The sequence below is a fragment of the Rhinolophus ferrumequinum genome, chromosome 7 (genome assembly GCF_004115265.2).
Source record: "Rhinolophus ferrumequinum isolate MPI-CBG mRhiFer1 chromosome 7, mRhiFer1_v1.p, whole genome shotgun sequence".
NCBI lineage: Eukaryota > Metazoa > Chordata > Mammalia > Chiroptera > Rhinolophidae > Rhinolophus > Rhinolophus ferrumequinum.
The window spans coordinates 12,065,691-12,137,779 of NC_046290.1; positions in this window are offsets into that span (position 1 = coordinate 12,065,691).

Here is a 72,089-nt window from a genome sequence, read left to right on the forward strand (position 1 = left end):
GAAGCAATCCAACTGCCCATCACCAGACGATTGAATAAAGAAGAGTGGTACGTTTATAAAATGGAATATTACTTGGCCATAAAAAAATTGAAATGTTACCATTTGTTACAACTTGGATGGACCTAGGGAGTATTATGGTAAGTGAAATAAGTCAGACAGAGAAAGACAAATACCATCTGATCTCACTTATATGTGGAATCTAAAAAAACAAAATAAATAAACAAATGAAACAGAAACAGATTCATAGATACAGAAAACAGGTGGTTGCCAGATGAGACGGAGTTGTAAGGCCGGGTGAGAAAGACGAAGGGATTAAGAAGCACAAACTGTTAGTTACAAAACACTCACAAGGATGTAGAGTGCACCATAGGGAATATAGTCAATAATATTGTAATACCTACGTGTGGTGCCAGGTGGGTACTAGACTTATCAGGGAGATCACTTCTTAAATTATATAAATGTCTAACTATTGTGCTGTATACTTGAAACTGATATAAAATAATGTTGAATGTCAATTGTAATTGAAAAGTAAATAAATAAATATTAAAATATCCAATTATGTTCAAAACATCACTTTGATATTGGGAGGAAAATAGATTAGAAGGGGGTGAGAATGGAACTGGACACACTAATAAGGAGGCTATTGCAGGGCTAAGGAGAGATAGAATTTTGACCTGGGAAGGTGAAAAAGTGGAAAGATTCCAGGTATATTGTACAGAAAGAATTTATAAGTCTGCTGAAAACTGACATGTTGAAGTAAGGGAAAGGGAGGAACAAGATGACTCTATGGCTTCTGGTTTGAATAAGTCCTTGGATGACATATATGCCAGGTGAGAAAAAAATGGGATATTATTAAGACTTAAGGGGGAAATCAAGGGCTCTGTTTTGGACATAATGGTGTTGAAGTGTCTGTAAGACAGTTTGGTAAAGATGATAAAAAGGCTGTTGGGTATATGAAATTGAATTTCAATGAGTTGTCTGTGTTGGGTATATTAAATTTAAGAGTCAAGAAGCTATAAATGATAGCAGATGCCATGTGAATGAATGGTGTCACAGGGGAGACCATGGGAGAGAAATGATAAGAAAGCATAAGAACAACTGCTGAGGAGCCCCAAATTTAGATGTTGGACCAAGAATGAGGAACAAGTAAAGAAAACTAAGAAAAAGATGGAGAGACTGAAGGAAAACTAGGAAAATGGGAAATCATGCAAGTCAGAAGAAGATTGTAAGAAGTGACCAATGGTGTCAAAGTTTACTGAAAAATAAAGGGAAGTGAAAACAGAAAAAAATTCACTGGATGTGGGACATGCAGATCATGAAGAGGTCTAGAGATCCAGATACAATATCCTGAACTTCTACTAAAAGAATTTCTGTGGAGTCATGTTTGATAGCACTCTGATTCAGACCAGTTTTGAGCTGCAAAAGATGCTGGAGGGAAGATGTAGCATGAGTCGGTAGTATCAGGATAGGGCATAGTAGAGCATATTTGGGTCCAATATGAATAATTCAGAAAAGAAAGAGATTAATGATGCAGATCAGAAAAGAGATAAGTGTAAGTGAAATTCTTGAGAAAGTTACAGAAGATGGGACTCAGAGCCCGAGAGGAATTATTGACCAAGCTTAAGACCAAGAATATATGCCGTTGTAACTGGAAAGACTGGGAATAAATAAGGTTGTTAACTGAATGTGTGTGTTGAGGGGATGGGGTAATAAATGTAGAATTTTTAAGAAGAATAAGAGAGAGGTAATACTAAAGAAACGACAAAGCATTTCCAAGAAATGTTGAAACACTTTTGATGTTTTTGATCAAGAAGTTAAAGTGAAATTGCTCAGCTAGTTGTATGATTTTCTTTTGAAATAATCAGATGCTGCAGTAAAGGAAAGGATGCTATTTGGTCTCATTCAGAGTTGTGTTTTTACTGGGGTATAAGGGACAAATAAGAAGGTAAGGGAATTAAGCATTCTTCAGGGGAGCAATTATTATAATTGATCGTGAAATATATAACCGGGGCAAGGAGAGACATGAAAATCAGATGAGACTATGGATAGTACGAAATCAATAGGATCAGTGGATGGGGTATCTTGATGAAATGAAAGCATTGTTGATATGTCAATATAAGAACAAGTGAGTTAGGAAAATAAGAGTGTAGGAATTGGATATTTCAAGTAAAGATATTTTAGTGATAAAGGTATGTAAGTTATAATTATGGGAGCAGAACTTGGAACTGAATGGAAATAAAAGTTATTTGACATCCAGAGGTGCAGGATAGAGAAGACGTATGTGATAAAGAGATACCCACATCGATTTTGGGCTTACCAAGAAACATTAGGAGTCAGGAGTTAAAGTCTTTAATATAAACAGGTGAGAAGGATGCTAGTATATAGCAGGACTAGGGAATAGGGATAGGATGCTTGAAAGCATATGGCTCAAAGAAATAGGGCTTTTTATTTTCCCCAAGGGTAGGATGCAGAGGAGGAAGTTGTTTAGAGGAAGTAACTGAGAGCAAGGAGAACACTTTCTGTATTTTTTGTCCTTGTGGCATAAAGGGATATGGAAGAACACAAGTCAAACAGAAACCCTGCAGCATAGAGTGAAAGCCCATTTTTAGTTAACATGCAAAGGTGGTGAAATATCTTAAGATAGGATGAAAGATATGAGGACCTTTACTAATAATAGTTAATATTTACATATATTTTCTTATTTAATTATCATAATCACCCGGAAGGTAGAAGATATGATTGTCTCTATTTGACAAGTGAGGAATTCATAGCACTAATTGTTGAGTAACTTTCCCAAGGTCATGTATTTAGTGAGTACTGGTGCCAGGATTCGAAGTCAAAATATTTGACTTCAGATTCTGAGCTGCAAGTCCATCTGGCCAAAAAATTGTGGAAGACTGGCTTTGGTCTGTAAATATAGACTATTACAATAGCATGACAATAGTTGATTATGATGGATGAATGGGTTATACTTAGGGGAGCAGTTGAAGTATAAGGGAGTGAGCCCTAATAGCTTGATTCTCAATTAAAGAAAAATGGATACAAATCAGTTCTATACCTGGGGTTGAAAATGCATTTCCTTGTGGCAAGGGTACATGCAGAATAGCGGCTCTACAAGTTGCATGTAGGGTGACAATCATAGAAACATGGGTAAAATTTGTGGAGTGCAGTAGGCATTTCTAGTTCTCACTAATATCCCGTTCTCCCTTCCTTCTTGGTGCTAGGAGAAAGTATACTTCTGGTCTCCTTGCAGTTATGCAGGGCTCCATGACTAAGTTTGTGCAAAGAAAGAGAAGTAGTGATGTGTGGTTATCTTCTAAGCCAAGGCAGTTGAAACTTCCCAAGCAATTTTCCAGGGTTTTCTTCTAATGTCATGGTCAAAATGAAGGTACCATGGTCAAATGACCTAGCAGTGAGATACAAGCAGTTGAGTAAATGCTGCAGCTGCCCTACAGAGTCCTCTCTTGTCAACAGAATTATTGTGTTATTATTAAGCTACTGATATAGTCTAACTCTAGAAAAACCCAGAAAGGGTAAGAGGAAGGGCCAGATGCCGAAATCAACACGAGCAAAGGAACAAAGCTTAGAATGAACAATAGACCCTGTTCAAAAATCAGTGGAAGAGATTTTTCTAACTCAATGCTTCTTCTCAGACCACATGCTATGCTAATGCACCCTTTAAGTCTAGTAACACATGCTTCTACTTTTTTCTTTTCCTCATGGACCACCTCATATTTACAGAAATTACAATTTGGGAAATGTTTTTCTAAATCTCATCTTTTAGTGTGTTCAATTGATATATTAGCTATAACCACAGCTATTAATTGTACATTCTTAATCCGAGTAGATAAACTTATCTAAATCAGAAAGATTAATAATACAGGTGAGGAAGATATTAGATAGCTCACATTTTTATGTTTCCCTCTCAGGAGATACAACCTACATCAGGAAGCCTTTTAATCCATCTATCAATCTATGTTTATATACTGACTGACTGAGTTTCTGTATCACAAGTATGCTAAATAACCTGCTTCTCAAGGACTTCCAGAGAACTAATTACAGTCTAGTGGTATGACTTTTGATTATGTCTAGTATAAAGTCATCCCACAATACAGTGTAAATAATTCCTACCAATAAGTGCTTTTTGGTTGCTGATCACATAGTAAATTAAATTTATAACTTTTAAATCTGTTGATGGATCACACCAATACTCAATTTACAGAACCCTACAGAAATTAAAAAACAAAAACAAAAAAACGAAAGGAAACTACTTACACAGGCAGACATGTAACATTTTCTTGCTCATAATAAGTTTATATTATTTTTTGGAAAAGATAAACACATGGAAAGATAAAGCATATTAAGTGAGTTGCCACAAGACCTATTGGTGAAGGCCAAAGACATGGCCAGAAAAGGGGAGGGTTTCTTCTTTTTTTGCACCTGGCCCATCTTGACTATTTTATAAGAGAGAAGGACTTGCTAATAGTCTTGGTCAGAGATGAAGAAATGGATTTGGCAGAGATGTCAAGCAGACGTAATCTACTTCAGTGCTTCAAAGCACATGGACTTTATTCTCCTACTTCTTTTTATTTTCTTCTGTAAATGACTTCTCGTGTTTTCTGTTCCCCACGTCATAAACACACCCTAGAAAGTATCTCTCTGTGTATGTTTTCTACCTCCTTCGGGTAGTAAAACAAGTTAGGATTTCCCAAGCAAACCTGGTTCCCTTTTTCATTCTCTCTTCTCTTCTCTCTGTTTTTGGTTGTGTAGGACTTGGAAATTCCTGGAATCATGGCCACAATTCTCTCTTGGTCTTCAACATTGAGAAGGGACTACCAATAAGAGATCAGGGCTTATAAGACGTTCACTGCTTATTGGAATCCCAGGTGTGGAGGGGGGGCATTCATAGTGAATAGGGGATGAGAGTTGAGTTTTGGAGTAAGACAGGCAAAGAGGAGGTAGGAGAGTATTTTAAGATAGAATTAGAAGTGAAACCAAATGATTAAAGGAGGCACAAAAGAAGAAAAACATCTGACAGAGCATTTGGGGCCCTGCAGAGAACAGTGTGAGAAAATATTGAAAACTATAGCTTGGATGTGAAATGTGAGCTATAAGCAATGTAAGTCATGGGAGAACTTTGTGTTGGGCAACAAGTTGGTGTTCCTTTTGTCACCCCACACTCCTCTCCCACTCCTGCACAATTGTACTTTATGTACATCAAAAATATTTTCAAGGAAGTTGCTTTTGCTCAGTTTCCCTTTTGCATTTCCCACCCACTCTTCAACCCACAAGGTCCAGTCTCTTATCTCATTGCACTATCAAAACTTGTAAAGGTCATTTGACTTCAGTGGTTCCAATTCTTCATATGATGTGATGTCACACACTCATCTCCAACTTCATTTTTCTTTAAACAATCTACTACTCAGGACTCTCTAGCACCATAGATCCTTTTTGTAGCTACTAAGTCAATGATCCTCTCCCTTCTCAAATTTCTGTGATGGAGCATCTTACATTACTTGGCTTTGAAATTCCGGAATTACTCAGGGTGGGTTTCGGATAGCATCCTCTTTTGTATCTACCATTTTGTCCTTGTTTCTGTGTGCTAGGAAATCATAAATGTATGTCTCAGTCCAGACTTAGACGTTCCTAATTTTCATGTCCAACTTCTTACAATATGTCTCCATTTTATTTTACCAATACCTAAACCTATTTTTTTCACAGTATCATCATCTTACCCAGATACTTAAGTTAAAATTCAAGAATTATTCCTGATTCTTTATTATGTTTTAACTCTATAATGAATTAACTATTTCTCAGTTTTACCTCCAAAGTCCCTCTCGGTTCCACTAATTGCTTCTATCACCACTGCCAGAACATTATTAAAAGTCAAATTGTCTTACCAGTATTTCCAAAACAGTCTTCTACGTGGTCTCCTTAGATCCACCCCAATCATCCTATAACATATTCTTCACAAAATGTCTAGAGTCATACTTGTAAACATCCATTAGATCATGTCATTTTTTTGCTTAAAACTTCCCATTAGAATATAATGCAAAGCTCATTTTAATGCCTCCCAGGCTTTGTTCAGTTTTACTCCACCTTCATTTCATGGCATCTCACATGTTTCACTCTGAGCCTCAGACATATCCAGGCTTTCCAAATCCACTCAAATTCTTTCCTACCTCAAATCTTCCACTACTTCCGGCACCTAGAGTTATACAAGCTCTTGTCCGGTATAATAGCACCCTGTTTATTTCCATTATAGGGCCCATAATTTTCAGAATTTAATTTATGTAAAGCTTAATTCATATGAAGCTAACTTATATATTGTATATTTTCCCGCATTAAAAGGAAAGTTCAGTGAGTACAGGAACCTCTTTAGTCTTACCACTTTATCCTTAGAGCCTGATACGGATTTTGGCACAGCAAGATTAACCTATCCACCACTGGTAAGGAAGGGACTTCCAATAGACCATTGGACTTTGTTCATGAATTAGACTGAGCCTGCAGGTGACACTGAACAGCACTTGAGGAGAAAGGGACCGATACTATTATAAGACATCTATTTGCTTGAGTTCAAATATACTTTATAACTCTTTCTAGCTCTCTCCTTAATGAGAACTCTAATCATTCTAAAATAAACCAGCACTTCCAACTTACCCTGAGTATCTCTATTTCTAGGAAGTTCTGTTTAACATTCTAAAATTTCATATTGGTCCTTTTTGAATGTCAAATTTGTTAGTAGACGGTCAACCAATATTTTTTGAATGAATGAATATTTGTTGTCCAATCAATGGCTCATAACGTGGATTGTTGGGATAGCATGTTTTTTAAATAATCAATTTGCAGTATAAATTTCCAATTTTTCCTTTTTCAAAAATTAAATAAATGCCAAATTTGTTACTACTGTTTACCTAATTTTTATTTTTGTTTCAGTATCTTTAGCATTTTTAAGTACCATAATATGTCACTGATTTATTGGATCTACAGTAATACTGTTGTTAATAGTATTTACAAATGGATAGAGAGTATAAAAAGATGCATCATATACCAGGTTGATAATGCAATAAAATATTCTGCATTAACCATTGTTCTTTCTCTAAAAGCAATTAGGTAATTATGATATTTACTTAAAACCTAATGAGTACTAATGCTTCCTTGGACTTTTTATGACTTCTTAAACATAAATTTGAGCATAACCCTTCTGTGTTTAACACATGAAGAAAACAAATCATTGCAACTTAGGGAAAAACACTCAACAAAACACAAATTTAAAAAATATATATATACATATATATATAATGTATGTGTGTAAATGTATATTTGCTTTGTATTCATATCTGTATGTGCATATACAGATAGATGAAGAAATAACATTTAGTATTTCAAAGGCTGGTAAATAGATTACTTTTAATACCTTTTTCAGCCTTGAAATACAGAATCTAATGAATTGTATCTATTATCTGAGTGACAAGAAATCACTGAGACCAAGTGGACATTTTCACTTGTTTGATTCAATTGAATCTGTTTCGAAAACAGATTGAAATTCAACAAATTCACTCAACTGTATGGATGCCTGCTGCATGCTAGGCTTAGTGCCAGGTAAAAAGGATTCCAAGATGAAGGAAACATATGCCCTACCCTGGGGCTTTTTATAATCTTATAACTGAGATTGCCATGGCAAACAAATATATGCCCTGTACGGATAATATGAAGAGTATTTAGAGTTCAGACATAATAGACAAAAAGATGTCCATGTGGAATTACTCTGCTTGTGAGATAGAGAAGTGTTCTTAGAGAAGTTTACCCAATGCTGCACGACTACGTAGTACTCTAATTTTAGTTACTAGGGTATTTTACTTTTGAATTCAGTTAATGAGATACTCCATTTTATCTTCAGATCAATCTGTCTAGGTATTATTTTTCTAGAGATCTGAAGTTATGACCATGAGTTCCTACATCCTTCAGTTTTGTTCAACGTCACCTGCAGTCTCAGTCTAATTGATGAACAAAGCCCAATGGTGTATTGGAAGCCCCTTCTTCCCCCGTGGTGGATAGGTTCATCTTGCTGTGCCAAAATCCATATCCAGTACCCTGGGCAGCTGGGTAAAAAAGACAAGTTGCAGTCATACACTTTAATTTTCCCTAAGTTATTTTGGTCCATGTGACAGCACTTCTGCTTGACTCTTCTCTTTCTTCTACAGTTCCTACCTTGGGACTAGAGACCTGCTGTTATGAGGCATCTATTTTCTTGACTCCAAATAGACTTTCTATCTTTCCAGCCCTCTCCTTAATGACAACCCCATTCCCAGAACTCTCAGCATCTGCCTTATTCCTAAAATTTTGGATCATTACAAAATAAAACAGCACTTACAACATACCCTGAGCATCTCTATGTCTAGAAAGCTCTGTTTAACACTCCACAATATCACACTACTCTCATTTGAATGTCAACTTTGAATTGACTACACATAATTTATTGGACCCACTTGAATTTCTGGTTCAAGGCTCCCACCCCTTCCAGGACTTCAATATGAAGTACTGGTCTTCATGATGCAAACAGTTGAACACTCCCAACCTTGACTCTTTTCTTGGCTTTCTCTCTTTCCCTCTGACCTGCCTCTGTGTATCCAACATACCCACGCATTTGTGTATGCATAAGTAATAAGCATTCCAAAAGAATTATCTCAGGCATTATTAGGTAGGAACAAACAAGGTATTGAGAGAACTGACTCCGGGTGGTGAACACACAATGTGAGATATAGATGATATGTTATAGAATTGTACACCTGAAACCTATGTAACTTTACTAACCATTGTCACCCCAATCAACTTTAATTAAAAAATAAATAAATAAACACAGGTATTATTTAATTACTAATTTAAAATTCATTCTAATAGGTCAAGCTATGTTAAATGATTCATATCTTTTTGTTATGCAATAATAATGCTTAAACACAAAAGACAAATTATAGACTTTGTTATAATTAAAATAATGATTTGACTTTTGGGATATTTGTAAATTTTGGGGCCATAGAAATCAATTAGGTTATGAGCAAAGTTTTTCAGTTTGTTTCTTTGTTTTTGCTTTGTTTTGTTTTTTGGTTACCACATCCTCATACCTAATGTGTTCTGAGTACTATGATGTTTTGAAATTTGCATTCAAATGCCTTCTCCTTGGTGAGAATGTGACTAACCAAGAAATGGAAGAAACAGTGTAAAGTAGTAGAAAGGATACCAGGCTTGCTATCAGGAAGTCCTTTTGTCTTTTCTGACTACTCAATGATTCTTAGTCATTTGGGAGTCACATATTCCTTTGAGAAGCTAGTACAAATATGGGTTATTTTCCCCATAATATATACACATATATTGTCTCTCAGCTTGAGGACCACCCTCTATATTCTGCTTGCTGATTTTAGAGCTGGAACTCAGACCTCTGCCCTGTCCACTGTCTTCCTGTTTGGCTCAGCCAATAAAAGGTATCAGAGGGAGGCTGCCAGGCTGGAGGAGGAAGAAGAGACTTGCTCCTTTCTGTGTGCTTCCTGTTCGCATCCCATGGACATCCTGTCTGCTTGTTGTTCCTGTGAGAATCACTGCTACATTTCCTCATACTGGTGGCAGCAGGTACTTCCACAGCAGCAGCTGAATTCATTCAGCACTTTTGCCAACAGTGGCAGAATCAGCTTCATCTCCAAGGGACATGAGTTCAGCCCCTCCTGAGTGGTCTGAGTGTCAGCTCCTGGGGCCCCCTTCTTTAAGTTTCTAAGTCTTTGCCATTGTTCCCTTGTTTGCTGAGCACTAGTGCTTCTGGTTGCCTCGTATTGTTGCTGTCTCCATGAGAGATACTTGGCATTTTCTTTTTACAATTTACAGTTAGTTAACAATTCCTTAACATTAATTCTCTGCATTCAAGTAGCTGTTGTGGTTTCAGTTATATAGGCTCTGATTGATAAATCCTTTCTCAGGAACAAAATGTTTTCTTTAATTTTTCAGGAAGTTAAATGATCCTAGGTTAAGAAGTGATTAACCAGTGGATCTCTAAATCCATGCATGGTCTAAAATTGGGTGATTCTTAGAGATATATGATTGGGGACACGATTAAGACAGAAACTGATCAATAAAAATATTAGTGAAAAATGTGAGAAATAATGGTGGTGATGTAAAGCAATCATCAAGTCTGTTCTGTACCTATTTTGAACCAGAAATGGATTATAAACAGAATTGATTATTTGTAGGGATGTGGTAGAGAGAAAGGAAAATTTTATGTGACGAAAGTGGGGGTGTAATCTTGGCATATGGTCCGTAGGAATAGAGTACAGATTTTTACCAGCTGAAGGCAACAGGAAGCAGATGAGTGAAAAACATAATATCTTTTCAGAGAGATTTTTAAAATAAATGCATGTGATGGAGCTGCAGAATAAAATTTTTAAAAATAGCCAGTCACCTGTAAATTTCCTCTTGATATGCCACAGTATTTCTTATCACAGCAATACAGTTGCTCAAATTTAGAACTCAGAATGGATTTCCTACAAGTTTCTGTCAGTAATTCCCACACATCCATACCTGTCAGTCGAGTAATTGCATTGTCACTTTCAGGTGGTTATTGGCTCATTGCTTTTATAGGAGAGGAATTCCCATTTGTGAGACATCTCAGCTCTCCTAATCCCTTCACCTTCTCTGTCAATAGGGAAAAAGTCACCATAGAGGTTATAGGGTTAGGGGCCAGAAGTTGCAAAACTGTGAAAACAGAAAAACCAGCCCTTTTCCTCTGAGTGCCCAACTCCTACTAAGGAAGATAGTACGCATTTTAATAAAACTTGAATAAGCCCTGTGAGAAAGAAAAGAGAAAAATGCGTGCTAGAACTAAGGGTGGTCTAGTCCAGGGTGAACTAGTGGCAGCAGTATGAATGTCACCATTCTCGTTCTCCTTCCGAACGGGCCCTCATTTCTGGGGACAAACTGCATCTTTGAATCATCCCTCTCACTATTGCAATGGACTGTGTGCCATTCATCTCGTCCAATGGTTTAGCATTTAGTGCAATAAAAAAAGAACAAACTGGGAAAGCTTCACCCTGCCCTTTAGGCCAGGTCCCTGGGGATGGTCCTGGGTGATGCAGAGCTCCACGGGACCATCCCTCCGCTTGCACCATTCAAAGTCACTGTCACGAAATGTGTTTCTTCTATCTTAATTATTATATAGATGGGAAACAAAAAAACATTAAAAAGGAGAAACTTTTAGAAAGGAAACACAATCAGTTCCTATATGATTGCAACGAAAACACTTCACTCCTTTGGTGATAAGGGAAGGGATAATGAGCTGATTTTATTTCATCAGACGGGTTTATTTAATTTTGTGTATTTTCTCCCACTGATTGAGGAGCAGGTGCTGTCATCACTTTTTTTTTTTAAAAAAAAATCATACTTTGCCTCCCTTCCTGTTCTGTTTCTTAAGTCCACTTCCTTGAGCCAACAGCTGAGGTCCATGCTCAGCAAGATCTATGTGGGGATCCAACGTGGCAGTCTCTTGAGATGGCTAAAATTTAAGTTGAATTATTATTACTTTTTAAAAATGCACTTGCTCCATGGTATGAGCTAACTTTCAACTGTCCAATAGCCCCATGGGTCTAGAGGCTCATGTCAGGCAACAGAGTTCCAACATGTCAGTGTTTCGTAGTATTTCTGTCCTGTCAGATGCTTCCACTGGACAGTGTAGGCTCTAGAGCAGAGGTGTCCAAACTTTTTTCAATGTTTTTCACCAAGGGCCATTTGCGGTAAAATACACAAACAGCCAGGCCACTCACTTGAGATGAAGTACGTATTGCCTCACCTGGTTTATTTAAGTAAACTAAATACATTTTTGGAATTTGCTGCGGGCCAATTAACAATGGATTGCGGACCGCAGTTGGTCTGCAGGCCGCAGTTTTGACACCCCTGCTCTAGAGCATCAACCCAATTGCTGCTCCATAAAAGCGCCTTTCTTCCACTTTTCATCCCTGGGAACCTAGTGTGATGAAAATGAGTGCTTGTAACAAATAATAATAGTTATGATTTCCAATAGTCAAAGCAGTACTCTTGTGGGAGGCATAGAGGCACATTATTAATGCCGTGGGTTGCTGATCCAAGGCATTCTAGCTAAAGGGTTACACTGTAGAATGGAAGGCAAGGTGTTTTCCAAAGGCTTGAAGCAGGAGACTTGGGAATCCTTTGCAGGAACTTGCCTTATGAAGTTGTAGTGCCACCAAGTGTTGGGTGAAAGAGGTTCACAGTTTTGAAAGCTGGTCGATTAAAATTCTGATTTAAAATATTAACAGAATTAACTATAGCAGCCATGAAGCCTCCTTAATGGTGCATGTTTTGAACCCTTATAAGTGACATTCACTTATCACAGATTTAGAACATAGTAAGAATAGACATAGTTACAAATATATTGTACTTAATAACCTCTTTATTTTACCTAAAAGAGGGATAACAGCATAACAATTTGAAACAGCTTGATGATTTTTGTACCTTCACTTTGATTTAAGTGTGTTTAGGTATCAGAACTGCAATCATGCATGGCATGAGTCCAAAAAGCATGAATTGTTCAACAGTGACATCGCCTATTTCCTTCTACATCTTTCTCACTCTTCCTTATTTCCTAACTCCCACGCCCTAACTTCTCTCCCTCCCCACTTTGTAGATCACAGTCTGCTTCTGGGAAGATTTTCATCCAAAATATGACGTGCATTTTACGACTGGAAAAATGCAGATAGAAAGACGCTGAGTTTTATTATTGTCTGTGTTGTTTGTATCACAGATTGAGGGATGCAAAGTCTACTGGTTTCTGCACCTTATTTATAACTGCAGCAAGAACCTATTTTACTTGTCCTCCGTCACCATGGTTACAAGTTTTCCCACTTCAACAGGTCAATACAAGCTTTCGGTTTACATAAGGTTGTGGGTAATTCATCTCAGCATTGCACAAACAAAACACCAGCTCTTCTCTCTCCTTTACTAAAATAATCTATCAAAACCCTGAAATCACAATTAGTTTTGATGTCCATAATTTATTATTCTCATTCTTATTCTCTTTTTGTGACTTTGTGCTTATGTTCACGTATTCCAAAATTAAAACAAAGCAAAACAGGTTTTGGTAATAAGCAATCTTAACAGTTCTATGTACCACTAGTCTGCTAAACTGGCAATTTTGCTAATAATACCCCCTTTATTTTGTAATGAATATATTCACCAAACCTAGCACTTAATGAGATTTCACTTAAAAAGTATAATGTAGGTCAGATGAGAGAAACTTAGCCAAGTGTTAAGACATCTACTGGTATGTGATTCTTATTGTTTACCAGCTACAGGCATGCTGTTAATTTTTATTATGACTAGTAGAAGAGAATAATGGAAATCATAATATTAACTGCATTGATGGTATAGTCAGTTAGAATTCTGCTTCTTTGGGGGCAAAAAAAAAGATTTTGAGTCAGAATGGTTGGGGACAAGGAGTAAGAATCCTCGTAATAAGAAGCAGAGGAAAGATTTTCCATTATGTGGAAGAACCAAGGTGTGAATAGATTTAAAAAAAAACCATCTACATCCACATACACACAATTTTTCCAGCACTTATTTAGAAATAAAATAATGTTATATTCATACTCTTCCTTGTATAATATAGGGATCAGGTAGGTAACAAAAGGGTGAACACCAAGGAGTGGTGAGGAATTGCTGAACTGGAGAGCCTGAGTCATATAAGTGTTCAGATTCAGATTTTTCAACTTCATAGTAGCTAAATAGGACATAGATAGTATAACCATAAATCCCTGCCTTCATGGCACAGCCATGTTTCATGTTTGTTGTCACTCTCAAAAGTCTTGGTTTAGATGATAGACCACATGGTCACCCACAAATTTAACATAGCAGAGGAATCCATTTTGATCTGGGTACTAGTCTGGAATTCCTGGTACTAAGCTTTCCTCAGTGTGATGAACGATGGTAGGTTACTGAAAATCGCATCCTAGACTTAAGCATGTTGTGAACAAATTTTAGTTAAGAAATGTGATATCTTTGATAAAGAGAAATAATATCAGAAGTATTGCTTCATTAGAAATAATCTTTTCAATTTTTCAATTACTCTTATAGTTGATAGGATTTGTGATTTTTTTTCAGTTTTTCCATGATTTGCCTAAATAGGTTAAAAATAGAGTCTTCCAGTACATCTATAGTGCTGACATGTTCTGGACACCTCTCTCTGCTGTAATCACTCCTACCCGTCTTCTTGGCTGGCTCAGTACCTTTCAAACTCTTTTTAGACATTAAAAACCCTGCTAGATAATGGCGGAAATGTTGTGATTGAAATATAAGACGGTAGTGGATGGAGACACCAGCTTGTTCTGCATACTTTTAATCTACTCTGCTTCTTTCCACCAAGATGGCCCCAAGGCAACCTCGGAACCCCTGAGCTCTGCAAACACCGTCTCGAAGAAATACCAGTCAGGTCGGAAACATAGACTTTACAGTCAGATCTTGATTTCAATCTTGTCTCAACACTTAGAAGTTGTGTGTCCATAAATGTAGCTTAAACTAAATTACTCCCTGGTAAACTTGACATGTAGGGATGGTGTACAGAATTAATGACATAATTTAAAGAGTTCCCCTTTTGCATGTGGATGATTCTCAAGGCTTACATTTCTGCCTTCTATGTTTTCCTTCCTACATCTGTGATTCTCGTCCTGCGTGTGAATCAGAATCACTTGTGGATCTTCCTTTAAATAGAAATGTCAGTTTCTGCTCAAAACCTCCTGATCAAAGATCCTCAGTGTTTGGATCCATTAATATGATTGTAAAGCTATAAATTGGCCACTGTTAAGAACGACTGCTTTGTCTTCTCTTACACAACTGTTTTTCTCTGTCTAAATTCCATGCATTCATCAGCTTTGACTCTTCCCCTAAGTCCTACTTGAGGTATTTATCTGTGGATGGTCAGTTGGATGAAAACACAAATTATCAGGAGTCAGAATGTCTGGATTCAAGTCCTGGTTCTACCACTGGTGAGTTAACATTGGACACATTACTCCTTTGGGATCTAGTGGCCTCATCTGAAATATGGGTCTGTGGCAAGCAGCAAATGAGCAATTAGATTAGTGTCTAAAACATAAGAAGTAGTTAAAAATATTAATGCTCATTATCAAAATTTTGGATATTCTTCTCTTTATCATTTCTCATTCAACCTTGAACTCATTTTTTTCTTTTCTTAAAAATAAAAGGATACAGCCAATAATAATAGAACAAAACAAGAGAAGCCAAACACGTCTTTCCTCTTAAATTTATATAATTTTTAATATGATTATCATTTTGCAAGTAATCAAAATTCAAATCTTCTGAGACTTTTTATTCTTACCTATTTGGCTTCTATTTGTCATAAGAGATGTGTTCTTATTACCTAGATCTATATTACAATAATATCCTTTTACTGTGCTCTGGGTTTCTATCTCTTTCTCTTTAAACTCCATTCTTTAAATCTCTCTCAGAGTAATGTTCCCAAGGTACTACATTTTATGATCATGTCACTTCCTAGATCACAGGACATTTGAATGATTTCTAGTGCTTACCACACAAAGCACAAATTCCTTAGCATGAACTTCAAATATAATTCTAAAAAATAATTTTTTGAAGAAGTAGAGTATGTCCGAGAGTAGTTGAGCAGTATCGTCATTTGGTGGGCAATCTGAAATGAAACACATTACAAAGCTGTATTTTTGATACCTCAGGGTAGCGTTAATAGGTTTCTTAGGTCAGAAGTAAGTGGGACATTTGTCTCTTTGATATATAATGAGAATTGTTTCCACTTTTATCTATTACTCAGGCTTTACTTACACATAAAGTGGGCCTATTCAACATTTCTCCAATTACATTGTCTTTAGATATATAGAAGTAGGTATTGTTTCTAATTCTATGAATTCACAATCCAATAATTTTGATTTCTGTTGAAATATTATACATTTTCCCCTTTTCAGTGAATTTATTGCCCTCAAAGATGAATGTCCAAATCTCTGGAGGAAAAAAATTAAACACTGTCTTGGAACTTCTGATACACTTAGTATATCTCACTGCGGTATTTATGACAATGCAGTGAACGTAAATGATTCTGTCATTATCCTCTCCCACCCAGTACAATCAGTGTCTGATTCATAATAATGCTTGAAAAATTTGTTTGTTAAATGAATACATGAATGAAGGTAAGAACAACCTTCACACTTCACTGAAATGAGTACATGTGTGTAATTTAGTTCTATCCTGTGCATTCCTTGGTGAGGGCACTAGTATAGGAAATATAGCTTCGAGGATCAGTTTAGTATTAATGATGCTGAGAAGCTTTTCCATCTTCATTTTACTTTAACTGAATACATTTTTAGTATATAAGCATTCCAAGTATAGACAGACGCAGATGCAAGTCCACACCTTTCTTGACTATTTGAGGCCTAATTTTAAATCCCATGTAGTGCATCAAACATTCTCCATATGTATATCTTTTACACATGGAAAATAGACCCATATAAATAAACATACATTTGTATGTGTATATGTGTATAATATATATTTATTATTATTATTATTATTCCATATATAATAATTCTAGACTAGACCAAAGGAAAATCATTACCTATTTTCTTTCTATGTTTAAATACAGCATTCTTATAGATATAAAGAATTCTATTGCTATAAATATGGTTTAGAAATATACAAAGGGATTTCCTATAAAATTGTAACCTAAATACAGATTAGTTAAAGATGTATTTTAAAAGTCACAGCCATGTAAAATAAGAGACAACTCTTCATCATTCTCCATTCTCTCACAAAACATTTTCTTACCTTCTACTGCCTTACATAATAAAATCTATTTTTGAACAGATTATTGAATTATGGTTGACATACAATAATAAGTACATGTGTAAAACAGTACAGATTGCATGATTCCATTTATATACATGGAATATAAATTTTAGTTCCCAGAGTGGACTATTTCATAATATTATCTATTCTTTGTGGTAGTAAAAGAAAGTAATTATTATTTTGCTCTCCTAAAACATGTATTTTAAATGTATATTTTCAGATTTAGCCAATCTGAAAAGAACTGATTAATAACAAATACATAATATTCCTTGAATGAGGAGTACAACTCCAAGCCAATAAGGAGGAGACAATGTGATGTGTTAGTGCATTTGTAAGTGTATGTTTGTATATTTTTAATTATTCTCACATTCTAAATGTATTTACTTGTTAGGCAGCACTAGTGTGTCCTATTTGTGGGTTAGGAAATCAGAAACCATCTATGAAAGACACCATTACCAGTCAGATTAAAGGTGGGAGAGTCATTTTTGTTTACAGGTCTATTAATTAGCCAAGAAATACCACTTCAACCAAGTGTAAATCAAGGGTATTGCCTGAAGGCTAGATTTTTAACACATGTATGCTTGTTTCTTTTTCTTGTCCTTTTATGGGGCTACTCTTGTACCTTGGGACCCTAGGACAGAAAATCAGACACACTAGCAAGAAACCTTGGCTACTTCAACTGATGTTTCATCATTAAAGCCTGTGCTTTTCATTTATATCAATCACATCGTTCACCGACCTGTAATTCACTGTGGAGTGAAAGAAATGTCATGAAGTAAAAAGACTTTACTAAGGGGGCCAAATAAGGATACCTTATATTTGGAAGGGAAGCTTAGGAAATACTTCATAAATAATAGGGATATAGGGGCTTCATAGTGAAAAGGAAACGTAAAGATCATTTCCCATTTGTACTTGAATGGAGAACAACAGCTCATTCTAAAATGAAAACCTGTCCTGCACTGACGGGACTCTCTCTGCAGAACTCCAGCTGGTGTGGGTCTCCATACTTTTAGACACATATGAATAAACTATGTAAATTTTATGAAAGTAGCTTAGCCTTCCATCTAGTTAAGTGTCAAAGCATAAATAGCAAGGATATCATCAAATCCCAGATTATATAATTGCTTATTTACAAAACTCAGGAGAATAAATTCAACAATCATTGTTAATTAATATAGATTACAATAAGGTGGCTGAGTACAAAACAAACACTGCAATCAATAACTTTTTCTAGATTAATAGCCAAGTGGATAATAGAATGGAAGAATTAGGTATTCACAATATGAAAAATATGTAGGTTACTTTGAATAAACTTAAGTAGACATGTATAAATGTACCACAGTTTCTTAATCCAGTCATCTACCCATGGGCATTTCAGTTTCCATGTCTTGGCTATTATGAATAGTGCTGCAATAAAAATTAAAAAAAAAAGAAGAAGACATGTGATAAGTACACACAAATATACAATTTTCACACACACACAGACATTCATACATATTCATGCTCACTGTTACTGAGGAAATTTAAAAGATGATTTAAGTAAATAACAACTGACATGCCATATAAATATACTGGGAGATTCAGTTTTGTAAAGATGTAAATTCTACCCAAAGTTTTATATATTTAACACAATTCTGAGAGACATTTAGTTAAGGCCTTCTGTGAGAGAAGGAATCATATAAAAGTTATCCTAAAATTAATCTACCAGCCTAACTGTGTGAAATAAGCCATTAAATAAACGAATAATGAAGGAAAAGAGTAAACATACCTAATTGAGTTATAAATTATGTTTTACATCATTAATTATTAAAATATTATTGTACTGACAAGAATAGACAAATCAGTGGAAGAAAATATGAGGTATTTATATGTATTTAATGTATATGTAACACAAAATATCAATATATTTGTATATATTTTTATAATATATGCATACACACATATATAAATTTTGTACATAATTAGGATAGTATTTTAATCATTGGGGAATAGACAGATGGTTCATTAAATGATGTAAAGACAACCATCTATATGGAGGAAAAATAAATGAAATTATTTTTTTGACCATATTCAATTACAAAGTAAATTCTTAGGAGATTTAAGAGTTGGTTAAAAGTGAAAAAGTAAGACTTAGATAAATTAATATTTATGATAATTCTTAAAATGACACAAAAAGAAAACCAGAAAAAAAATTATAGATTTGAATTTACAAATTTTAAATCTTAAAGTGTAAAAAAGTGCCATAAGTGAAACTAAATGAACAAAAAGCTACGGAAGACAGTTTTAAAACACAATAGAAAGAGTTTAATGGTCTTAATTTATTAAGATGTAATAATGTGAATTAACAATAAAAAGCTGCCATAAAGTGGAGATTTAAAAACAAATTCGAATAATGAAAAAGCATATAAAATATTCTAACTAGAAATTTTAAAAGAAAACCTGCAATTATAACAATATTGGAAGTATATCTTTGCGTGTCAGATTGATAAATTTATTAAAATTGCAATTTCCATGATAGGTATAACTTGAGGAAATAAACACAATTCTGTTGAAAATTTAAGGTTCTATGCAGTTTCTGAAATTCAATTTGATATTTTAAAAAATGACTTACTTTATTACTTGACCCAAAATTCCAAATCTAAGAACTTACAGTAGAAAAATTATCAATGTTGCGCAAATATATAAACATGTATGTGTAAGTACTTATTTGCTGCCTTATTAAAAATGGAGAATAAATAGAGGGAAATGATAATAGAAACTAGTAAGAAGTTATATATCATTAAAATGATATGTATATGTATTATAAGGAAAACAAAGAGCTCTTGTTAAGTGAAAATACAGTTATAACAGCATTGTCCGTTATTTATATAAGATCATAGGAAACTTTCATGAAAGATATATACCAAAATATGAATGATAGTTTTCTTTGGTGAATGGGGTGATTGTTATATATATATATTTTGGTTTATCTCTTATTTTTTCCCCACAAAAATGTTGTATTATTGTTAATAACAGAATAACAATAATGATATGGGGAAAATATCCTGTAAACAAAGAGCTATTTATTTGAGTCCTTCCCTTAAACATAGGCCAGTCCAGGAGAGGCATAGAGCCACTAGGGACCATATAATGTTCTTGGAGCTTCAGATAATGAAAAAATGCATTACACAAGGCCATCTAAGACAGCCAATCAAGTGTGAAGAACTACCAGTCAATTGACTAGTTGTAAAATAAAAAGGATTCATGTATAATTTTCATAAAGAATATAATCATCACAAAGCTAGATTCAGGGGTGTGCCTTTGAGTAAAGAAGTGGTGTTTCAGCATCCCTATAAACACATAGGATCTTCAAATACCTGCAACCTTGTAAATTCTTACTAATTTTTCAATTTTGTAAAATGTAAATGTGAAGTAACCTAATAATAGGAAAGAAATCATAAAAAGAGTTATTTAATCAATTCAGATATAAGAAAATGGACACCACAAGGAAAATTGTATTCATTATATTTTTATGAGTTTAAACACAGTACATTAGATCATATTTTTTTAAGTGTGACTTTTTGAATGTGAGCATCAGAGAACAATTAATTTACTTGCTTGAAAATTAACATTTGTCCATTTGGAAAGAAGAGAAAAACCAATTAATTTGTAGATATTTGTATTTATATAATTTTATAAGGTAATCTTTCTAGGCATTCAACACTTGTCACTATTAAACTGTGAATTTATTTTAATCAAAATTAGTGAATATGTCAGCTCTGAAAATATGTCCATATTTGAAATATCCCCACCCCCTAGTCCTGTCTTTAAAATCTTATGCCACTTCTGTTGACTTAGCTTAATTTAAAATCTGTGCTTGTTAGTCCTTTGAATAATATACAACCAATTCCTAACCCCTTGGGTTTTCACCATTCTTTCCCCATCACCAGTCTTCTATGTTATTTTCTCCAGACATGAATGCACTGGTGGAAAGGCTTTCCTTTAATTACTGACCTTGAACTATGGAATGCATTAGAGAATGAGAGAAAAGCTTATGTGTCTGAAATGTTGCACAGCTGTCATTTTCTTTAGGATAAATTAATGAGCATTGCTGTTTAGACACCTGGGTTATAGTTTCTGCTCTGTAACCAACTAGCTGAGTGACATTGATCCAAGGCCACATGGGACCTCAATGCCTTTATCTCTAACATTAAAGATTTGTACTAAATCATCTCTAAGATTCTTAAATTTTTAATGGTTTTAATTATCAACTTCATTCATTTTTAACCTCCCCTCTTTTGTCTGCTTTGTGGGTGTTGACACCTCCAATTCTGTATAAATAACATAAGGATAATAAATAAAACTCAGTTTTATAATTTTTGCAGCTCAGGGAGCTGTGGTAAATAACACTGATTGGGGAGAACATTGAATTAATGGGTAAAGTAGCCTTTGTGTTATCTGTGGATTTCATTTATCAAAGCTAATTTCTGCTTGTAATGCCAAATCTTGACTGTAAAAATATTTTGTTGAATTAGACACATATTGGCACAGTTTATGATTAGTTCCTTACCATAAAGACTAAATTAGCAATATGAGGATTGAGGTCTTTGTTTTTAATTTGGATATTAAGGAAAAAGAAAAATATAACTTTTGCCTCACCTCATATGGTGTTACCTTTGCGTTTGGTGTACCTAGGTTAGTAATTACCACATTTTATGGTAATTGTCCAATTTCTTCTTGTCTCCTTTGACTAGATTGCAAACCTTCATGGTAGAGACTGTCTTATAAATCTTTGTCTCCTCAACGTCTAGGGGAATGTCTAGATCAAACTGAAAGCTTAAGAAATGTTTTTTGAATGGATGAATGAAAATCGATTTCATAAAATAACTCAATGGCACAATTTCAATTTTATGTCAAATAGACATAGTGAAAATATATGTGAATGCCAACTTTATTTTTTATACTTTGCCATATTTGTGTAAATAAGTGATCTTTACTGATAAAGTAAATATTAATAATGACAGGTTTAATACAAATTAGCAAACCCTCATATAGCCCTTATAGGTGCCAGGTACAGTTCCAAATTAACTAATAAATATATTAGCTCTTATAATCTTTCCAAAATCTTATAAAGTAGGTGTCATTGTCATCCCATTTAATATATGTTAAAAATGAAGCACAGAGAGGCAAAGTTACTTACCCAAGGTTATAGATCTCATAATTGGTGGAACCAGAGTTTGAATTGAACCAATAGTTTTTGTGGACAGCTTGGAGAGAATTAAAGTAAAAGGAATGAAGACCTGTTGTAGGATGAAGGTGTTAAGAAAATAAATCACGAGTAGCTGAGTTGGGGTGGTTTCAGTGAGGAAAGAAAGGAGAAGATAAAGCTAAGAAATACCAAAAAAAGTGGACTTAATGACTAATGCTACGGGGCGTGAAAAAGGAACAGAAAATGACTCAGTTGTCTTGTCTGAGTAATTGGGGGAGCCATTAAAGCAGGATGATAGGAAACTTTGAGGAGAAAAACCTTTAAAGAGAATAAAACAAATACTTCAAATCTGAGAATGTTCACCTAGAGATATTCATTAGATAGTAATCTGAACTACAAATATAGATTTAGAAGAAAACCATTTGAAGAGGTAGAAAGAGATGAAGCAGAGTTCATTGGAGACAAGAAAAAAATACTTAACAAGGAAGGCAATGGTTCGGGATAATAACCCTTAAACATCTTGTTCTCAGGAAACTTAAATTCTTAAAAATTATTGAGAACTCAACACATCTTTTATTTATATGGGTTATATACATCTATATTCACCATATTAGAAATTAAAACAAAAATTTTTACATTTATTAAATAAGTTAAAACAACAATAAACCTAATACTGTTGACATAAATAATATATTAAAATAACTATACTATTCAAAACAAAAAAAAATGAGAAGACTGGCATTATTTTACATTTTGCAAATATTTTCAATACCTGGCTTAATATGAGACAGTGATAGTCTCATATGCCCTGTATTCAACTTATGGTAACATGTTGGGTTTTTTTAAGTATATGAAAAGAATCTAGTGTTATACAAACATGTAACTAGAAAAGAGATGAGCATTTTATAGCCTTTTTATTATTATTATTGTGGGTATTCTTGTTTTGATACTACATCAAAAGCTGATGATGGTCGCTTCTTGAAGTTGACCTGAAATGTGGAATCTAAAGCGACAGCAATTATTTTTTTGTTACTCTTGTTAAATTAAAATCAGCTGGTTTATCTTGCACTTTGAATGGATCTACCCATGTGTATTATGTATGATTTTGTACTTTCATGAATTGACCATTTAAAAAATATTGATTCACTGAGATATATACATCTTCCAAATGTTGACATATTTCATTACACAATATCAAAATATCTCATCAGAGAGGTCCTTTAAGCAAGCATTTGAAGGCATCAAGCTTATATGGTAGGTACACATTTTCAGAAAATATTTGTCATTTGAAAATTGAATAATTGGCAACAAAAAATATCACGTTTTTTGAAGTGACAGCTCATTTCATTTACTTTGAGAAAATATCTGCTGTGAAAATACCCAAGTATGAATAATCATAGTTAGTCATTTGTTCTTTGAAGGGAAATGGTGTTCCATGAAGAAAGCTGCTAGTTCAGCTCACAGCTGAAAGAGGCATCCAAGTGCTTTGCCTGGAGCCAACTATGGACGTCCGTACACAGCAGAGGGCTTTACACATACTTCCTGGTTCTTCATACACAATATTAGAACTACGTGTGCTGAGGTGTAGAGATTTAATTAAACTAATAAATTTGGTGCTTCATCAAGGGAATACTTAAGTGAAACTTTTATCTTACGAATTAGTAGCAGTGGAGAATACAATGACTATTCATGCAGATTGGTTCTTTGTTTTGATTGGTGGTTAGGGTGCCAGAAGTTTTATCCACCATTGTTTTTGCATCAGTGGTGCAAATGTCAATGCAATGAAATAGAGAAATGACCCACTAATATTGTTATGAAAATAGTTTGACTTTGCAGACCCCATGGATGTGTCTTGAGAAACTTCAAGGGTTTGAGAACTGCTTGTCAAGTGATTAATCAAAGATCACACGGGGAGTAAAAGAGCTGGTTAAAAAATGTAAACTTGGACTTAAATGCCAGTCTAGATCTTAATAACTGTGTGAACTTAAATAAATTTCTCTAAGATTCAAATTTTAACTTGAAAAATGAAGATGAGTGTAGAATCTACTTGTGGTGAACATATGTCCTTCATTTGGCTTCTGAAATCTTTTAATTTTTTTTTTTAATTGAGATATAATTGATGTATAACATTGTATTAGTTTCAAGTGTTCAACATAATGATTAAACATTTGAAGGCTTAAGGTATCCATGAGCGTGGGGATTTGTGTGATAGGTGGTGTGAGCCAGATGCCTCAGAAGCCTGGGACATGAGGCATTAGGCATCAGGGCTTCCTGGCCAACTCCTGAGATCTCGGGACATCTGGCTTCCTCTTGGAAGAGTGGTCAGGGTTGTAGCACCTCGGGCCTGATCCTGAGCTGCCTCTAACACTCAGCACATCCCAGCCCACCCTTCCCTGCCCCTCCCTCAGGACTCTCACTCCCAGCACACACCCAAAGTCACTTATTGCAACCTGTGGCCTCCAACTGTACCTTGTTTGTCCTGGGAAACCCCACGCCACCACAGGACCAGGCCCCAGTCTCGCCTCCAGGTGACTCTGTGGTAAAACAAACAAACAAACAAACAAACAATAAATCCCTAAAATTTTAACTTCTTTTTATGAAGAAGAAATCCTCTGATTATACATATCTTGTTGGGAAGAAAAGACTGCATTTCTATATAGCACTGATAACGCTAAACTTTTGCTGGCCCACTCACTTAATCCCCGTTTAGCTAGACCACAAATATTTTATCCATAATGTCCCAGTCAACCTTCTCATGCTAGATTTTGACTGAACAGCCATTGACAGGGTAAAAGGAATAGGGCCGGTCACTCTTGGGATAGGAGACACGGTATTACTGGCAAAAACACAAGGTAGAGTTCCTGGCACAGAAGTAAAGGTCTTGTGTGTATGTTGGTATGGGTAAACCTTGCCAAAATGTGGAGTTCCTATCACTGAAGGTGCTGACATATAATTTCTATCTTCTCATGCTTGGCTAGAACACTTATTTCTTCATTAATGAGTTCTGCTTGCAATTTTGAGAATTACTCCTGAGAGCTTAGGCCTTGAGTCTACTCTCCAGCTTTCCCAGCAATTCTGCCAGCTACTGGGTGTCCTTACACAGTGTTTGCATCTGTTGCTTGTAATCAAAATTCTGGGGGAATAAACTATCTCATATTGTTGTGAACTTAAGTGATATAAGCTATGTAAAGGGCTTGGAAACATTCCTACTTCATAAATAAATGATTAAACAAATACATGTTAGATGGTTAAACTAAAGCTAGGTCCCATATCCTTTTCTTCCCCATATTCTTTCCAAAGTATCAGTCTGCTTCTATCAAATCAAATTGTGAAGTAGGTAAGGATTGATGAATCCCTATTTTGTTTGTATTTGGTGGCTATTATTCAGAATAATTTCAAACAGTGGACATTCGTATGGTAGGGCATAAACCCTTATAACTTAAATTATCTGACATAAGGATAGGACTGGAGGTTAAATGTTATAGTAAGTAATTGGTGAAAATAATTGATAACTCAAAAGCAAAAGAATAATTCCATGTTCACTGACAAGATAATAAGTTCTCTTTCTTTTTTGGACATTGGATATACATAGAAGTCTAGCCACTGCTGTCATAAAAGCAAATAAATGCAGGATATGTGGCACAGGAAGGAGAAAGATGGCCCAAAATGTAAACATGAAAATAATGATTAAAGAGGAAAACAGCCAAAAATGCAGAAATGCCTATTTTTCTGGTCTTAATCCACCAGTCTATGTTTGAATTCTCCCAGAGTGCTGGCCCTCAGGGGCTGTGTCTGGTTTGCACATATAGGTGGTCCTTAAATTTTATACTTTTGAGCTTCAAACAACCCAAACTTCAGGATATTAAACACTGACACTTAAAGTGTTTTTAATATGCCTATTCAGACTATTTTAACCTATCCTTTGGTGGCCGGCTATAACAGCAAAGAATTCCATATAGAAGTTCTGCCATCTTGGAAGAGAGAGGCTTGTGTAAGCCTATATTTCAATATTTTATTACAGATAATTTCTTACTAGTTTCCGGGTAGCCTAGAGTTTCTGCAGAGTTTCTCAAAGACATCCAAGGGGAACACGGAGAGAAAGTGACAGAGGCTCCATTTATATCCATAGTATTGTGTTGGCTCTCCAGATCATATTTGGCTTGAAGAATGTGTTCTACGAAAACATTGGAAAATTGTTTTACCATATTATCTTTATTACTTTATGAAAATCAAGGAGGATGAAACAATAAAAATAAGAAGTGACTCACAAACTGATGTCAACTGAGAAAATTTGGAAATCATTAAACCTTACAAAAATGGGGAGATTTTATTCTCAAGAAGATGATCAATAGATTTAATCTGTGTAACAGTTTTCAATAGCCAAAGAAAGGTATCAAATTAAAGAATGTGTTCAAATACTGTAAATGTTTAGACAATGTTTGGGCATAAATTGCAGATGCAATTAGAGTACTGATGGTATTTTTACCTCTTTGAAAACAAAAATTGTCTTCATAACTTGTAAATCTTTTTAGACTTTTGGACTTTGAAGTTAGTTCCTGTTCCCAGTAATAAACCATGCAGGAAAATGGATCACATACCCTGCTGATTTCTCCTTCTCCAGTTTGTGCCACTGCCTACACAGCATGGTCTCCTATTCGGAGCTCCTGGGGCAGTATCTTATGCATTTTTAGATTCCTTTTTAAAATCTAACAAATGCTTAGTTTATAGATGGTATTCAATAAATGTATTTAAAATGAAATAAATTTAAAGGTAAGTTAGATCTTGAGAGTATTGCATACTAAATAAATAGCTCAATAATCAGTAACCAAACATTCTGGCACAAAAGCTAGTGGGAAAAGCATGTATTTTAGAAGAGGTTTAGTTGGGAACATAGATTTTTGAATTCAGAATGAAATGGAAAACAGTGAGTGAAAATCCTTGTTAGCATTTAAGCCATGGGCAATTTACATAAAAATCACTGAGTCTGTTTCTCAAATTGTCAAATGTTAATAATGAGGCTATATACATTAGAGTTTAGCTATACTTCCCTCTTAAGGCACCTTATTTGAAATTTAGATATTTGTGTTCCTAAATTATTTCCATAATTTAATTTTATAATTAATTTATAACTTAATTTAATAAGTAAACAGCAATTTTGAGGTAATACATAAATTGATAGCAAAAGATAGGAGAGGATGATATTAAATACAAAGTAAACGTCTCTTTCCCTTTGCTGAAACCCAGTCCCAATCCCAGTCTTCAGTAGGTTTCAATTTTAAATATTTCTGTCATATTTTTTCTAGTGGTTGTCTTCCTAAGTATAAATAATATGCTTATATCTCTATTTCATGATTTATCAATTGTCAACGGTATCTGTCTATGAAACATGAGGATTCCAGTTCACATAAACCAACTGCTGTCACATCCTTCTCTCTCTGTTAGCTAACCTTTTTACTTTTAGTTCTTCTCTTGGTTACATTTGTTGATCTACTTGATGTATTTAATTCTCTGTGTCCTTTACTCGTCAACATTAGACGTTATGTTATGACTTGCCTCTATGTTAGATGAAGTATTTCTGTCACCTCCTTTTCTCCTTCCCAGCTTCTGTTTTTCATATCGTTATTTTTATCATGTCAAGCTTTAAAATATTCTGTTCTACAACTCTAGCCTTCTGTGGTGGTCAGTCTATGGAATCAACACATACACTAAGCACGGAACATGGTTGCACATTAGACAATTCTCAGTCCTTCTCACGGACCTCTCGTTTTTTAACATTTTTATTCCCCCTCAGATAATGAACTTCTTGAGATCAGAAAGAATCTGCATGTATTTTAATTAGTATTCCTACTGTTTGGCACACTGCTTTCTACAAAGCCCTGAAACAAATTACTAGGATGGCAGTCAGTGCCGATGAAGTCAAGGAGGAGGACGCCAGGCTCCGATCACGTGACCGTTTAGGGCGTTGATACTGGATGCACCAGCGAAAGCAAAGTGGGGAACTGATCTTTAGGGAACTGGGTTGTTTAGTAGCTTAAGTCAGGGAAGTGTTAACAGACAACAAGACGGGACCAAGTGACTGGAACTGGTGTGGTAGATGGTTCAAAGAGGAGGTTTATATCCAGGGCAAGGTAGAGGCTACTCTCTGGCATTGGATGCCATGTCAGACCAGACACAGCAATAACATGGACGGGCGCTGGGTCTCTCAGTCCAGCTGGACCACGGTTCTAATTCTCCCTGTTCATACGCAGGAGTGACCGGAAGCTTCGGTGGGCAAAAAATTCTGTTGGTAGTTTAAGCAACTCAGTTGTGAGGAGACAATAGGGTAACTGGGGAAGGCAAGTCATTGATGAGAAAGTGATTTTTTTTCTCTTTGAAATAGAAACATGTTCTAATTTAATACTGATATTTTCTCACAAACTGAATACACAGCAAGGTTTCATTAAAATATTACTTTAATATAAAAATTGTTATTCCATAAGCATAGTTATATGAAAATTTTATTTTATTTCAGAGGTTCCTGCTCTCACTTAAACTGCAGTAAATCGCCACATAGATTAAAGTAATAAAATATTTAGAACTATTTTAATTTCATTTTTATTGTATTTCATTGGGAAATGAGCAAAATTATTTCTTCTATTCGCCATTATACATCTGTTGTCATTATATTATGAATTTCACAATGTTGTGATTTAGCTTATAATATTAATTGTATTTATAAAGTGTTAGAAAATGTATTAAAACTCAGAAGTTTCTTCAGTAAACTAAGCTTTAAGAATATGTGTATCAGTATGTATCTCTATGACAATAAATAAATAAAACAATTTTTTCAAGTAACAATTACAAGAAAGATTGGAATATACCTTTTTGTGAGTGTCTAGTACACAATAAATTAAGCTCACGAGATGGTATACTTCACTGCGAGTGTGAAAACAGGATTATTTTATACTATTTATTGATGTACCCTGACATCAAATCTTCTGTTCTTGCCAGAAATTGCTCTACCTAGCTGTAAGAACAGAACCCAAAGGCTCAGAATTTTCTATGTTTATTTATTTCCTCATCTTCATGTAAAAAAAGTAATTCATTACATGCATTCTAGATCACCAGGATTCAGCTTCTCTTACTCCATTTTTCACCTCTGGTTTCTTCTCCAAGTATTGGCTTCCCAAAGCTCCAGCTCACATCTTTCCATTTTGACAAACACAGACAGAAAAAAACAAATGCATCCCTGAACAATTTTAACATGTCTGGCATCACAGCCTGGCTTAGGCCATGGCTCTATTGGTCTATTATTGCGTCAGTGGAGTAGGGTTATGGCAAAAGGGAGCAGAGGATAGGATATCCTATCCTCACGCAATGGATTACAGGTCCACTTCCATGTCCAGAAGGTAGGCTCGACTTCACCTACGACCACCTGTGCTCAGAATAAGGGAGAAGTTGTTCCGTAAAGAAAAGTCAAGATGCTGCTACCAGAAGGAAGTGATAAATCTTGGACCACTGCCCAAACTCACAGATGTCCACTGCATTGAATGTGTATCCTGAAGTTAGAATTTGGCTCTCAACCCTTTATTAATATGGGCTTTAATCCTGTAATGTAGAATTGTTGATAATACAGGCATATCTCCACAAAAGCATGTAGTAATAGCATAATACTACTTTTAGATGAAAATATATAATACCTAAACATTCACATTATTTTAATCATTCTCAAAGCTGAAGATAAAAGTGATTAGCCAATCACAAATAAATCTATGCATCTAGCATAGATTTAGTCATCATAGATTTATGTCCTAGTCATCAAACTGGACAAACTGAAACCATTTTTACTAGGCAATATTTTCTACCTTAAACACGTCATACTTAATATATGAAACTTTACTCAAATATGAAGCTAATAAAATTGATTACACGGGTTTTAAATTTGGACTAGTGGTTAAAGGCACAGACTGCACGCAAATCCTGGCTTTATCAATTACCAGCTGTATGTTCTTAGGCAAGTTACTTATCCTCTCTGTTCTTCACTTCCCTAACTTGTAAAATGGAGTTTATTTCTAAGACTACTTGCCTCATAGAAATGTTGTAAGAATTAATAGAGGTAATATATAAAGTGCTTAGAATAGTCCTTCTCACTTGGCTAGATGAGTATTAGGATTTCTTATGATTATTGCTCTGATAAAAATATATACCAAGCACATTTTCATTCTTGAGCTTTATAAGCTTTATAAATATTATGACAAAAATTCTAAGAAATATACATTTTCTTTTCATTAATGTAGAAATTAATTATTGAAGTGAAGCAATTTGCCAGAAGTCAGCCATATGATAAATGGAAAAGCCAGAATTTGAAGCCAATATTCTCTGATTCCAAATTTTGTGGTATTACCAATTACGATATTCTGGCTCTGAAATAAATAATATAGTTGAAATTTAATCTCTATCAACTCCCCTCAGCTATATAAATGTATATATATATATATATATATATACACACATATAAATATATATATGTTTATATATGTATGTATAAAATGTATATATTCTAACCATATCTTGGATATTACATTCCTCAACTAATTTTATCACAGAATTATGTTTTTTCTTAAAACAATAAAAATGATTCCAAATTAAAAGAGTGATATCTCAGAAGGGTCAGATATTTGATGATACAAAACCTAAAAATTGAGCCTACAATAAAGCATCATATTAAAAGCACATTGAAATGTTACCAGTGTTTACCTCTAGGTGATGAGATTAATTCTTCTTTATAAACGTATTTTTCCAATCATAAGAGGAAACAACAAATGATTGAAAGGTAAGTGAATGGGAAGGCAGCAAGGCCATGTGTGACCAGGCCTAATGATAGATGGTTGGCACGTAGAGCCTAGGAAAGATTTCCCCCTGGGAGTCTGTGAATTCCCTAAAAATTAGCCAGAATCAAGGTATGAGTCAAATTTGTAGGTCCCCAATGAACCACATTAGAAAAGAAAACCATTTTGCCAATTTAATGTAAATATGTATTTTATAAAGACATATTTGTATTATATTAACTTTATATTCACTGACAGTTTTCTTCTTTTGGAGTTCCTAACTCCTCCATGGGTATATAATGTTTTAAATGAAAGAATGTGCTGATTTTCTATTGCTAGGGTATGAAATAACACACACATTCACACACACACAATCACACAATCACACACATACACACTCACATTCAGTGGTTGGGTGGAGAGTGGGCAGCATGGCAGATCAGAACAGCTTGTCTGGGGGTGGCCTTATATTTCAAGTCAAGGCTGCTCAAGTGGTGAGAATGACAAATGGGGAAAACAGACTGTGAAATTTAAGCTCAGGGGAGAAGAATTTTTCCCAAGGAGAATAAAATCTATTATCTAGCTTACGGTTTCCGGCTTGGAAAGAACAGTAAAGATGAACGCTCTCAATATTTTCATTTTAAAAATGAGAAAAAACGATGACGTTAGATGACGTCCTCAGTGTCACGCTACAGAGGAAGAGCTAAAGTCAGCACTGGAAGCCTTTCCTCTGCTGATACATTGGACCCTGTTGAGTTTAAACATGAAATAAACCCACTCTGTTGCAAAGTGATACTTATTTAGTTTTGTAGGTGAATGTAGAAAGAAGAAAAAAAATTGCAATTTAAACAATTTTAAATAAAGGTAGAATATTTAAGTTCCCAGATTTGTACCAGAAAGAATAAAATTTTTAAAAATTATGATATCTGTCATTACTTGTACTTTGTCTATCCTGATGGCAAACAAGCGTGAGGCATCATTGCGTTTTTTTTATAAAGTAAGCATTTTAAAATAAAAAATATTTCATCTAATTTGGAGTAGAACTCAAGAATCTCCCAGTTGAGCAAAGAAGATACTTTCTTCCTTTCAATGGTATAAATGCTATAGTGTTAGTAGACACCTTAGTGTTGGTAGATACTGTAGGGTCAATATTACTGTAGTGTTTTGTAAAGCAGATTTTTTCCCAGAGCCTCCAGGTATAAACACTGTAGTGTTCACCCTTGTCAGCCGCTGGTGGCTTCCAGCAGATTCCTCAGTGGGAATAGCTCACTTCTGCAAGGAACAGTTCTGCAGGACTGGCTTATGTGGGGGTACAAAGCCATCGTGCCTTGAAGGGCCACTCCAGCTCCAGAACTTGCTCAAGGTTCACCTGCGACCTCATTTGCCACTACATCCCTCTGCCCAGTCCTATCTTCCTTACTTCCTGATAGGTGTATCTCTTGAGAGCTTTTTCCAACAAAATCTTTGTATTCAGTCTCCTTCTCGGTCTATTTCCAATGAAGCCCTGCTAAGACAGTTGATAACCAAGAATGGTTCTAAGAAGCTGATCCTAAAGCGGGATTTTATTGCTGAGACACTCACTATCCACCCAGCAATGATGAGCCCGTTACTGATGGTACACAGATGCTGGAGAGTTGTATTGCAAGTTGTAGTGATGCAATTGTTAAAACTCTCACCAGTAGAGAATTAGGATGGATACTGGGAGCAGGGAGTACATTAGCTGGTGCAATATCTCTAGCGCTGGAGAATTAGGAGGAAAATGTAACTCTAAGGATTGTGGAATAAGGCAGCTGTTGCTCGGTGTCACTGATTCCTTGAAGAGAGATGTGATAAATAGAATTTCTAAAATGGCCTCCCAGAGATATCCAGTCCTAATGTCATGAACCTATGGGTGTGAAGAGATATCACTTCCATGATTCTAGTATGTGACATGGCCACAGTTAACCCTAACATAGGGAGATTATCTGAATGGACCAGGTCGAATCACGTGAGCCCTTAAAAGCAGCTGATGGCAGAAGTCAGGGAGATTTGAAGCTTGAGAAGGGCTTGTGTCGTTGCAAGCTTTGATGATGGAAGGGACCACCTGAAAAGGCATGAAAGTGGTCTTACAGAGCTAGGAGAGGCTCCTGGCTGACAGCCAGAAGGAAATAAGAACTTTCGTCCTACAGTGGCAAGGAGCTGACTACCGCCAAAAATCTGAATCGGCTTTATAATTCTGGGACCCCAATTCCAATGTGTGTGGAGGTGCTTTTCCCATACTACCAAGTAATTCTCTGACACCAGCTGGATGTCTTACAACTCAACTTAATTCTGACATCTGGAGATCATGTCAGATCCCACAGTTTAAGAGCTCATTTCCACAAGACTGCTTCCCTCACCCCGCAGTCACCAAATGCAAGTCCAGACTGTCAATAGGCTTCTGACCTACTGGCTACAGATGGGAGGTTCCAACAACCTCCTTCTTGAGTTAAGTTACAAGAGAGGCTCACAGAACTCAGAGCATCATTTTCCTTACTAGGTCCCTGGTTTTTATAAAAGAATCTAATTCAGGAATAGCCAGATGGAAGAGATACATATGGCAGGGTATGTGGAAAAGACATGGAAGTTCCATGTCCTCTCTGAGCTTGCCACTCTCCCTAAATCTCATTGTTCACCAATGAGGTAGCTCTCCAAAACTGAACTCTGCCCTTTTGGGTTTTTATGGTGGCTTCATTACATACGCATGATTGATTAAAGCCTTGGCCATTGGTGACGATTTCACCTTTCAGCCGCATTCCCCTCCCGGAGGTACAGGTGGTGGAGGCGTAGGAGATGAAGAGGGAGTGGAGATACATGTTTCAACCCTCTAATCACAAGGTTTGGTTTCCTAGCAACCAGCTCCATCCTTAGGCTACCTAGGGGCTTTCCCCAAAATCAACTTAACATGAAAGATAACTTTATTACTATCATCACTGAGGAAATTCCAGTGGTATTAGGAGATCTGTGTCAGAAACAGGGACAAAGATCAAATATATATTTCTTAACATAAATACTATATCACAACCGTGTTTCCCCCAGTGCTTCCAAATACAAGCCAGTCCACTAAGGCAGTAATTTTGGCACTGTGAGATCCTTACCTAGAAACCCAGACAAGCCCACCCAGACTGCGGGCCTACAGAGCTGTGATAAATGGGTGTTGATAAATGGGTGCAGTGTGATCATTTGCTACAGCAGTGAAAGAAAGCTAATACAAGGGATAGCATCAAACTCAGAGTGTTTAATCACCAATTTACTTTAGGCAAATGTATTAGCTTTCTCCATATTTTTGATGATCAGTAGTTCAGGCACATAAACTCACAGACTCCTTTTGTCTGTAACCCATAAGTGACTTTCTCTATTTGACATAATTACTTTAATCTAGAATTACCACCAATGTTAAATCCCGCTTCCTCTTCTCTATAACTCCCGTCCCCACACTCAGCTACATCATACCAAGAAGAATACAATGAATTAAACCCAAATGAAATCCTCCTGTATCGAGTTTAGATTTTCAGATCAAAATTCCATCTCTCTCTCTTACTTTTCCAGAATGTGCTATGTGCTTCTTTGTAGGTATGACAATGGAAAATAGGATCATTGTTCCCTAGAGTCGATGGACGTGTCTTCCATTGCTTCCATAAACTTGACAGAGCTGACCTTACCCACGCAATGATACAATTCAGCTTTTAAGTTATTCCTCATGCTAATGCTGAGCACAAGGGACTTATTCTGATGGGAAGTGTCCAGGGTCTGTTTGGAGTCGCTAGCTCCTTCAGTTTTCCAGAGACAGATGTCTGAACATCATTTTCAAACCCTGTAACATAGCATGCATCTTAATGACACATTTGAATGAAAAGATGTATGTAAATTCTGCATCAGATAAAGGAATATGACTTGAAATGAAAATGAACAAGTAAATGGTCTAACACAGCTTCAAGGATAAGGCGGTCCTTATGAAGTCTGCTAAACCTTGTGTATGGAAGAAATTCTATTTTACTTTTTGTTCTCAAGGGATCAGACTACCTTTAAATACTTTTTTTTTACATGCATATTGTCACTTAGACATTTCTAATCCTTTTCTAACTTTTTCCTTTTGCTTATTTGTTCTATTCGTCAAAAAAAAAAAATCCTTGGTGATATGTACTTTAGAATTAATTGGTCATATTCAGGCCAATCAATTTCCTTTGCTTTGACAAGCATATGCAGGGCCATTCTCTGTCAGAGCAGTATTTAACAAGTTAAAAATGAGTATTCGGAATGAAATGTAAAAACATTGCTTCTAATCATATGCAAATTGCTTCTGGAGTGTCAGAGATGACTTCTTACCAATATCAGGGAACTCAGCTTAAGTTATTAAAGATCTACTAACATATTTTTTAAACTACTGTTTGACTTGTATTACAGAAGAACTACATATATTACTACATATATTAATTGGGACATTTTAAAGTCTGATAGGATGCAAAGTCTGCTGAGTAAATGTAAGGTTTTATTTCCCTCATCAAATTTCTGTGGACGTAAAACTTAAATGTTCTGCCTCTCATATAGTGTAGATATTGTTTCAGTGCTTTATAATATGGTAGGTTATTAAGAACAGTTGTTCAATAAATATTTTATTTTTCAGATTTCTATGCTCAAACAGTAATTTTTTTAAAAAACACACTGGAAATATATTTTGCACTGAGAGAGTTAAATTTTAAAATATTTTCTTTTCTAGATTTTAATATTTGCTACCATATGGATTATCTCTGAGCCTATTCCTGATGAGAGAAAATATCATATTTAATCATTGCAGCTTGTTTTTTTCCCATAGAAGTTTCTACCACTGTGACAATTTTACTTTCCTTTAGGCACAAGTAGACTGTTACTAATTATGATGTAAAATCTGTTTAATCAACATTAGAAATACCAATTATACAGAAGGCACCAAGTAAAAATCAACTAATTTTTCCTTTTTACTTCTTCTATTTCAGACTACAGTAAGTAAATGTATCATTTTGGAAACAAATGAACTCGAAGAAAGCTTTCTTGGCTTTCTAGGTCATTTAAGCATGATGAAGTGAAGTAGCTTACCATATAAACTCAATTTCTCAATTTTTTTGTAACCCTTATGTAAATTGCTGGATATATAGTGTCGATATCATTTATTCTTATTACTTTGGTGACATGTTAATTTGCACAGGGAGGTCCTCTGGGCTAAGTGGAGGTGTGAGAAGCTTCCTAGGATTTCCCTCCCCTGGTACACATGGCCTGCACAGCCCCTCCCCTTGATTTGGGTGTGGACTGGTACTGAGCAAATTATGGAAATCATCCCATATGGGTAACATAACATAGCAAAGGTGACGACATTGTGTAAGATGCAATTGAGGTCCCTAATCAGTAGATTTTAAAGGTAACCAGAGAGATTATTCTGGGTCTCAGGTCAGAGACCTCCTTCTCCTCCTGTCCCTGAAGAAGCAATCTACCACGAGTTCTAGAGCATCAAGTGAATGAATTCTAAAATCCCTAGGCACTTGGGAGAAGCCCCTGGACCTCAGAGGAGAGCGCAGCTCCAGGCGATACTTTGATTGCAGTCCTTTGAGACAATGTACATTGGACTCAACTAAGCTCTGCCTGAACTCCTGACCCCATAAAAACTGTGAAATAATAAATGGGTGTTGTTTTAAACTGTTAAGCTTTTGGTAATTTGTTATGCAGTAGCAGAAAACTAATCTACTCTGTACTGCACCTCTCTTACGTTAGATAGCAGGAACCTACTTTCCAACATGGAAACAAGTTTGTACGACGCAGTTGGAGTTGATCTTAAGTTGATCTTTATCAGCATACCCCATCCGTGTGAGTACAATGATGAGTTCAGAGATAGGAAAATGAAACAAGCGTGACCAATCGGCATTCTTCTAGGCCTTTTCTGTCAGCCTTGGTAAGGAGAAATTTTTCTTCCTGCTTACTGTGGTATGATGTGATCCCTGGCTACCAATATCCACGGTCTATCATATTCTTAGAGCCTGTTGGCACATACTGTTTGCTGGCTGATTGAACACCTTTTCCCAAGCCCCTCTGCCTTTAAAAAGGCTGAATGACACTGGCTTTCATAATGTCCCTTATCATTATGTAAATTAATGTAACATGGTTCTAGCCAACTAGATATTAATGTGTAATTGCTAGGAGGCTTCTGGTAAAGCTTTTACATTCTTCTTAAACAGAAGTCATACATCACTGACCACTTTTACCCTCCCATATTTTTTCCTGGAATATAGATGTAAATATCCAGAGTTTGGTTCCAAGAGAGTAGCAAAGCTGTTGCGCCTGACATTTTTGAGCTACTGAACCAATGCCAGGGGTTTCTTCCCTTTGGTCTTCTTGTTGTCACATGATATGTCCTGTGCTATGTATTGAACTATTGCAGGGCAAAGATGCTTTTACTTGTAGATGGAAGTCTTTATGCATGATTGACGGACCATATGAAATACACAGTGAGGCAACGTCTTGCTGGCGTCATTGGAGCTCTGGTACCCGGCTAGGCATACAATCAGCTTTACCCCTGGCCTTTGCAGTTTAATGAGGCCCCCCCATTCCTACTTTGCTTACCTTAATTTGAATTAGGCTTCATTTACTCAATTGCAATAATAGAATCCCAATGAACCTAGAAGTTGATAGAGGGTTTTCTTTGGGGGGCAATGGAAGGGCATGTACTAATAAGGACAGTCTAAAATGTATGGAATTTTCTGAATCAAGAATAAGTGTCGGGTACTAATAAACTCCCAACTGGTACCCTGGAAATTAATAATTCCTGTTATATGGTACCAGAGTACTTGATTTAAACAAATCCTTACTCAGGCCATGTTTTCTACCAAGGCTAAAGCTTTAGGAACAAGATAGAAAGTTTTCAGAATTTTGTAATTCTTGTCTACTGTATTCTGCAATTAGCTCCTGCTATAAAGGGACATTCTTCAATACAAGGAGAATATCCAAGTAAATCATTCAAACAGATTTTTAAAAAAATTTATTTGATTACGATTTGGGAACACCACATTTACTTTCATTTATAATAATTCCAGTTTCAGGAAGATAAACAAATAAACTATTGATCTTAACACTGTTAAAACAATCATAAATCTAGAGCTTTGGGAAACTGTAAATTTAAGAAAATCTTAGTAAGTTTAGAGATGAATGTTTTATATCATTTAATATTAACTTAAAATCATCATTAATTTATATATTTACTCTTATTTATAACCTCTACTACCAAAATATTTTGAAAAACATATATAACAATTAATTCACAAAAAGGATCTTTAGTAAGCATAACAAAATTTATTAGGATAGAGAAATTTTATCAGCTTTTGTTTAGGTGACTAGAATTTGAGGAACAATGACTTTAGTACAAATAAATCAAAGGGAATTAGCAAAGAATGTGTTTACGTCTTTCATCTCCAATCAGGCTGGGACAAACACTATATTTCACATATTTCACCCTTCATTCTTAAAAAAGACAAATCATAATTAGAGTCTTATATTTTCCTAGAAGAGAACCTCATAAGGCCTAACCTGCAAGCCAGGGTAGACTTTTTGCCTGATATCAGTCACATTTCAGAAAGCCTGAGATGGAGATAATTGTGCATTGAACAGAAAAGAAGTCAAATTCTCTACACTAAAGACTGTTTGAGCAGGGGGTCAAATCCAGCCAGCTGACTGGTAATGTCGGTAAAATTTCATTGGAACACATCCACACCCATTCTTTCCATGTTGTCGGTGGCTGCTTTTATGCTGTTATGACAGAATTCAATAGGTGTGACAAAGATTTTTATGGCCCTTCGAGCCAAAAATACTTAATATATGCCCTTTAAAAAAACCTCTGCCAACATCTAAACTAGGAAAATGCTGGACTACTCCTATCAAAACAGAGCAAAGTGCCTGCATTGTTAGTGGTTAAGAGCCTGGGAGCCAGTCACAGGTTACCCTGCTTTGTTACCATGGCTCCTCAGACACAGAATCCAAGAAGTAAGCAGGTAAACTAAACATTAGGAGAACCAAGCATATAGTTGAGAGACAAAAATCTTAAGGCTGGGATCCAAATTCAAGGACCGTGACTTACAAGTTATCTTTTTTTAACTCCCTTACTAAAACACAAGGTCTAAAGTATGAAAACTGATGTCAACCCATTCAGTTTTTAGCTGCCAAAAGAATAAAACACCACAAATACGAGAAAAAAGTAGCTGGCAATATTTCCAACCCTTAGTGCAGTTCTTAGACCTCTTAATCACTTCACTCCAGAAATAAGTGGTTGCAGAATCCAGGAAGGAAATTCTTACCAAAGTCACTTTGAGATTTGAAATTGGATGTCAGTAAAAAAAAAAAAAAAGGAATTTCTTCCCCAAATTTCTTGTCCCCTACTTTCTAATTCCTGCCTGTGGCAGCAAGTTTGGCTCTTACTCCACTGATGGGAACATAGGGACAATTAACCACAGAGAGAATTTGCCCTTCCTTGTTTCACATAAATGTGTGTGTTTCTTAAAATACCCTATGTTTCATTAATATCTATATTCATAAAATTGGGGGAGTTCTTGATTTGGGAGCATTTGCAACCACACTTCACTCTGGTTTTCAAACTCATTTAAAAACAATTTGCCCCACAATATCAAGGATGTCAGCTAATTGGGTTTGTTTAAGTAATGGGCTTATGGAACTTTATGGTGTTTCCTTTTATTCATTTATTCAGAAAACATTGTGCACCTATTTTGTGCCAGGCATTGTTCTAGGCACTTAGGACATTAGTGAATAAATTAAAACTCTCTTTGTACAGAGCTTACTCAATATTCTATTGGAAGATACAGACAAAGGATAACAAATACAATAAATAAGTAAAGCATACGCTAAGTTAGAAGTTGAGACACACTGGGAAAAAAAAATTAAAAAGATAAAAGCATGCTAAGGGAGATTGTAATGCAAACGCCGAGTGCATTTTTAAGTAGTCAGGTCGGTGTAGACCCCATTGAGCAGACTACACTTGAGCAAACAGATGAAGGATTTAGTCACGGAAGCAGACTGTGTAATTCATTGCCACCACTGTTGTCACATCTATATCAGCATTTTAATTTTGAATCTGAAGGGCTTCTTAGGACTATCTGCTAAGATTGTTTGAAATGTTGCTCTTGTCTTCCTCATGACATTTAAATGAACAATGAGGGGGAGAAATCTAAATTAGTGTTTTCACCTTTTTTGTTTTTTTAGAGGGGTGATGTGTGTAACATGTTATATGGGAAGTTAGGGGAACAGTTTTATCTTCTTGACATAAAAGTGCTTTGAAGATGTTCCACTATTGAAACATATATATATATATTTTTGGTACCCCAAACTGTGAGATAGAAAACTAATGTTACGAACAAGCCACAATTTCTTAATTAATAAAAAGAGAGATTTGAGTCCATGTATCTAGCTTTTGTACATGTTTCAAAATTAAGGCTATATAAAGATTAATTAACATACCTATATACCAGAGTTGAGTAAATTTGACAGCTCACTGCAGTTGATGTTGGACTTTTAATTATTTAATGGGGCAAACACTGTGATTGGAAACCCTACCTCAATATCCTGGCACTGAGGGAGTGATACTTCTGATCTGATGATTAATGTAGTTGAGGTAAAATATCTGTTCAACACTATGGTTACCCAATGTTGATATAAAAGAATATTTTCCATAATTCTGAAGCCATATTTTAATGGTCGACCATGGTGTTCGGCCTGTAAAGTTATGGGAGAATTTACCCTTACCTCATGGTAAAGTGCACTGGTCATCCAGTACCCAGGAAGGGAGAGAACTGTGAATGATTCTCTCCAGATTGAGTTACAGATACTCACCTTTCAGTATATATCCAATGCCTCCTGCTATGCTAGAATGTTTTATCTTAAATAAAGGTCTTTTGTAATTGAGGCTTGATCAGGGAGAGAATTGCCCGCTTTAATCTAATTTTCAATGACTTAAATCACTAGTTTTTAGTTAAAAAGTTAGCAGCTACTATTTTAGAAAAATATTTTTTTGAATTTTATTGTTGATATTTGACATTAAATTTATTAAAGTACAAATTCAAAGCCTTAGCTATTGCTTCAAACGTAATGTTCAGCTGTCAAATTTTATTCTATTTATAAATTCATAAATATGTAATTACTTGTAAGAAGCCTTGGATTAATGATTAACCCCATTTATAAGGTCACTTTAAATAAACACCTCTAAATTTAAATTGCTTTTAAATTTAAAATGTTTTCTTTGTAAGAATTTCCCATCACTTAAGAAACTGCACACGGAGTCTCAAACAGGCTTGAGAGCACAGCCCGTTACCATTCTGCCTGGACACCCCTCCTCGTCAGAGAACTACACAGCAGCAAGGGACCAACACGTTCTCCATATAGCCGACACTCATCTCCACAGAAGACTTTCTTTAATTAGGTCCTTAGGCTCCCTTAACTACATTCCGAGTCTTCTACCTTTTGGGAGATTACCCAGCCTAAAGTTCTAACTTGTCTTTTCCTAAAAGCATATTTCTTTCTGCTTTATTAATGCAGACTAAGTTCCCTGGCTTTTCTCTTGAATATTTTTTCCTGTGATTTAAAATTTAAGACTTACCTAAGTCTTAACATCTTCATTCTGCAACTTCATGTTCTTCTTGTCATCTTTATTCTTTACTAATTTCTGTATTTTCTGTGGGCATCTTTCAGGGAAGTCATCCCTTCATGTCTTTGGGCCATGGGTCAATTGTGGCTGAGAGAAGTAAACAAGTTATTGACCTTCCAGTTGTTAATTTTCTGGGCTAATTATACATTTTTGGCTTTTAAAAATTATTTCCCAATTTTTAATAAGTCTGGCATTAACTATCACAACATTCTTTTTTTAAAATGTTTTTTCTTATATGCTTTAAGATATAACTTTCCAGATGGATATGATCAGTTCCTCTCATTATTCTTACTCTAACTTTCAGTATAACAGAAGTATATTTGTAAGTAGCTCTAGGTTTTTCTCTACATATATGTGGTGGACAAATGTTTAAGGTGGTCGCCATGTTCCTTGCTTCCTAGTTAGACATTATATGATCCCTTCCCCTTGATGGTGTGCAAGACCTATGGCTTGCTTCTAACCAGTAGAATATAAAAGATGATGGATTATTTGGATTATGTGTCTGTAATGATATTTCATAAATTTGTAGTGTTGGTTTGCTGTAGTCTCTCTCTTGCTGGCTGGTAGGAAGCAAGCCACCCTGTTGCAGAGCCCCATATGGCAAGGACCTGAGGGTCTGAGAATAGTCAGCAAAGAAGCTCTCAGTCCAACCCTCAAGAAATGGAATTCTTCCAACAACCACGTAAGTGAGGAAGACTACCCAACCCAGAGGAACCTTCAGATAGAGAATCCAGTCCTAGCTGACACCATGACTGCAGCCTCCTGAGCCCAGAAGCACAGGACACACCTATGCCATATCAGGCTTCCGCCACTCAGAAAATGAGATAATAAATATGTATTGTTTTAAGCCACTAAATTTGTGGCAGTACTGGTATGTTTTATAGCTAGGTATAATGAATAAAATGTGAATTCAGACAAAATCATAGTAACAAGCCTTTAATGTTTTGGGGGTATTGCATCTCATTGTAGTATTTTATGCCATTTAGATGATAATCTTCATCATTTAGATGATAATTTATTTAAATACCACATGCTTACTGTGCCAAATATATTAAACTGACATCATGGATCCACCAATTTATTCAACTAATATTTATTACACGCCAGGCACTCTCCCAGGTGTTAAAGATACAGCATTAAAATAAATTATCTGCCCATAGTGTTTACAGACCTAGTAGTTGATCTAATTTAATTAGCATGTTTTTGATAATATTGATAAATATTTGACAGTGATAGACATACCTGTAGCCCTAATCAACTATAGGTGGAATAAGATGACTCAGGAAACATGTTTTTCCCATCATTCAATTGATTTATGAAAAATGGTGATAAAAGGATAGTTTAAACAACTATAAGTTTGTTTAATGAAAAAAAATGACCAATATTTCAGAAAAAACAAAAACAAAAACTGGCTCTTTGCTCTTGTACAAATTTATTAGCCAGAAAACCCTGGAAATCTTTGTAAAATTTTACTTCTTATACCACTTAGCTGCTGTGCATTCCAGCTAACTGTCCATTTGCAGGCCTCATCCCACGTTACTCTCTCCATCCACACGAAGGCAAACGTAGAAGTGTCCCTATAAATAATACCCTCCCGAAGGAATTATTTTACATATTTAGAATAAATTTGTTCTTTTCACTTCAGTCTTAAGGACATTAATATATCTAGTCCACTTAAAATGTTTTTTTCATTTTCTATATTTGTACTGCCATAAATTTACTCTGCCATACACTTTCAAGAATACCAGCTAGGGCTCCACATCCAAGAACATACTTTCCCACCTGATAGCTCACACATATACTTTTTGAAACAGGATATTAAAGAGTCTTTTCCTCAATTAGAAAATAAGTTTAAAACACAGAATTTATGGCTGAGCTTTTCAAAGAGACAACTTTTGGTTTTATTTTCTCTCTTGTTTCTAATTGTTTCATTTATTTCCTCTCCAATCTATTATTTCTTTCCTTCTGCTTACTTTAATTTTAGTTTGCTCTTCTTTTTCTAGTTTCATAGGGTGGAAAACCAGATTATTGATTAAATGCCTTTATATATTTTTAATATAGGCATTTATAGATATAAATTTCTCTCTAAGCACTGCTTTATCTGAATTCCATAAGTTTGGGTGTATTGTGTTCATTTTCATTCATCTCAAGTATTTTCTAATTTCTCTTGTGAGTTATTCTTTTCCCCATTAGTTATTTAAGAGTGAGTGTGTTGTTTAATTGCAACATATTTGTGAATTCCCCAAATTTCTGTTGTCAATTTCTAATTTAATAACAGTGTGGTAGGACATGCTTTATAGGACTTCATTCTGTTAAAATGTATTGAGCCCTATATTACGATTTAATGTATAGTCTATCCTGAAGTATGTTTTAGTTGCACTTGAGAAGAATATATATTCTAATGTTGTTGGAGGGTATGTTCTACAGATATCTATGATGTTGTCCAAGTCTTCTATTTATTTGTTAATCTTCTGCCTAGTATTCTATCCATTATTGAAACTAAAGGGTACTAAAGTATGCAAATATTATTGTTGAGTTGTCCAGTTTTCTCTCCAACTTAGAAATATGTATTTAGATAGTACTGAAAATCATTACAAACTTTCTCTGACTGACTTTCTTTGGAAGTTTAAATGTTTTAGTCAAATTTTGAAACTTAAAGCTATTTGTATACAATATACAAAATCTTTTAAATGAGAAAATGTAATCATCAAGACCATGTAGGAAAGTGATAATATTCTATATTTAATTGACATTTAGTTTAAAAACTTATAAAATGCAAAAAGAGTCATATCTATTGAAATAAATGTATTTAATTCATGACTCCAATAGTTCTCGTTCTATTTGATGCCTTTACAGCCCTCTATCTCGGGTTCTACAGAGGTATATGCATAATTTGCCCCATTATGTAGTAAGGAGGTTTATCATCTCACTAGTATTGGTAACTAGAATCAAAGACCTATCTTGCACAGGAGTTTTAAAGTTTGAAAGACTGTGGCCTGGAGTGAAGAAGTGGCATTATGATTTCCCTGTGCCAGGACAAACGCTCAGGGGAATGAGAGCTGTTGATGGTTTTGTTACACTCTACAGGCAATAAACACACTGGAATAGGGTTTTACTGATAAATTCTGCACTAAATCTTCTATGGTTTATTGTTAGATATAAATAAACCACACATACGCATACTGATATCAATTATTTGAGTCATAACACTGTCTGGAGATAATGATAAATATTTGCAAATATTTAAGTATTTTCATCCCACTCCAAGATTCTTGCATATATAAAACAATTTTTTCCCTTAAGTGAGAATCAATATCTATTTTCTGTATACATTTATTTAGTCATCCAGATTACTCAAGTTTACATAACTCAATTGACAGTGAAATTATTTATGGGCATAGAAAAAAAACAGATAGGTGATTAAGATGAAAACAAAGACAAATGGTATTTGTAACTGCTGTTGTATAAAGCTCAAGATTCTGAAACTCCCATGGACATTAATAAGTTTTTGCTGTCATTGTTATAGATAAAGTAGATGTCCATAATATAGATGAATAAGGCTGCTATGTTACAGAACTTGATGTCTGTGGCGGGCACCATAAAAATCATAGTAAATGTGAATGGCAAAATGGAATTGTGTAGTGTGCAATATATGTGACAGTTTATTATGATATGGTATTATTTCCAAGTTGTTACCTAATTTGTGTCCATGATTTCCTGAAGTTGTTCCAAATTTTGCTTTTAATTTTAGTTGTCTCAGATTACATCATAGTTTACAGGTTGGAGACTACTTTTGATTTTTGGCTATAGTCTAGAGAGTGTCATATATACATATTTTTTAAATGATTTTTAATTTTTATTTTCTTACTTCCATTATCTTCTTTTCCTTACTGTATAAATATTGTTAATTAAAATTTATTAGGGTGACAATGGTCGACAAAACTACATAGGTTTCAAGTGTACATACAATTCTATAATACACTATCTATACATGGCATTATGTGTTCACCACCCAGAGTCAGTTCTCTTTCCATCACCATATATTTGACCCCCTTTACCCTCTTCTACCATCTCTCCTCCCCGCTTACCCTCTGGTAACCAAAAACTGTTGTCTGTGTCTATGAGTTTTTATTTTGTATTATGAAAAAGACTTTGGGATTGTTATAATTTATGTCTCTTCTACTTGTTTTGGAAGTGTTAGTTAAGATTTTGACATGTGAATAAGAAGAAAATTACAGTACCTTGGTTATAAATAATGAAAATGTGTAACTTGGATATTTTATCATTAATTTCCTATCTACATGAACACAAACTGGGAACTAAATAAATGAAAGTAAGTTGAAAAGGAAAAAAGTGTTAAACACAGTTAGATACATGTGTGCACGTTATTTTAACAGAAAATGTAGTAGCATATAATAGTTCAAGTTTAAATTGATTTTTATATGGAAACAATAAAAATATTTATTTTGTCCACGTATAAACAGTACTTAATTTAAGAATTCATAGGAGGAAAACTGCCATGGTTTCACACCATTCCTCACCTATCCCACATATAACCCTACACATGCTTTTGTGCATGTTTACTAAAGACATGTGACAGATGGGGAGGTAAAAATTGATTAATGTCGGTAATAACAGAACTGGAAGGCAGCACTCCCTTGGGTTCCCCTGCCATCCCTTAAGAATCCAGGAATGAGTCATACTCATTATATCTGTTTGCATTCATGATCCCCTAGAAAAAATGTACATACTTCTAAGTGTCCCTCACTATGGCAAAATCATGCAATAGGTGTATACATACACACACGCACACACATACGTGCATTACATATGATGATATTTTATTATATATGCATATTACATATAGTATGCATTTATATACCTTTTTTTCCAATTGCAAGTGAAGTTTGCTACCTAAAGCTTACAGCTTGCCTTGGGATTTCACTCATAAAACCTAATTATTTTTTTCTGAATAAAGCCTTCTTTCCATGTATTTAGAGCACATTTGACCATACTATCGTGTTTACATAACCAGATGGCTCATAAATAAATCATTATAGAATTCAAGATCCTGGGTTTTTAAATATTAGGTTATTTCATTTGCCCTACATTTTAACTGCTTGGGTGTGGCTATGATAAGATAAACTCATGTAATATTAATGCAAGCTTACAGTAAAAAAAAAAAAAAAAACCTTCCTTAAAAGTAACACAATTGATAAATAAGCTATTTTGCACATTACTCTTCAATAGAGATTTTTATGCATTTCAATTTGAAAACAAAGATATTAAAATAATTACATACTTTTTGAAAATATGTGGATAATTTTTTCCTTTGAATCTATTTATCATCTTTCTCTACATCTATTTTTCTTCCTATCTAACTCTATCTCATATATGATTGAAAACTCTTGTAAAAAGTGAAATATAGAAAGACTTTTTTTTCCACTTTTTCATTATAATGCATATTTTTTCTGAACACCAAGATGTAGTAGACATCTATAGACCCCATAGAAAGCACCTATTTATACAAGAAATCTCATGTACAGCAGGTAGAATAATATGTCCAATAAAAGTCTGATGTTCTGCCAGGTTTGTTTCTAACTCTTGAAATTCATATGTGACTTTCTCTGACCCTGAAGGGACTTTTCCCACATTGGTGGAGCAGGAATAAACAGAGTTGGGTTCCAATTCTGTCTTGACTATTTTTGTGGGTTTGTGACCTTTAGCAAATTAAATATTCTCTTTAACTTATGTTTTTTCATATGTAAAACAGCAGTGAGAAAAATCTACATCCTGTGTTGTTCTGACTATTAAACAGGAACTTATGTAAAGCTAGCATAGTACCTATTGCATAGTAATAAAACCTAATTATTTCTTTCTGGATAATTCTTTCTTTCCATGTATTTAGAGCACGTTTGATCATACTATCATGTGTATATACCAGATGGCTCATGAATAAATCATTATAGAATTCAAGATCTTGGGTTTTTAAATTTTAGGTTATTTCATTTGCCCTACATTTTAATTCTGTCTCCACAGTCCCTGTAAAGTAGGAGTATGGCATTTAATTTACAGAGTAGTTGTATATAATAAGATTATATGTATATGGCAATTCAAACTGTGTGTTGCTCTAAGTAAATGATCCTTTCTCCTGTTCTTCCTTTTATATTTCACAGATAAAACCTACTTCATCCTTTAAAATTCATTTGGGATACTGTTTCCTCCTCAAAATTTTCCCCAGGACAACACCTCTAGCTAAGGCAGAGTTACATATTTGTCTTTTTGTACTTGCATAGAAGTGCACGTGAATTTCTGCTAGAATAATGAGTATATTACATTATGTGTATTCAATTCATTCACATACATGTAGATTTTCATTATCAGATTTCATATACGATTTATTTTTTACCTGCATTTAAATTTTCTTGAAGGCAGTCTTAGTTTCTAGGATGGTTTTAAATCCATTTTTCTTTCCTATTTCAAAGATGGATATTATGCAAGGTTTTTTTCTCCTAAGAAAGTACTATGAAATCTATAAATTTTAGAGGTACAATAATCATCTTTTTAATAAGATACGTCCAATTGTACAACAATGTAAAAATGTCCTGTATTAGAACTATAGGAAGACTAGATATAATCAGTTTATTCATCATAATATTTATTGAATTCATCCTACATTCTGAGATACAAGAGGACATCATGGAGTTTATATACATAAGAATGTACCTTAATCAAGTAAACATACATGTGAAAGATAAGTTCCACAGAATAAAAGTATAGGAAATTATTACAGGATAAAAAGGAGGACATGATCTAATTAAAGCAATGTAAGACACCTTTTGAAGGAAATGAGGATTGAACTAAATTTGAGACATTAGCAATACTTTGTGTGATGACAGAAGAAAAGAGACTTACAGATAAATGTAATAATTTCTACAAAATTCTGCAGTGTGAACGTAGTTAACTAATACAGGGTAATACTGATGTCTGCTAATCTAGTGAAAGGTGCTATTGTTTGTTATTTACCGTCTTTCTCAGAATGTGGGGAATAGTTTCAGAGTCTTCAAATTAGCTTTTTCTAACAAGAAACTCCTACCCCATAGACAAAAACCAATATGGGAATTCTGCCAACTCTCTAATAAGTCCATTCCAACCATTCATTGTAGGTGAGAGATACACAAGTAGGTCACCGTAAGTCCCTCTGGGAAGACTGGGGCATTATTACATATACGTGGTCTGGTGTTTCAGGGCCCGCTAACTGGGGACATGTCACTCCTTCGCACAATGGGTTTTAGGTTTAAAAATTGGTCCGGGTGCATAAATTGGGCAAGGGGTCATAACTTATTACTAAGGCAGCTGTCATCAACCTCCTGAGCATCTTTTTAACCTCTCCCTTGCTAGTGGGGTGATCATTTCGATAGAGTATCTCCTACTCTCAGAGAGTGGACAACAACCCACTGAGTTTCCCAGTGGTACTGGTGCCTCTACCACTTGCAGGTTCTTATTGCTTTAGTCATTCAATATCATATGGCCCATTCTGGAAACTAGAGTTACCTGATGGACTTCCTGGCCTTCCGTAGACTAAAAACTATCATATCCAGTTTTCTACATCTCTTCACACTTTCTCTTATTGCTGCCATGGTAGTTAAGACATTTATACCTCACTTAGTGTGGGCTGTCATTTTCTATAAGCTTCTTCAACCCATCCTAGTAGCATATTTACTCCATCTCTCAGGGTTCTTGCCAGGACTTTAGATCCTGTATACCAGGAGAGTGTTCTCAATTTGGTAAAGTGTTCCTTGTCCAATTTTATTTCCTCTCCTTCTTGATCCAGCACCCTTAGGATCCAGTGCTATACACACTTGCCAGTCTCCTGCTGGCACATGTTGATAAGGTCCTCTAATTCCGTCTGCTCTAGTTCCTTTTGTCCCTAGAAAGGTCTAGAGCTTCTCTAGTTCTGGTATGTCATGACCACGCAAAGAAATGTAGGAACAAATATTGAAGGGACTCTAATTTTATTGCAAGTCAAGGTCCTCTGTGTTATCTTCAAAGAAGACATCACTCACTATCCCTCAACAGGGTGGGTTTGGGGAATGCAAAGTTTTCTAGGCCGTTAATCCAGATGTCACCAGCATCTGCATCAGTTCCCTTCTTTTCTGTCACAGTCCTGGCCTCAACATAGTGGGCATGACTAATCTGAGAACTTATCCTTAATTGGAGTTCTTATGATTAAGTTCTATGTTTTGTCTTTTGCTCCCCTTACCCTCCAGCTTCAGAGAGTGAGAGTCTCTTCATATGCTGAAAAGGAAACCCTCTGACTTTCACACTTGTTTTTATTAAATCATAACTAGTTCCCCTAAACAAGAACCATCCAATTCCATTGTGTTATAATCATGTATTACTCTTTCCAACATATTTCTTATGGCATTCACCAATATATTTCATTCCACAGGCATACCATCCCAGTTTACCACTAATGAAAGTTGAACAATTCCACTTTAGTCTGGGGACTTGGGACTCTTGTGGTCCACATGTTACCAGTGATGAGGTCCTCATTGTCACTTGGGGGGTGCCAATGTTGAGTAATACAACTCCAACATCCCATTGTAACATCTGCTTTCTTGGACCCATTCTGGTACTAACTATTGCAGGTCCAGTTTTCTTGAAACATAAATTAGAGTGAAAGAACATTATGTCTCAGCTTCAACAGTTCCTGAAGGACAGGAAGAAATCTAATTATAGCAGAAGGAGAATTAGGACCTCAGTGCCGTCTCAATAAAGCCCTATATCATTCAGTGAGCTCTGAAGCTCGAATCACTCTGTAGAGGTCTGTGGCATTTGGGGGAATGGACAGGTTTTTATAGCCTCACATTGGTCACTCATTACATGTGGGCTGGCCCCTGGAGAGATGAACATGGGCATGACAGTCCTTTTCAGCAAAAGACAAGTCCTGGAGATCAAAGCTGAGGACAGTTTGCACAGTCCTCTGAGCCTCTGAATGGTAAGTCCTTCAGTCCTGAAGAGAGATCTGTGTGATGTAGCTAAACATCCATTACCATTAGCTAAGGACCCCCTAGGAGGATGATGGGAACCGATGATGAATTCAGCCTGTACTAGTGCTGAATTTATTATATTAATTATATTTGGATCAATGTCTTTCACTAAATTAAAAGTAATGAGTAGCTGAATATATACATTTTTCTTTTTTTTTTAATTAAAGCTTATTGGGGTGACAATTGTTAGTAAAATTACATAGATTTCAGGTGTACAATTCTGTATTACATCATCTATGTCTCTCATAGTGCCATATTCAACAAATCATTTTATTGATTTCACATTGAATCAAATTATAATGTTCTCAAAGTATTACATATTTCTATATAATATATAATGCCCCATATCATGTCATATAATACGAAATATATCATTCAAAACATTTCATAATACAAATCATTATATAATGCAAAACAGTTTAAGAGTGAGTGAGTGAGTGTGTGTGTGTGTGTGTGTGTGTGTGTGTGAGAGAGAGAGAGTTGATTGTACCTATTGCAGTAAATATTTTGATACTCAAATTTGGCAAAACACAAGCAATAAATTAAGGATTTTACAGGTCTTATTATTTATTGCCTGATAATATTCCACATTGAAAAATAAAACAAAATAATTAAATAATTACAGGAAAAGAGAAGCAAACACCTTTAATATCTCTTGTCAAACTAAAGGGGACACAAAACGACACATATTTTTTTTCTTTAAGATTTTTGTAATGGGAATAAACAAAGCCTTTCTGCCTCCATGAAGATGTTACTTTCTTATAATCCAAGTAATATAAATATTCTGATATTATAAAGATTAAAAGAATGATTTTAATTAAGTTGTCAAGATAAATTTATTGCTTTGGATCATAGGAAACTGGAACAAGAACTTAGATCTTAATGATCTATCGTAATTGAACTTGGACTTTCACAAAGAGAATGAAAGTGAAATGCAGTTCATATTCTTTCATCAAAATTGACAAAAAAAATATGCCTTTGCCCTATAGAATAGCACAAAATTTTATAAAATAGATACAAAAAGTCAAGCAGAACTGGAAGGTACTATTTCATTACACTAACAAATGCAAAGTAAAAGTTTGCTTAAGGACCAAAGGCAGAAGAAGACACGCATGGCTGCTGTCCGTGGGTGGTTAGTTGCTGAGGGCATCGGGGGCTATTTAAGTTGATATGTGCACGTGGTCATGAAATGCTAGGAAAGTACATTTCTCCCATAGTTTTTGTATAAATGACTTTTTCATAAATGTGTAAAGCATTCTTTATATTTTTTACCTTTGCACATGTATTTCTATTATAGAAATATAATTAGGTAAGCTTTGCAATGGTCACTGTTCAGATTATTCTCTGACTAGAGAATATGTCTTGTTGAAATAGATTCTGCTATATAAACTAACAGAATACGTTGGCAGCCATGGCAGAGACAGACATGACAAAGAGATGGAGTGGGAGAATGGAGACCATTTGAAGCTTGAGCATAGATATAACCTCAAATGGAATTTCCTGTTGCATTTAGCAATGGTTCATTGCTTCTGCATGTGTATTGTTTATGTGAAACTGGAGCTAAATAAACCAATCCATGACCTGATTTATCTGCCAAATGGATTGAACATTTATTCTCTGCCTCAAATGCTTGTCATTTCAGTTTAGCCTTGCAGATGGTCTTTCCTTTTCCCTGAAACAGAGCCACTGTATACCGGCTTGCCAACATTTTCTGTTATTCAGATTTCACCCTCAAAGTACACACAGCCATGCTTTACTTCCTCAGCCAATGTTCCACGGCATCAATGTGACATCCCTGCCTTTCAGGTCATTCTAGCAGAATTGGGCACCTAGTTATCAACCATTTCTCCCAAGTGTACTACTGAGAAAATTATAGTGTCAAGAAATCTACTTCTATTTTTGAAAAGTGACTTTATCCCAGAAACCTAGAGAATCTTTGTGAATATGTTTGACAGTAAGTATGGGATGAGTTTGTTGACATTTTTCTAAAATCGTTTATGTGTTCAAATGTCACATAAAAGGAACTTTTGCTTCACTCAGATGTTTTTAGTTGGAATAGTTCTATTATAAAACAGAATTATATGACTTAAAACAGAAGCAAGTAAGGCATATTTCCATTGATGTCAAATTCTTAAAAGAGCATCTGGGGCTTTTATTATATGTGGAGTAAGAATGTGTCTTGCAAAGTATGGAACACGATCACGTTTTTAAGTACAAGAAGAAATTTATGTGATATCCCAAAACTTAAATCTACTACATTTATATGGCTCTCGTTTTCAAAGCCTTCACTTAAAATTCAATAAGTCAAATTTGTATTCCTACATTAAAATGAAAGTAATATTTCATGCTGAAATCTTAACAATCACATTTTTATTTTGACAGTTTAGGAATGGAATACCTTTTTAATCTGCTTTATTGAGAGTAATTTGATATTAGTAAAGACCATGGAAAAAGTATTTAAATATTGAGGTACTCAATATCAGGGTACTAGGTTGAGCGGGCAGCCTAGGTGACACAAGGGAAATACACAAACAGGTATTAACAGGGTAGTCTCAGTTAACAAAATCAAATGTCATGATTCAACTTAGACCAGCACTAATCAAAAGTGTTGAGAACTAGAAGGTGGCTATTTTACCAACTCTATTTTCTTTCGAACAGAACATGGTTATGAATTCTATGAGCTTTCATTAGAATAATGACATAAGCAGTACTTATGGGTATCATGGAAGGGAAATTAAGTGAAAATGGAAAAAAAAGTGAGAAAAACCTTACAAAGAAATACATGATGAAAGTATTATAGGACTGCATGCAATTTACTTAAGTGTAATACACTGAATACAATATTAAGTGTAATATTCTCTAGATCTCTAATAAAGCCCATTAACTCAGCATTTAAATGCCTTACATATGAGTTAAGTTATGTCTCAGAACTTGGTGGTGCTTTGTTGATTTAACTTGCATACCGAAAGAGAATTGTTTTTATATTCTCTGGTTATCTGAAATTGATTTGCGCTTTTACACAAATTTCGCTGCAATTAATTCCTTTCATTGGAGTATTTAAAAAATATTTTCATCATGCAACAAGTTTGCCGATGGTTATTCCCGAGTGGCTATGGATATTCAAATACTTATTTTTATCACAAATTCATTAAACTTGGTTACCCTCTTTGGGAGGCAACTGGTACATAGCACATTCAAATCATTAAGTTTGTATTTTGTATTTGTTTCTCATTGTAATAATCGAATTTCTTAAGTTGCTACTGGAAATCAGGAGTCACACCAAACCTATTTTAAAACCAAATGAATGCATCTGCCGGCAATCTAGAATATATCTAGTGATTTTTTTCAGACAAGTGTATCAGCGTGGTAAAAGATCACATACAGATATAAATTACTCTGTTTGCTACAAGATTAGGATAATTCTAAACCGGTGGCAGAAAATCACAAACTGTGGCTTTATCTGCTTGATTTCAGCATTGTTCACTTAACGTTTAAAAAAAATCATGTTAAAGGTATCCGTGAAATGTCAAATTAGTTCACTTCTGTTCTACTTTTATGAAGAGGAAGTAAAATCCATTCTTAGCATGGTGCTACAGAGGTCATTGCCACAGGCACGTCTGTGAATCTAATGCTTTGACTTTACAAAAAGCTGCTTTATTAAGTAGCTGGTAGTGTGGCGCCTGAGCACTCAGACTCTCCAGCTTCACCCCAAAGCTGGTCACACAGCCGAAAGGTTACTTGGTTTTGTCAGTTACAGAGGGTGGATACTGGGAATTAAATCTCATTGGTCAAAATCTTACCTGCTACTAGCTTGAACTGTTTTGTTTTATTGCATACTTAGATTTTTATTTTTTTATAAGAAATCTTAATGTAGTAAGAGGCAGCATGCTATAGAATATAAAGGAATAAATGTGTTGTTTACAGTGCACAAGTGAAGGACATGTCCATATTTAAGGCAGACACTTTCTTATATACACCATTTGGTATTTCCTGTGGGAGCACATACTGTCTTTTTTTTTTCCCCCTCCCCAAGATTGATGTAATTGGGATTTTTGCATTTACAGCATAGGAGGGAAAAATAAAACACTATTGTATTTTATTAATTTCCATTCAAACCCACAATCTATCATGGGTATTCTTTTGACTCAAGGATATTTTAGATTACACATGGGAATTTCATTAAAAACAATGGCTCTTAGGTAATAGAAAGCAGCAAGAGAGGGACACTTTCATTCAAAGAGAAAATTGCAGATAAGCTACGACATCGTAATTTTTCTTTATTAAATAAACTGATGTTATAAGTTAACAGAATTCCAAAAGTGCCAAGCCCCACTCACGAGAGACAAGGTACCCTTAGTAGAGTTCAGGGGGAAAGGTGTCTACCATGACTGCAGGTAAGAAGAAATCAGCCAACATATCTGTGAATTTCTAAAGGCCAAATATAGGCAAGTAGATTAGTTTTCTAGGGCTTTTGTGACCAATTACCAAAATGGAGTGGCTTAAAATAATACAAATGTATTCTCTCACAGTTCTGGAAGCCAGAAGACTAAAATGAAGGTGTTACCTTGTGGAGGCTCTGAGGGAAAAGCTCTTCCATTCCTCTCTCTTAGCTTCTGGTAGGTGTCAGCAATATTGGGCATTTCTTGGCTTGTCACTGTATCACTCCCATCTCTGCCTCCATCTTCAGTCTCCTTCTCTGTGTATCCATGTCTTCTTCTCTTCTGTCTATCTCAACCTTCTTCTGCATTTCTCCTATAAGGATACCTGTATTGTATTTAGGACCCACCCCAATCATTCAGGAGGGTTTCTTTATCTCAGTATTCTTAACTTACTTATTTCTGCCAAGACACATTTTCCAAATGTTTCACAGGTTCTGGGAATAAGGATGTGGACATATATTCTTAGTTGCCACTGCTCAACCCAATACAGCCAACATATCAGTTTACAATCACTGAGAGTCCAGACACAAGGGGACATTGCAATCGCTTGCAAGTTCTTTGAGACAAGGCTCCATGAGATGCTCATAAGAAAGACCTGGAGCAGTGAGTGGGTGAAGGGGGCAAACAGGTGGTGATCGGCTGCCACCGCAGCACAGTCACAAAACCCTGACCGCCCCCCCCCCCCACTTGAGATTTTCTTTCATATGAAACAAAGTCTTAAGCCACTGGGCAAGGGGCAGCAAACTTTCTTATCCACAGGAACTGGGCAAATATTCATTGATTTGGAAGGAGAAGTAGAGGCAATCTTCATCTGAGCCTTAAGCCCAAGATAGTGCACCAGTATAAAGACCTCGATAGTGACATCCTACTGCTGGCAGAGTTTCAAGCCTATGGATCAGTGAGGTAATTAAAGGTAGTGACAGGAACACTGAATCCAGCTCAACTACTGAATAGATTGAATCAATCCCCCAGTGGTATCAGCCTGATATGAGAACAGCACAATAAGCCCTCACTTAACATCATGGATAGGTTTGAGGTATAACGAAACCAACTTTACCATCGGCTAATTGATATAAACAAGAGTTCATTTCCTGTCAGAGAAACTAGCACAGAGTCAAAGCCATGAAACTTTCCACACAATAATTATTTAATGTAATTCATATAACTTCCAATTTTAAACTCAAAACATTTTGTTTCCAACGAGAAGGCTTTGACAAATAGAAAATGTGGACTACATTTATTTTGCAATGCTATCTCCAACCCATTAGAGTATGGAAATCTATTACTAGAAGCACACAAGAAACAACTAGGGATTAATTATGAAATATTCTTATCTCCTAAAAGTAGTTGGCAGGAAAAAAAATTATCTTCAGGAAATAGCCATAATTTGAAACACTAAAACGCCCTTTCCACTGAATGGAAGTAACATTATCCTATTTCCTTCTGCAAATTTCATTGCCAATTTCCTTGTGTATTCCTAAATGTAACCATTAGCAGACTAAAGACGACTGTGATTTGTGATAGGATAAAAGCTAGCCTCACTTCTCATAATAGTATTGCTATATTCTTGAGGTAAAGAGAAAGCTTTGGTGTTAAATACATTTAATCTATCCTTGTAAGCTACAATGCAGATTTTCTTCATTTTCATACTAATTTTTAGTTTAATTTCATTTAAAACTGTAGATATTTTATTGTTTACAAACAAACATGACCTCTGATAAAAGCTTGTTAACATTTACGGTTAGACCAAAGAGGACTTGTCAGTTGTTAGCAGCAGATTGATGGGCTAAAGGAACTATGGCTAACATCAAGTGCCTGAATGAGACAGCTTTTGTATTTCCATTATTCTTATTTACATGTGAACACATTTGGGAAACCAATAGCATTATCTCCATCTCGGAATATTTCCTTCCAAAATTCATACATTTCTCTCTATTTGAATATTTCTTTGGTACATATGAATATTTAAAGTTTTCTCCATTCACAATATCTTTTTCCTCTCATCAACTTCAGTCTAAAACAAATATATAAATTTATATACCCTCAGTTAAATATATGTATATTTATATATATAAATATGTATATATTTTATATATATATATAAATATGTATATATTTATATATATATAAATATGTATATATATATACATAATCTCAGAATTTATCACACAATGTTGCTACTAGTGAAGAAACTCACTTGCTAACAAAATAATAAGGAAATGTCTGATACTCTTGGCATGACCCATTGGCCCTACAATATATCTCATTAAATAGAAGTAATCCTCTTACACAAAACAGTAAGCTGATTCAAGAAGATTCGGGAATAGAACTAGCTGGATGATTAAACTTTTTGAGATTGGGATGCCATCATATAGCGTGTAGTGTATGCTTAGAATCAGTGAACAACATTTCATAGTATTAGTATATCTATTGTTTAACTTGCAAACATGTCGTTTCTTAGTTCTTTGGGATCTTCTCAATTAGAGATTTTACTCCCAAAGAGGGGGAAAAATTGTTCCTACCTGGTAAGCAACAGTGATTTTATTAAGTGTTAATGTTGCGACCTGGCAAACTTAAGGTCCTGATTCACCTAAACAAGGGGGAAAAAAGTGGGCTAGGGTGAAGATTTGGTGAACAATCTGCCTGTCAAAGGGAAATAGAGTTGCTGCTGCAAAATGGAGTTTGTGGAACCATGTGCTAAAAGGACCTACAAATGGTTGGAATCTTCAAAAGTGGAAGTGGGGACACAAGCAAAGTAATAAGACCACAGTGAGTAGGAGAAGCCCAATAGCTGTGTTTCTTACAAGAGGCAAAATGTTTATGGGGGCAGCATGTGGGAATAAAGGCATAGACGCGACCTGCAGCCCTCAGACGAGCTGCAGTTGCACGTAATATATACAGATAAAGTAGTAAAATTTACAGCTGAGCTCAGAGATGACAGAACACAGAGACAGGATTTGATGAATTCAAGGAAAAAACAACAATAAATCAAGATTTTAGATATGAAAGTGAATGCAGTCATTGATGAGACTTGGGTTTTCTCCTCCAAGTGCAACTGTGTGTTTTTGATTATATAAGGGATAGTTGAATTATGATAGGCAGAACTTTTTTTTTTTTTTTTTTTTGAGAATCAGAAACATGAGACATGGGTATATATGTATGTGGAATAATCAGAGGCTATTCTCAAAGTAGATCTTTGAGGTAAATTTAATCTGAGCTTTTACTACTTTCCATGTTTTGGGACTATACCGTTTGAGTTTTGGTGGGAATCAATCCTCCTTTCCCATTAGGGAATCTAAAGATGCTACACATCTGCTTTCCACGAACAAGGGTAGTATAGCATCATAACATAGTCACTTACCTGGGCTTGACTACCTGATAATCCCATCGGGATGTTTAACCTAACTTGAGTGACACAAAGAAGAAAAATTTAGTTGATAATCGTTACCAGCACAACAGCATCCTGTGTTTCCAGCAGTTTCTTCTTGTGCTCAATGGTGCAGTGTCACCATGATGGGGCAATTCTTATGTCTGTGGTTCCAGACAATCTGTCTTGGATTCTTTTCCTTCTATTACTCTAGGTCTCTAGCCTAATAGTCAATTCTGGTACCTACCTAGCAAATTCCACTGACATTTTATGCTTTATGTTGTGCTTTCAGATATATATATAATATATATATTATATATATATCCACACGCATATGTACAAATGCATACCCATACATATATACATATATGTATATATATAAATCAAAAATACATTTTTTAAATATAGTAATGTCAAGAGCTATTAAATTAGTACACAATTAGATTAGGAAATTTGGAATATGAATTACACTGGTGAAGTTGGACAGGTCAATGAACACATCTGCTTTGTTGTCTATAAAATAATATGCTATCTTATAACATCTCTGGAATTTTTTCTCTACTTCCTGCACTGTTTGATGAAAATTGTGTTTGAAGTAGTTTTCTATTAATGTTGATCCTTAGCTGAAAATAGTATGTGATTAGAATTTCTTTTGGTAGAAGAAAACATTATTAGCTTTAAAGTTAGTAAAATTTCTGATTTGAATGGCTGCTTTCTATTAGACTAGCTCATTGTTGTAAACTGAGTGTTTTCCCACTGAGGAGAAAACAATCTTTACCGGTAACATTGAGAAACTAACTTTCTTGAAATGCATCTGGAAATCTTCTCAGACTTTGGAATCTATCATCCAACAAGACTCTAGAACAGGGGTGTCCAAACTTTTTTCAACATTTTTTACCAAGGGCCGTATGCGGTAAAATATACAAACAGCCGGGCCACTCACTCGAGGTGAAGTACGTATTGCCTCACCTGGTTTATTTAAGTAAACTAAATATATTTTTGGAATTTGCTGCCGGCCAATTAACAATGGATTGCGGACCGCAGTTGGCCCGCAGGCCGCAATTTTGACACCCCTGCTCTAGAAGATATGTTTTGTTCTTGCTACTATTGCTATAAATTTGAAAAAAAAATAACTGTGCATCATCGGCTATGTTACAAAAAGTAATTAATGTGTATTTATTGTGAATTTATGTTTAACTTAAGGTAAGATAATGGGGAATACTATGTTTTACTGTAGAAAGACAGTGACAAAATGGTCAATATATGAGAGTGATATCCATTTATGTTCTTTTAGCAATCCCGCATGTCTGATACTTCAGAACCTTACTTTAATGTCCCATTTTCACTTTCTAGAGGCTGTCACTTGCAGTGTCCAGTTCAATAGTTTCTCTACCAATCAGAAGTCTTTTGATTTTTAAAAATACACAACTCAAACTAAATCTAAAAGGAAATTAACTGGGAAGTTGCTAGTGCTATTCACTGGAGAGGATAACTGTGGCCCTCAAGTGTAAGAAAGGTGGGGACAAAACAGTCCCAACATCTGCAGACACTGTAAAAAGTGACACGAGCTGGGCCACAACTCTCTCCATCACTCCTCTTTTCCTCTCTTTGATATTGGTTTGCTTCTCTGTAATAGAAAGTCATTCTTTTGCATACAAATTGATTCAGTCCCACAGAAATACTAGAGTAGGTAAGCAAATGGTTTACCTAGCTTTCACAACAAGGTGCAGAAATGAAGCTTTGTACAGACTCTCCGGGTCCTCTTTTCTGTGAGGAAAAACTGGCCAGGGGATGTGGATGAGATGTAAGGACAGTTGATTGGTCTGTAAGGTCACTGAACATGAGGAGACCTGGTCAGCCCAGAAATTCTGAAAAGTCACTGACCAGCTGCCTCCCTATAGCACATGCTTGTGTATAAAACCTAGAAAGGACACATCAAATTAGTAGGTCAGATTTTTACATGTTCAAATTTATAAGGTTTATTTGACGTGACAAAACATACACTCACAAATCCATACAATGTGTTTATAGGTCAGACTGTCCCGGGAGTTCCCCTCTCTATGAGGAACCTTGCTATACTGATTACTAAAATATCGAGTCTACTTTCTCCAAAGTGTCAGAACACTAGTTGTCAGAAACTTGGTGTTTGTGTATTTCTAACTTTACTTTCTGGAAAATAGGTTTCTTTATGTCAAAAATTCCAGGAAAAAATGTCGATGGAGTGACTTGGTTTGAATGCCTACTGTTAGATCAATCACTGTGTCCAGGGAGGTCAGAGTCATGTATGAAGATAAAAAGTCCTTTTAAGACCATAAGAAAAATGGGTAATGAGGGATAAATAGTTCTCTAAAAATAGAAGAGAAGATTTCTCAATAGAAGGGAGGGAGTCTAGGCAGAAAAACAAAGCCTGCTACAGATGGTAGGCTGAAAATTAACAGTGAGAACACAAAACATATAGAAAAATATAATAAAATAATAACTGTGAACAGAAATTTCACTTATACGTGAAAAGAAATATTTGTATTTGTATAATCACAACACTTTAATTTAGGGTCATTTAAAGTCATGTATATTTTCCATGGACATCTGTCATAATGAACTGTTTACTTTCAGTCTTTTTACCTCCTAATTGAATTAAAACAGAGTATCCATGAAGCGCATATACAGAGGGTGCAAAAAATGTATACACATTTTAAGAAAGGAACCAACTGCATTAAAATTGTAATACTCAATATATGCCAATAACAGAAGATGAATATAAGTCATGTGTATACATTTTTTTGGCACCCCCAGTATGCAATTTTCCTACAGTTAATGTTATTTATTAACTGTGGGAGAATTTTACATGTCCATTGCTTTAATTCACTTAAAAAGGTGAAATAAATTCCCTGTGTTTATTTCACTGTGTGTAGTAAGTAAAAGAGTTTTAATTTGTTTACTGAAGTAATTTAAGCATGAGATTGTTTTCTCAATGCTTTTTGCATTTCTGCCTGAATAGTTACAGTAAAGAGAAAAAAAAAGTCCCTCTAAAACTTTCATTGTACTATTTATATCAAATACTAACCTCACTTAGCCATCAGGGACAATGGTTATTTATTTAGGAGAGATTTTGGGGCACTTTCACAAAAACTTACATTTATGTCCTTAAATCTTTATAATCACTTCAGGAAAAAACACCTAAAATTACAAAATGAAACAAAAACAAAAGGAAAAGTGTTTTTTAAAAATATTTGACCCTGTTTTTGAAATACTAATGCATTTAGATGCATTTAGCTTTGAAACTAGTGGCTTCACTTAATTTTCTTCTCAAACAGGTGGTAAAACCCTTTGCCTAGGGCAAAAATAGCAGAGAAAGAAATTTATCAAAGTAGCAAATTCAGCTGTTTTTTTGAAGCACTATTGACAGCATGGTATTGCTTGTAGGTTTGAAGTTCACAGTTATTTAATCTTCACTTTGTTGATAAAGGCTAAGAGAAAAATATGTGAAAAGAGATGAGTACACGTGTGAAAGCATTTTATTTAGGCCATTTAAAAATGCTAATATTAAATGTGCTTATCTGTCATTCTAAATTTTGAACCTATTTCTGTCTGCCTCTGTGGATAAAAAAGTGGGAAACAATGTAGAGACAACTAAAGTAATTTGAACCTGCAGCCTTATTTGCATTTCAGAGGCTGACAAACCAATTCCCTTCCCCTCTTCTTCTCTCCCTCTCCCCTAGAGAAAAGCTAGAGGAAGAAAACAAGAACTGCCAAAGATAAAATATTATGGTTTTTGTTTTTCTGGAGGCAGGGATTTAAATTCCAGGTTAATTGGAATTTTTCATGAAATTCTTTCCAGATAAATACATGATTAATCCATTTTGATTTATAGTCAGCAAATTCCCCAAGTTCTGACTTCAAGTGATTAAAAAATTCCTGTCAGTATTGAGTAGGTGAAAGTGGAGAAGGAAAAGAGAAACCATTTTTCACGTGTGAGGAAAAAGCAAAAACGGCTCAGTAATAAAGTCCAAAATGGAGGTAAATGTTGCAAAACAGGAAGTGAATTTATAGGATGTTTGAATGATATGATATTGCTAGAACTCATTGCCACCGACGGAACGGTGTCCAACATGTTGGGTTTGATCCTCTCCAGCATACGTGTTGGTGCCTCGTCTTCTGGGCTGAGAGAGTATCTTGGATAGTCTGCATCTTGGGTAGTCCTCTGAATTGGAATCATAAGTTCATTTTTCCTTCCATTATACTGTGAGCTGCTTAAATCTGGGAAGTGTATCTTCTAATTTCTTTATACCAACACCAAGTTAAGTGCCCCCCTCCCCTTTTTTTCTTCTTTTGTCAATGGGAATAGCAAGGCCAAGGGATCTTTGTGAGGATTAGTGAGTTGAGGTCTGTAAAGTGTCTGGAAGAAAGTCTTCAGCATATACTCAGTAAACATTGGCAAGTTTTACCTTTATGCAAACGGTCTTTTCTTATCAAATAATTTTTACTTTAATGATAAATGAAAGGTTACCAATATAACTTCCCTACTTCCAAATTATGTTGTGTACAGTGATAGTGATGTGAAACAAAGAGAATAAGGAAAATATTCATTTTTCATTTTCAATTAATACTAACTTCTATTTTATGTCGTGGGAGAATGTGATATTTAAATAGAAATTTAAAATCTCACAAATATTTTCCCATAGAATCTTATAACCTTATACAGTAGGTTAATAATATTTCAAATGTTACAACAGGATTTTCATGATTGGAAGTCTTACATGAAAGATGAGCATGTCTCCTCCGAACTTTGTATTTCTCAATAATCTTGTAGTATTGTCTTCTGACTGCTTAGGGACCATGTAATCGTTTCTAATTCTTAAATTGCTTAATTCACCTTATCATAATTATTTTCCTACATGTAATTTGTACTCAAAGACAGAGAAAGTATCTAATTACAACCTTTTCTGTTATCTCCATGCTTTTAGTGTTCATGCCAGGGCCCCATAAATATGTGAAAAAGTAGTTTGCCTAAATTATCCTAGGAAATTTGGCAGAATACTCTAACATAATTCATTCAGTGTTCCACATCTTTGTTTATTGTTAAACATTCATTTATTTAAATGATATAAATAAATTTCTATGATGTGAAATCCACTGAGCTTAGTACATTCATGGTACATACAATGAATTAACTATAGGATTTTATACTAGAAAATGGAGGAAAATAGAATGTAGGAAACTAAGGCATGAGTGTATAAAACATTAAGTAATACAAGAAGTAACCAAGCCAAAAATTAAATAAATGAATGAATGAGTAACTGAGTGAATTAAAATGAAATAAAATGAAATGGCACAGGAAAAAGTGAAGTACTATAGGTAAGTTAATTCACGAAATTAACTCACGAAAACTGGGCTTTCCTACTCTATTTTTATGAAAGAGAAAGGAATTTAAATGACATAACCTCATGGGAAATTATAAAAATCTAACATGTTTTGAGGGTATCCTAGTCATTTTTAACCTGACAGTTTACTAAGAACTTTTTATACTAATTTGTTTAATAATTATGTCTTTGTTGTTAGAACTTTCTTCACATAAGGTTATTGGAGTTTAAGATATGTGACTTGTTTGAGATCACACATCTTTGAAATCTGTGGGGCAGGCACACAGGTGTAGGTTCCTATAAATTCAAAATGCATGTATCACTTTTACTACCATGGTACCTCTTCAGCTGGAATGTGAATAAATAGCAAAATATGAAAAGGTAGAATAAAGAAAACACAGTATTGTAAGAAAAAATGAATAAGGACTTGAGTGAAATACAGAATCAGAAAACACACACTCACACAGGCCCAGACACACATGCACACACCCATATTTACACACAGACAATACATATTATGCTGGGACTTGGGTTGCAAAGAGGCACCCAAAATTCAAAGAGTGGTTGAGGAAAATATAATAAAATTAGATGAATATATAATATAAATTATATAAAAATATAATAAAATATAATAAAATTATAAAAGTAAAGTTCTACAAGTCAAGAGGACTAAAGGCCACCTTTGGGAATTACAATCCAACGTGGAGTAGAAGATTCTATGGTTCTACATAGTCAAGGAATTGATCAAATCAAACCAATCAAATCAAGATAAGACCAGGGAGATCAGATCACCATAGAGAGGATAGGTACCCTAAGTCAGGTGATAAGATAGGTATTAGACGATTGGAAGGCAAGCCAAGGTCTGACCAAGAGTTCAGGATTAGGCCATGTGACTGAGCAACAGGCTCAAAGCACTGGCATCAAGGATAAAACAGGAAATTATTTAAAAGTTGGTGAATAACCTCCATTTCCCTAGCCTGCTGGAAATATGAAGGGCATTTGCTCCAAAACACTCCTGGCCTCTCCTCACGCTGCTCACATTCTCTTCACATGGAATGAGGAAAACTGTTTTATGGAATCAAGGATTTAATCTAGTTTGGAAGAAATATCTGAGCATGTTATGCCCAGAACTTCCTATTTCAGAGCCAGTGGAAATTCCATAGGAAATGCTATTCTCTTGTCCACAATTTCATGTGGTCTGCGGGTAAAGTGTTAGTGAGACCATTTCTCTACAGATGTAAGGCTATAATCTCTGACATGCTACTTGATTAATCAGCTGACATTTTGATTTCCATCTGACTTACCTCTGTGTCTATTTCTCAAAGGTTTTTTTTTTTAATTAAAGTTTATTGGGGTGACAATTGTTAGTAAAGTTACATAGATTTCAGGTGTATAATCTGTAAAACATTATCTATATCTCACATTGTGTGTTCACCTCCCAGAGTCAGTTCTCTTTCCATCACCATATATTAGACCCTATTTACCCTCTTCTAGAGCCCCCTCCCTCCTTCTGGTAACCCCTAAACTATTGTCTATGTCTATGAGTTTTCCTTCATTTGTTTGTCTTGTTCCTTTGTTGTTTTCAGTTTTATATACCACATATCAGTGAAATCATACGATTCTCTACTTTTCCTGTCTTATTTCGCTTAGCATTATAATCTCAAGATCCATCCATGTTGTCACAAATGGTACTATTTCATCGTTTCTTACCGTAGAATAGTATTCCACTGTGTATATAAACCACAAGTTCTTTATCCATTTATCTATCAAAGGACATCTTGGTTGTTTCCATATCTTGGCCACCATAAATAAAGCTGCAATGAACATTGGAGTACACATGTCTTCATGGATAAATGTTTTCAGATTTTGGGGGTAGATACCCAAGAGAAGGATTACTGGGTCAAATGGTAATTCTATTCTTAATTTTTTGAGGAACCTCCACACTGCCTTCCATAACGGCTGCACCAGTCTGCATTCCCACCAGCAGTGTATGAGGGTTCCTTTTTCTCCACAGCCTCTCCAACACTTGTTACTATTTGTCTTGTTGATGATAGCCATTCTAACTGGGGTGAGGTGATATCTCTTTGTGGTTTTTATTTACATTTCTCTGATGATTAGTGATGTTGAGCATTTTTTCATATATCTATTTGCCATTTGTATGCCCTCTTTGGAGAAATGTCTCTTCAGGTCCTCTGCCCATTTTTCAATTGGGTTGTTTGTTTTTTTGTTGTTGAGTTTTATGATGAAAAAATCCCAAACAAAATTCTAGCAAATTGAATGCAGCAATGCATTAAAAAGATTATCCATCGCCACCAAGTGGGGTTCATCCCAGGGGCACAGGATAGTTCAACATACACAAATCCATCAATGTGATACATCACATAAACAAAATAAAGGACAAAAATCATATGATTACATCAATTGATGCAGTAAAAGCATTTGACAAGATACAACATCCATTTATGATTAAAACATATAATAAAAAAGGTATAGAAGGAAAATACCTTAAAACAATAAAGGCCACATATGACAAACCCTCAGCTAATATCATAATTAATGGTGAAGAACTGAAGCCCTTTGCTCTACATTCAGGAACACGACAGGGCTGTCCCCTATCACCTCTCCTTTTCAACATATTGTTGCAAGTCCTCGCCAGAGCAATCAGGCAAGAGAAAGAAATAAAAGGCATCCAAATTGGGAATGAAGAAGTTAAGTTGTTACTCTTTGCAGATGACATGATGCTATATATAGAAAACTCTAAAGACTCTACCGAAAAGCTGTTAGAAACAATAAACGAATACAGTAAAGTTGGCAGCTACAAAATCAATGTACAAAAGTCCATTGCATTCCTACATACTAACAATGAAATCTCAGAAAAAGAAATAAATGAAAAACAATTCCTTTTGAAATTGCAACAAAAAGAATAAAATACCTAGGAATAAACTTAACCAAGGATGTGAAAGACCTATATGCTGAAAACTATAAGACAGTTTTAAAAGGAATTGAAGAAGACACAAAGAAATGGAAAGACATTCCATGTTCATGGATTGGAAGAATCAACATACTTTAAATGGCCACATTACCCAAAGCAATATACAGATTTAATGCAATCCCTATCAAAATCCCAATGGCATTTTTCAAAGAAATAGAGCAAAAAATTATCAGATTTCTATGAAACCACAAAAGATCCAGAATAACCAATGCAATCCTAAGAAAAAAGAAAAATGCTGGAGGTATCACACTCCCTGACCTTAGCTTGTACTACAGGGCAACAATAATCAAAACAGCATAGTATTGGCAGAAAAACAGACACAGAGACCAAAGGAATGGAATTGAGAACCCAGAAATAAACCCACCTAAATATAGACAGATAATTTTTGAGAAAGAAGCAAAAAAAATGCAGTGGAGAAAAGACGGCCTCTTCAATAAATGGTGCTGGGAGAATTGGAAAGCCACATGCAAAAGAATGAAACTGGACTGCTATCTGTCACCATGTAACAAAATTAACTCAAAATGGATCAAAGACTTAAGCATAAGACCTAAAACAATAAACTGCATAGAAGAAAACATAGGTACTAAACTTATGGACCTTGGGTTCAAAGAGCATTTTATGAATTTGACTCCAAAGGCAAGGAAAGTAAAAGCTAAAATAAATGAATGGGACTATATCAAACTTAAAAGCTTCTGCACAGCAAAAGAAACCATCAAAAAAGCAAAGGGGCAACCAACTGAATGGGAGATTTTTGCAAATAGCGCCTCCGATAAGGGGTTAATATCCAAAATATGCAAGGATCTCAAAGGTTTTTAACTTTGGAAAGAAAGACGTAACATAATGATTCCAACCAAGGAACTCAGATTTTGATTGAACTTTTAGGTCAGACAATTCATTTAAAAATTACAGATGTAATATATATATATAGTTCCAACCGAGGAATTTATATGACAATGATTGCATACCCAAAGATAGGACTGTAGTGTAGATAGAAGTGATAATTGCTGGATAAGTTGGCATTTTACATGTTACATAATTCTTTACAAAAATCTATACTGTACATTTACTTTATATATTTTACATTGATTTCCAAACAATCATAAAAGACAGGCTTTTATCTAATCATAAAAGATAGAGTTGGAAACTCCCTGAGTAAGATAACTTTTTTTTTTGCCAAACACATCAGCATTTAAAAAAAAAAAAGAATTTCCTATTTAGGCAATATATTCAAAACTTGATAATATCTACACTGATTGGGGCTAGTTGAGAAGTGAAACAACGGAGGCATATGGAGATAAATTTTTCATTTTATTTTTATAAAACTTATTGGAGAAAATACCCATATGCATTTGGAGTTGCTAGTACTTCACCACCTAAGCCTGAGCAAAACTGTGGAGGTTCTTCCTACACATTTTTTTTTTTGGTTTTTCCTATGGTCCAGAGTGGAAGTTCTCTATAATGTACAGACAGGTGAAGAGAGGTAATGTATTCCTTGTAGCTGTCAATAAGTCAATGGGTAATTTCAAGTCAGTACTTCTCATCCACATAATTTTTGTTAAATTCTGCATCTCTCATACAGTAGGAAGCAATTTTTTTCATCATCAGTTAGGTTGAACAATTTATTTATCCTGTAGTAATATTTATGGTCTCCTTCAGTTATTTTGCTTTTGACCAGATCATTTTCACAACTCCACAGTTATGTCAAAATTATTTTTGATGAGAAAGTTGTTTAGTTTGCAAGGCCAAGTCATAAGTCTAAAAGTTTAGTTTAGAAGAAAAGAATAAAAGTTTTTTACAAATTTGAAAATGATCAAAGTCTGTATCTCATTCCAGATAAACTTGGTTTGCAACTTCAATCATGAAATATATTGTGAATTCTAGGAATATGTAAAAGAGTATGGGAAAAGCTCCTTACCTCTAAAATCACAGTGATAATGATTTCCTGTACAACAATTTTCTTTGTAAATTAAAATGTGTACAAAGCATGGATTCAGAGATTAAGTTTTAAATGAGTTGTCTGGCCTCAAAGTTCAATCAAAGTCTGAAAGGCCATTTGGAAAAGTGACAAGTAAATATATTGATCTCAAAACAAAAGTTATGGCTAGTAATTGATGTTGCAAAAGATGTATAACTTACCAATTTTTATAATGTCAAGACTTGTGATGACATTTCTGATATGAAAGAGGCTTAAATGCATTCTGATGTAGGAAGGAAAACTATAGTAGTCATAATTAGGTAACTTGCTATATCTTCAATGTGGAAGGAAATACCTCATTTGATAATTCTATATAAGCTGAAATGCATATTTTTGAAACAGAACTTAAATTTAAAATGGTAATCTATGAAGCTTTGAAAGAAAGACTGATATTTTGGTTTGAGACACGTACTGGGAGATTGACAAAAAGAATAATTGAATATCATTCAGCATATCCACGGTTTCATATATATCCATTTGCAATTCATTTAAAATTCAATTTTGGCAAATAAAATATTTGACTAAGTTGAGGAAAGTCTATATTAATTTATCGTTGTTAAACACACCATCAGGTTTCAATCACAGTCTCTGATTCTAACTCTATTGTTCCTTCCAGGATTTCAGACCAGTGATTAAAAGCAGACACTAACTCTGCAAGCCTAAAATTTGACTATGCCTGAAACAGAAAGCTATACTTTAGAAAATGTACCAATATCAGAATACATTTAGGTAGTCATCCTGGGGTCAAAGAACAAACAAACAAACAAACAAACAAACAAAAAAAAAACTCACCATCATGGGTAGAAGTTTTACCCTTCAAGGGATTGATCAGTTTTATTTTCAGTCTCCTAGGGAAAAGCTTGATTCTGGAGTAAGAAATGAAAAACAGTAAGGGATATCTACATGGAGATAGCAAAATAATTATCTATTTCTGCCCGTACCCTATCCCCTCTAATCCCCTGCCCTTTTCCATACCATGCTGTCTTGTTAACTAGGAGGAACAGGGATGTGATGCAAACATCACAAACCCTTGAATTACTTGTATAGGACTTAGCAGTGCCAGCAGAGAACTAGAGCATGGTTCACCTGGCACACAGGGCCGGTAAACACCGCTAAGTGACCACCCACACCTTTCCCATAAGATCTCCTCTGTGTCCTATTCCAACAACTCTCAAACATTTACCAGGACCTTCTATCAAGATGGATCTATGCAAATCACTTTGCTTCAAATAATTATTTGCTGCATTCTTATATGTTTTTATCCATACATGAGACCTTGTTAGAGATTTAGTGTAAATGAGACAACCAGATTTGGTGACTGTCATTTTAGTCTTTGGCAGAACTTCTGCTTCCCTTGGTTCCCTCCAACTGTGCACTCACTTAAATCTTGCTTTTGTAAAGGGGGAGAAAAACAGAATAAAACAATCAATCTAAAATTCTAGAGCCATTTCCTCTTTTCTTACCTGTTTCTTATAATGTCTAACTAAATGGCACATGGAATATGTTCCTCTGAATTTACTAACTTTATACATCTTAATCCTGTAATTAAACACAAAAATCTAAGCTATTTTTCCCTTACAAATAACTTTTTAAAAGCTTATTTTTTTTAATTGTTAAAATCACCCCCCTTCCAACTCACCATTTATCTGAGTCCAAGAAGAGTTAGATTTGACTTAATCTCCAGTGTGAAGATGAAGAGGTGCAGGTGAAAATAAGGCACAAACTTAACTGCATAGAAATTTTAGTCCAGAGTTGGCTAAAAAAGTAATATAGAAACCACCTTTTTGTGGTGAAGTATTTTTAGAAGTACAACTTGGTTTCTGTTGTGTTGCAGACATTTTCAAAGGAAGGACCACTTGCTTGGAGATAACTGATAGAGAGGACCACATTTCTTTTGCAAAGTCATACACCTTAGTGGTGCAAGAGGTGGAACTGGAATTTCCTTCCAAATGGTGAGAAATCTATGTCCAATAAATTGGGGGTCTTGGGAATTGCAGCAACCCAGGGATGTGTATATTTTAGCAAGATAAGTAGGCTGCAGCAGAAGAAACTGAGACTGCCTCGAAGTATTTGTGAAACAGTCCCCTAGGAAATACTTAAGAGTAGGAAGACTGCTAATTTATAAAAACTGAAATGGTAAGATTTCAAAATAATTTTTACAAAGTGAAGAATTGGGAATATATTTCTTGTCAGAAGATGGTGAGACCTAGGACTTGGAATTGACATATGATTGATTTGGGGAAAAAATTTTTGTAGCATTAGCCTGTGTGGGAGATTAGTATAAAAGAAGACATTAAAGTTTATGGGAGCTAGAATTTAAAGGGTCTTAAAGGTAAAATAGTAAGATTGGGTGTCATCATGGATAACATGGAAAATGGAGAGCTTTTAAGGCAGAGTGAAGCTCTGAGATTGATCTGATTAAGTCTATTTGTAGAGACTGAAGAGATAGAAATGGAAACAAGTAAGAAGAGGGACAAAATACTGGTACTTCCAAGATGCTGACATCATAGTTCAAGCTATTAAAACATACTCTGAATATCCATTAGATCTTTGCTTAATCTTAAATATTAATCATGAATCATCTGAATGCCAGTTGATCAGGAGAGATGACAAAAGAAACATTCACTTACTTAATACAATGAATAATTGACTTTAGAAGACGGTCCATGCAGCTAGGTGTCACTGTTTGATGTAAGCATTTATTACAACAGTACTTATTCAAGAAATATTTACTGAAAGTCTATTATTAGCCAGGTACTGTGCTAGCCAACGATGATATGTGTGGAATGAAACAGCTGACTGATGAAATTGTACAAATAGAGGTAAACTTATCTGCATATTTCCTGAAAATTAACTGTGGTGTTTCCACTAACATGTTATACAGAATTATTATGTACAAAATGTTCATGCTAAAACACATAGATTGCTGAATAACAACACCACCAACAACAAATTAAAAATATAGAGGCAATTCTACTTTGTAAATGTGTGTAATAGCACCCAAGATGGCAGAACAAGACTTCTAAACCTAAAGACTTCTGTTAATAAGAAAACAGAGTAAACATACTTTTCCCTATTCCCCCAACTAAGTAAAACTAAAAATCCTGGTTTATATATATATATGTGTATACCCATATATATAATATATACATATATGTGTGTGTGTATATATATATATATATATATGTATGTGTGTGGAGATATATATATATATATATCTTCTTCTGATATATATATATATATATCTTCTTCTGATATATATATATATATATATATATCAGAAGAAGATTCTGAAAGAGAATAAAGGTGGTTAAGGACCTCATAGCTAAGGAACGACATGGTGGTG